Raw genomic sequence first — 72,089 nt, 5'->3', positions numbered from 1 at the left:
ACTCACATAGAGCAACCCACACACAAATAGAGCCACCCACACCCACAGAGTTACCCACACAGAGACAGAGCCACCACGCATAGAGCCACCTACAAAAAAAGCCACCCACACACACAGTGCCACCCACGCACACACAGAGCCACCCACAGAGCCACACAGTAACCTCAAAATTTGACACATATTTACTTTTTGCTGGATCAACTGACAAACCCCTCAACGGGCTCTATCAAGATTATGAGAAACCTTCCACCATCAAGGAGCCATGTTTCCAGTGAGCAGCAGTCAGGTTACATTCGTGACAAGGCTTGTACTTCAGGTGGCATTTGTACAATGCCTGTAATTTGAGAGGTGAAAGAAGAAGAGCGTTTTACACCCCTAGAAAATTATGAATTATCAACACCTTCTCCGTTAATAAAAAAAGTAACTTGCTCAAGATCACACATGGTGCCAGCGGCAAATAAGTTCATGACTCATAGGTGAGAAACCCCCCTACGTGTGTGTCAGACACGGTACACGTCAAATAAAGCTATATGCCCGAAGTTCACTGATTGTGGTGTTGCGCAGATAGCTTGGGAAAATAAAATGAAAGTGACTGAGCTGCTCCCAAGCGGCTGACACCTTCTGCGATTGTGCAAGTCTAGGTGTGAGTGGGGGGGGGGGGAGGGTTGAGCGGGGGGTCACCTTCCAGGTGACAGCTGTGCAAGGGGGCCACTGTGGAAGGAGCTGGGGGCTTCAAACTCATCTGAAAGAGTTTTCGCAGAGCACGAATCAAGGCAGCGTCTGTTGGTCACACAAGGGGCAAGAGCCAGCGCGCAGCCAAACTGAGGCGCCAAGAAGGCAGGTGCTGCGAAGCGGGCTTCTCCGAATAATCACTTCTGCGCCGAGGCTGACCCGGATAGAAGACGCTGATATCAGGAGTAAATAAAAAATAAAAAAAAGCCAGTCCTGTTATTTATAAAGGGCGTCATACTGACGGCATTCAGTTTACGCCCAAACGCTCCTCAGTAGGGAAAGAGATGGCCCATGAACTTTAGAACGCTCGACGCTATCTGCAGGTCACGAGTTTGAATGCTGGAAAAGTCAGCTTGGCCGTCTATCCTCCCAGGGTCACTAAACAGAGGAACATCACATTGCATGAGAATAACACTTTACATTTCTAGTGCTTAGAAAAGGCAGAAGTGTGTGATATGGAGCACTAAAATGCCAAGATACAATTTAAACGCAAATGAGGTACAGCGACATTTACTGACAAATCACCCAAGCGGCAGGCCGCAGATTCTCCTGAGCAGGCCCATCCGTCAGAGCTGCGCGTCACGTCACAGGGTAGCTTCGGCCCGCCATGAACACCACCATCTTTAGCCCGAGGAGAGGGAGCGAGCGCCAGGGGGAGGAGAGCGAACAGCGCCAGCTGGAGAGGACAGGGGAAGGAGACCAGAGAAGCAGCCGGACACAGGAGCACCGAAGGACCCGAGAGCAGGGGGAGGGGAAGAGCACCAGCCAGGCCGTGTGGACGGGGATGACGCCATGAACACCACCATCTTTCTCCGAGGTCAAGCAGTAATGCCTCGGAGAAACGCAGCGTCATTTTCGGATTCGGGGGCGTGTTTTTCTTTCTCTCCTCTTCCCATTGGCTGTAATGATTACATTCCAGAGGAGAGAAAGAAACTAAAAAACACGCCCCGAATCCGAAAAAGATGGGGCTTAAATGGACAGACACCCCTCTCCTCCAATGGCTGGCCTCTGTTTAGGAAGCCAGCCAATGGAGAAGAGGGGCGGGTTCAAGCCCCACTACTAGAAAACATTAAATCTCGCGAGCGAGACTGCGCAAGCCGAGACCTAAAAACGACAATGTGTCAAAGACATGGATTGCTAGAGTTATGAAATGCATGTTACAGCCTGCCATTTGTAATCTCATATGAAATGTGTCTGCACGGAGCCAACCAGCACATTTTTTTCTGTTTATGGACACATTTGATAAACAAAGGCTTTGCAAACCTGGTCAGAGAACGTTTTCAGGTCCCCCGGAATTATGTTTCAATTAGTTATTTGACTGCAATAGAATACAACATAAAATAATTGTTCAAGGGAATTACTGACAAGCAACAATGATTTATGGGCTTTAATCTTCATGGAATAAAAGGTACAACACCCAGGAGTAAAACATTCAGCTTCTCCTCGAATCTCCCCTTTGCACGTTATTCCTGCTTTTGGATTACTAAACTCAAAGACAGTGTATACAGTTAATAGTTCCAAGACATCTGTAAAAAACGGAATACAAAGATTTTGTGTGTAGGACTAGACAGCAACGTTATGGCACTTAAGATAAAGCCAGGGCTTCCATATGCTTATTTCTAACGGGTCTATTTGTGATAATAATATATATATATATATATATATATATGTTTTTTTTTTTTTTTACTTTTTCCAGCCATGAACTGCCTTCAAACTGCAGAGATGAGCACTGTTTTATACTGTATAAGGAGGTCCTTTTCCAAAGTTATGGCCAATAAATAACCTTAATTTGAGTGCAAATGCAAAACACTGGGTACACAAAATTGGAAGGGAAAAAAAATAAAGTCAAAGAGGACAGATTTCCCTAACAAAAACAGTGCTAGGAAAATCCCTGAAAAATGCCTACAAGAGCATATTGTGAATGCACATTGCTCAAAACCATGTGTGGGATCTGAAGCACTAATCCACCTAGACTCAAATTATCAATTACTGACTGAGTTGGAGGTTGGCAAAGGAGAGACACGTACTTTTTTTGGCAGATCTTCAAGGCCATCCACTTTATTTTGGTCACCTGTTGGAACTGGAAATACAAATGAACAGAGAACAGGCCCAACCAGTCAAGCTACAAAGCGTCAAATACTCCGACTGGAGATCATTTACTCGAGGTTGCTCAGAGACTGCTAATAGACAATGATGAAGCGCAGAAGGAGGACACGCTTATTTCAAGATATCAGCGAGGAGGACAGGGTCAGTTTTTATGAAGAGACACTTTATGGATTACAGATAAAATGTAATATTAACATGCGATCGTAAACCGAGCTGCCTCTTGGTACTTTATTGGTGAATGTATTTCTTGCCCACGTCGCAGATGTCCTGATCCTACTGCAAGAACTTAGTCCCCTCAGTTAATTTACCACCTCATTTTGCAGTTAGGAATGGTTTGAGCACCAGCTCCAAAACAAATATGAGTTTACCATTCAGATCTGCTTGTGTTCTTAAACTGTATAATGTTCCGTTTGCTACATGAAACCGTAACAAATTAAGCCAATATAATTTATTTCCAAGAAGGAATTGGAAGGCCATGATCAAAGTGTTATTTAGCAGGACTTCAAAGTTGGAAATCGATTTTTCATACCAGTGGCAGTCTTTCAGTTGCATAAAAGCAGTTTGTTGGGCATTTCCCAGTCTGCAGTTTCAGCTACAGGAGCGGACAGCCTCGTCAAACCAGAGGCTTGTGACATTCTATCCATAGAGCGTTAACAATCCTAGGCAAGTTTTAAAAATAGTCTTTCTTCGTGGATGCGAGTGAAACCATGCAGGAGACATTTCAGGCAGCAGTTTCTGAATGAGGAAAAGTGTATTTCCAGGCGGAATGTAAGGGAGCAGACGCAGCTCCGGAACATATACCAGTAAGGTGCTAGCTTGACATATACAGACCTGGAGAATTTCATTATACTACACGCCAAACTCTGCATTAGTATGATAGTTCGGATTACTTAGTCAGGAGTGGGGGAACCTTTCACACATTTTAACTAAATCAGACCACAATTTTTTCGCTCAACTCTTTTAAAAAAGAACTTTTTTTTTTCTTTCGGTGAGATACGCCCTTTAGAGACTTATGTAGGTGTTAAATCAGTGTGCCATTCCATCAATACTTACATATTTTACTGGTACTCCCCTTTAATGTCGCCCGAGGCAAAAGTGTATTATGCACAAAATGTTTCAGAATTCATTGTGTGGTCGAAAGTGATTTACAGACGAGAGCCCATCACATTATTATTTAACTGGAAAAGTCCTGGGTTGCAATCCAATAAGAAACAGTGTCGTATGATGAGCAACAGGATGACCAAGTCAAAGTAATCTAGGGAGAGCATAGGTCTGTCAGGCTTTAATCTATGGTGGAAAGGCTTGGATCAGGAAACCCTAAGGGGCAGAGGACATGGGGCAGACTGCGACACTTGGACCGCTGGGAGTCTGTAGTTAGTCATGCATGGAGAAGCGTGACGTCAGCTAGTAAAAATTGAAAGGCCAGAGATAAAAGGTTGGGTGGTGGATAGTGATCATGGAGTATACGAGATAGAGACCCAGGGGAAGGGGAGAAAGTGATTCCCGAGGGGAGTCAAACAAATCGGAACACTGTAACGTGTTCTCGTCGAAATTAGAAACCAGTGATCTTTGCAGCGGAAGTAACCGTAATTACACTGATTCATACGAGGGGGCTGACTGTGTTCCCTGGAGGTCAATGATTCCTAAACAGGGAAAGAGGGCAGACTGATTCATGTGAGATAAGGGTACTCATTCAGACTGAGACATTAGTGCGTGCAACGGTGGCAAACGACTGACGACAGCAGGATTCCTAAAACGCTCCGCTGCCCTGAATCCACTCTCACCTTCTGAATCCTCTTCAGGGCCATAGCCGCCCAAACACACCGGCCGCAGCGGCTCTCTAAGGTTCCGCGGGGAGCGATGTAAGGAGGTGCGAGGAATGATACTCTGGAAGAGGCTGAACAGAACACGGGACGGCGGGCGAGATCTACTTCCGGCGAAACAGCAAGACCGGAGACACCACGCATTAGTGCGTGCAACGGTGGCAAACGACTGACGACAGCAGGATTCCTAAAACGCTCCGCTGCCCTGAATCCACTCTCACCTTCTGAATCCTCTTCAGGGCCATAGCCGCCCAAACACACCGGCCGCAGTGGCTCTCTAAGGTTCCGCGGGGAGCGATGTAAGGAGGTGCGAGGAATGATACTCTGGAAGAGGCTGAACAGAACACGGGACGGCGGGCGAGATCTACTTCCGGCGAAACAGCAAGACCGGAGACACCACGCAGGAGCCAGCGTGGGAGTACGAAGGAGATCAGGTGAGGGAGCAACGCCGGGACACCACCGCCTTTCTCCGAGGCACAGCAGAAAATGCCTCGGAGAAAGGGAGTGTCCTTTTCGGATTGGGGGGCGTGTTTTGCTGTTGTCTCCTCCCTGAGACTTCTCGCAAAAAACACGTCCCCCGATCCGAAAAGGACGGGGCAGGATTAGAGTGACGGGACCTCTTCTCCAATGGCTGGCCAGCATTTACTAGGCCAGCCAATGGAGAACAGGGAAGAAGAGGGGCGGGTTCAAGCCCCTCTTCACCCAAGTCATTATGTCTCGCGAGCGAGACTGCGCAAGCGCAGCCATCGCTAGCCGAGACCTAAAAATAGTCCCGAGTACTCTTAAGAATATTTTTTTAAAACAGGACCTAAAAACAACTTCATAAACGAAAGTATCTGCCTGACTGGAATGCAGCTGCGTGGGCGTCAGTAGCGTTGGAATGCTTCACTCTCTGGGGCCCAGCTCTGGGAGGAACGAGATTGAGGGCAAGAACTGGCTAACGCAAATCAATCACAGTGAAACCTTCAATCTTCCATCCTGGCCTTGTGGGTATCACTTATGTAAGGAATAAAAACTGCTCTCATCATAACCACCGTATGGAGCGACTCACTACATTAGCAAATCAGAGCTTAGGGTGACACAAATCTGGGTAGTGTCAGCAACATAGCTCTGAGAGATTCTGGCTTTTCATCAAAAGTGCATCTCTTAGAGACTCCAGGTATTATTGAGAATGTATATTTTCATGAGTCAGTCTAATATCAATATCAAAGCTTGCAATTCATACAGTATCTGAATGGAAAGAGTGCAAAGCGAATGAATGTTGGTGCTTAAATGATGCTCTCTCCAGGGGCTTGTGTGAGCTTTGGATATAATCTAGAGTGAACTGTGAGTACGGATTGGCTACATAAAGAGCTCTGAGTGAGTCTTTGCATAATTTGAGTAGGTTTAGGTATAATTAGGAGCAGAACTGTGAGTGGCCATGTGTATTTTAAGGAGCAGAGGTCCATGTGTACATCAGTGTTATAAAGATCTAAGTGATCTATATTATCAAAGTCAGGGCTCTGAGGGAGCCAGTGCATTATCAGGCCCTGATTGTGAGTGAATCGGGGTTTTCAGAAATTGCTCAAACTCCTGTTTGTGCCGGGTTCGAATTTACGAGCTGGGTGTTATTTAATACACCCAGTCACCATTGGATGTGTTAAATAACCCACCCTTTGTTAAATTGGAGCAGGTCAATTCTGAACGGGAACTTAAAATGGGGAGAAGTGTATGGTAATTACCTCACCATGCAGATTTTGGTGTGAGAAGCACTAAAATCCGCAGGTTGTGCCCCAAAAACTGCAGATAGGTGTTATTTATCACACCTGATTAAAAATGCACATTCCGGTAGATTTATTTATCAGTTGCAACATATAGCACCTTCATTCCAACGAACTCGGAGGCAGGCCCTAGTGCGGAGACAATTTATAACAAGCTTTAAGCGAGGGCGTGTTATGAAGAGCAGGGCTCTGAATTATTTTTAATATTAGTAAACAGAAAGTTCTCACTGACTCTTGGTTGTATCAGGGGCTCGGTTCTCTGTGAGCCTTGGTATTGGTGTAGATCCCTGAGTGCGCCTGAATATCATCCAGAACAGAAGTACGAATAACTCTGGGAAATTTCTGATTGGTTTACGCAGCAGGGATCTAGGGGTCCTTACCTCCCCTAATTCTCCCGAATTCTAATTTTTAATTCTACCAAGGGGTGACACGAATAAAGAATGATGATGGTTCCCTCTTAGGTAGTTTTAATTGTTTGTGTCTGCACTTTTTGGTCTCTTCTTTAGGGAATACTTTTCCCTGTTTATGTTGATATTTTCTGTGTTTTCTGTTGACTTTGTCATTCTTCAATGTGTTGGTCTGCACCTGGGCGTCAGATGCGGCCCTATGATGAAGCATGACACTGCAAAGTGTGTGAGGGCAGTATTAAAATAAGGGTTATCTTTTCCTCTTATAATATCTCTGGGTTTTGGATAGTGAAGGATAATTATATCTTTGTCACTGTGTTTTGTCCTGTATAAGGAGTCTTAATGAGCGTAGTTCTTCTCTGTCGAGTGAGTTTCCATGTATGATAGGGGATTCAGAGAAGGCTTTCTTTTCCCTAGTCTCTCTTTTTTGTGATATTGAAATTTCTGATCTACCCAGGTGGGTCACAAAATTCCAAGCAATAAATAAAATGCTTAAAAATTCTGTATTTATTTTGCAACATTTACTGCGCTTTAAATACAGCGGTCAAATCTAAAACTATATCTTCCGACAAATTGGCTGCTTATTTTATAACATGGGGATTGGCATTTACATACTCCACTCACTTTGCAGTCACAGAATAAAAAAATAAAGTGAACTATGTCATCATCATAAACTTTATTTCGGTCCTTGGACCATAAAAGTTTAAATGCGTTCAATTCATGCAAGGATTTTAGGTACGTACAAGAATACATTGGTAATCAATATTACTCTATTGCTTAACAATTTGATAAAAGGATAAAAGAACACAGAAGCATTAAAAATCAAGGTCAAGAGCCTATCCATAAACATGTGTAAACGGCATGGCCCACCATGCTGGCTTATCGATAAAATTAACGCTAAAAACGGGACCAATTAAAATGACCAATTTCTCAGTTGCACAAAGATTGAATAAACAATTAAAACACAATAATAAGTAGTTAAAAAGCTATACATTTACAATTATGATGATATTACAGTTTTCACCACAGACCTTCGAAGTGACCACATATTACTGAGAAACGTTTCTACTGCAAATACTACCAGGAGACTGGGATCAGATTTTAAAATGTGCAGTGCCTCGCGATGGCAACGAATGCCAAAGTGTTTGCAAATGGGAACAAGCCATTTGCCTCTCGGCCGCCAATACAGTGGCAGGCAAAAAAAACGTGGCCAATTGACTTGACAGCAAGGGGACAGCCTGGACAAAACTGTGATGAAATAGATGGCTGTCGCCAGGAAGCTGTGAAAGAGTTCACAGGAAGTGAGCCGAATCTAAATTGCATGTAAAGTTTCCTATCCCAACGAACCGTGATAGCCTCCAGATATTGTTTGTATGATCCGGACAGTTTGAACTCCATGAACTCCATGGTTAGGCGACCCCAGGACTGATATGACAGAGGAGACTGAGCCACCCAATTCCAATATTGTTTCTCAATCAATTCCTTGCTAGGCAGCCGTGCTGGATCCTTAGCTTCCCACAACCCCTATAGTCCTATTGCGGTAAGCAAAGATTTCACCTTGCAATCTGGGATATTTTCTCATTGTGATCAAGTGCATTCACTTCAGAGAGAGCAGCAGCATAAGGAAGCAGTTTGGGAGGTGGAATTTCAGCAAAGCCAGAATAGAAGAGGGCGTAACTTGGCCCTCTCAATAATGGTGGCTCATCCCATATCCAGCCTTAAAGGATGAAGAGGGGTGCTCTGCATCTGGAGTGAAACCAGGGCCCTTAGGAATTTATTCTCTGTGGTCAGAGGGCCTTCCATCTTTTCGAATCCCCACAGTTCCGCACCGTACAATGCTGAACCTACTGCCTTGCAGTCATATATGTGGAGAGCGGCTGCTACTGGTTATGCTATGGGAGGTCCTCTGCTTTTTATTCAAAGCCCCAGTTATCTGTCTTTGATGGAGAATGCGCTTCGGTACCTGGGGCTTCCAGGACATATCGTCAGAGAGAGTGATCCCCAGATATTCCAAGGTGCTCAGTCTCTCCAACGGGACCCCGCCAAGTTTTAGCTTCCCTTTATACGTTTTGTGAGAGTTCAACATTTAAAGCTTTGTCTTCAAGGTATTAACCTCTAGGCCTCGGGAGTCACAGAATGCCTTGAAGCGGTCTAAAAGCAATTGCAGCCCTCTAGGGGTTTTAGAAACTAGCAACATGTCGTCAACGAACAACAGTGTTACCACTTTATCGCCTCCTAGGGTGGGGGCATCTGCAGGGACCTCAGAAAGGTGCTGGACTACTCCATTTACAAATAGCGAGAAGAGTGAGGGTGCCAATACGCAGCCCTGTCAGACCACCTTGTTGACTTTGATCAAATCGGTGTGCTGTCCTTGGTTGCCCCAGCAAACTCTTGCACAGTTAGCCTCATGGAGTGTTAAAACCATAGGGGAGAGGCCCATCTCTTTAAGAACAGTCCAGAGCTTGTTTCATGGAACTAGGTCAAAAGCGGTCCTTAAATCAATGAAAGCTAAATTAAGGCTTCCCTGGCCAAAAACCACGGTCTACCAGGTCAATTGGAGAAATCAGAAAACCTGGTCGATGGTGCTTATTCATTGTCTAAACCCAGCTTGATATGGGGACAAGATATTGTGGTTGCTGATCCAGGCCTGTATCTTCAAAAGGAGTGCGCGAGCGAACACCTTTTGAACACAGTCAATGAGACTAATAGGCTTATAATTAGAAGGTATGGATCTATCGCCCTTCTTATATACTGGGATATACTGGGATTAGCTCCGCTCTCTTCCATGAGGATGGTATGTTGGGCCCCCGCTGCGATCCCATTAGCTAGGGCCAAGATGTAATTTGTCCAGTTCTCGGGGTCATTCACAAAAATGTCACCCGGAATGCCATTTGGGCCAGGGGCTTTGGCCCTTACAATAGAATTGACACTAGACATAATTTCATCTTTAGTGAAGAAATCCTTGGCAATAGGATGAGCATATCCAAGGGTGGGGTTTTCAATATCAGTGTCACAGGGTCCAGAATAGAGTGACGAGAAGTGATCAAACCAGGCTGCTGCCTAAATATTATTAGTTGCAGGCGGGGCCTATTTGTATCCTCCCTGGTTACTAAAAGCCAGAATTGCTTGGAATCTTTACTGGCGCAAGCCTCTCTGATTTGCTCCCATCTATTCTTATCCCATTCCCTTTTTACTCTACCATGGGCTAACTTGTAGGATCTCCTCACCTCCCTTATTTGGTACATACTGTTTACCCTAATGACATGGGCTAGTTGATGCCGGAGGCAACTACACTCCTTGTTGAACCAGACAAACTGCGACCTGGTCTTCTTTCCAGTTGCCTGGCGGTGTCTTGGTTCGCTAAAACAAGTAGCCAACTGTTCAAATAGGTGGCCATGGCAAGTCGATATCTCATCCAGCCCTCCCTGGAGTTGGGCCAGTCTATGTAGCTCTGTAGTGCTTACCAAAAGATTGGACTTGATTATTTCAAGTTTGTCTACATCCAAGGTTACCTGGAACCATTTTAGGTGCCTGTTGTCATTTGTTGGGTGAACCTCCCTTGACGTGAGGGGGTTGTTAGTGGAATTCAAGGGAATGTCCCAAGGGGATACCAAGTACAATTCCAAAGGGTTGTGGTCGCTGTCTGTGGTATGACCCACAGTCATATCGATCACTCTGGGACACAATTTCAGGTCCGGCAGGAAGTAGTCTATGTGACTTTTATTGGTAGGTCAATTGTATTGACCCCCATTTTATCTGACTTTGTGTGGCTATTTGCTGCCCTAAGGCCGAACTCGAGAGTGAGGGCATTGAGCTGGAGTGGTACTTGCGACCATTTTTTAATGGGGGGGTATGTCAAGGTCGGGAACAAGCCACATCTCTTCTTCCTCCCTACTCCAACATATGTCCTCCTTCTCTAGGTGTTCAAAAGTGACGTTAAAGTTGCCAGCTACAGCCAATAGGGGCTGTGTGGCCCTGTTGTCCAATGGTACTTCCAACTCTTGCAGAGAGGCCGACCTCCTACCTGCTGTAGTTCCTTGTGCGTAGACATTGAATATGTCCATTGCAGTACCATTTGACCCCCTAATTTGGACAGCTAGAATATCAGGGCTATTGGAAGTAAGCTCCTGTATCATACATTGGAGCGCAATTTTCACCCAAATCAGCAACCCTCCCTACGGGCGGCCTGGTTTATTGGAACATGCTGGGAGATGGAAAGTGAGGTAACCTGGTATGTATACAGGGGAAATAGTCCAGGTTTCTAGAAGGATACAGATATCAAAGGATTCAATAAATTGCATCCAGCACATAAGGGACATTTTCAACCTCACCCCTGCTACATTCCATAAGACCAAACTGCTGGGGTTAGCTTGCTCATTAATGAGGGTGGGTTGCATGATGTTAGTGGTGACCCCTGCTTGTGCTTCAGCCCGGGTTAATGGTGGAAGTAAACCCCTTACGCTGGGCCATTTGTCTGCAGACACCAACTCCTTTTGGTTCCCAAAGACATTTGGTTGGGGGACTGGCGAGAAGAAATCTGAATGGTAGCTATCGTTTGCCGCAACTATTTGAGTGCTGTAGGAGATCGCCATATATGGTGTGGTGCATGCAAAATTAACTTGGTGTTTGAGTCAATCATTAGTTGCTAGGATAAAGTCTAAGCCTAGGAGGGCATCTGAGTGGTGGACAATAGGCAGCAATGTAAGGTGAGGGGGTCAATACTTAAGCTGGATGCCAGTAGGCATAGGAGAGTTGGATCTAGCTTCCAGAGCCATCAAATTGTGGGCCACCTTTCCATCTGCCATAAGCAATTGTATGCAGTCTGTCTGGGTTTTAGGGCGGGTTAGCCTTTTGCCTCACAAGATATCCTCCCGTATAACTGAATGAGAACCCCTTACATGACGGATCCAATGGATGGTTTTATTGGTTAGGGAGTCTCCGCCTTCGTATTTAACAGAGGAAGGAACTTTGGGCATGTTAATCATATAGAGGCACTTGTGAGGCAACCACGTTTGTCTGCACCAATCGATGGAGTTGCTTGGGGGGTTGTCGGTACTAGAAAATTGCAAAAGGTGGTCAGGAGTAGAAACAATGCCTTGATGTGCCGGTCTGCCTTTGTTAACTAGTGTCCATGCATTTTGCACCACCCAGGAACTACATGAATAACTGGTAGTGCAGGGGTATACTTGGTGGTGGCGCATTTAGGGTGCTGGTGATGTTCTGTCATGGGAGGATGTGGGTTATTGATGAGCAGTGTCAAATTTGTTTGCTGGGTAGAGATCTGTTTCAGGGATTGGACTACAGAGTCACCTTTGGCTAGAAGGGATTTAACTTGCTTAGTGAGATCTTGAACAGCAGATTTCAGCAAGTTGACTTCTGACCTCAAATCAGCTATAGTTCTAGAGGCAACAAAGTCATTCATAGCTAGTCTATCTGAGGCTGCCTCTCCCTCTAATCCAGCACTACCACCTTCCCTTATCTCCTCTACTTCCCCATTCACCCCTCTCCAGCTCCTTTCCTCCCATTTGCGTGCACCCTAGGTTCAAAAGCGGTAAAAATAGGTTTGATAGGGTGAGTTCAGTGTCTGCGGTGCCTGGGGCTGGTTCAGTAGTTGGAGGTGCAAGGATCATTTGTTCATTCTAGTCTATAGTAGAGGGCAATGGTGTATAACTAATAGGTGATTTGTTTGTACTACGTGTGATAGGTTTTTTGAACATTTGGGGAATATGTTTTTGCGGCTTTGGATTTAAATTGGTATGGGGATCAATCAATCTTAGGGGGGTCGGAGGTTCTATTAGGTCCAACGGGCTGGTGGAACGAGAATTTCCTCATGTTCAACTAAAAGATTGTCAATTTGATCTAGGACACAGTTGGTTCCTGCCTTCTTCTGAACCTGTTTGGCTTGGTTGTTTTTTGTCCGAGCCTCCCCACTCCCACAATCAGTTTACTTTCTTTTCCCGATACTTGGATTTATATGCTGATTTATAGGTAGGTAGGATGATGAAGTAATTGAGGGCAGGTTCACTGCAATCACTTGCAGCCACACTGTCACTCTACAAGCCCAACAGTCACTATTGCACCAAGAACCCACCAGACCCCAGACCCCCACACCAATGGCCAAGAATGATAGCCCTTGAGCTGGTAACAAGTTAAAGGGACAGATATTCAAAACAGTGTCATATAGGAACAGTAAATGACTAGGGGTTAAGATAGCGTTGTCAGCCCCTCCCCTTCCGGCAGCAGTGGATTCTGGGGTTTGAAGTCCCCCACCAGGACCAGTATCCAGTGAACTATGTGAAAATCTTGCAGGGGTATAGGAAGTGTGAAGAAAATGCTGTAGGATGTCATTTTTTGTAACAAACTACAAAATGTAAACACTTGAAAATGAACCGTACATATTTAGTAATTAGGAAAGCAAAATGAAGCACATTTTTTGTAATTCTGAAATGTAATGGAAACAAACACCTTAACAGGATTCAAACAAATCATGACACTTTACTTTGTGATGCACAAATGATAAATATTCAGTGAAACCCCATTTTCGCTTATTATCATTTGTGTGAAATACCATGTTATCAATAAAGTTGCATGTCTTGGCAATTTTAGTGGCCATTTCAATGGAAAATGAACTGACTGTAAATAACAGGGCGCTACCACAAGATGCTTTAGTTACATTTAAAAAATCGCCCGCCTCAAGTCCTTTACAGCTAGATGGGTCACAAAAGTTTTTTGTTCCAAAAATTAGGTTGTGGTTATCAAATGATTGGAAAGCACTGGTATACAACATTACATTACAGCGAAACTTTTATCTGGCCCTGTTTTGAGCAAAAAGGCCACATGCACAGAAAATACCTTTAACATCTTTATGGAATAGGACAGCTTCAATAAAAACATTAAAACAAGATTATTGTATTTGTGAGAAGCAGGCCTAGTAAATGATGTACACTTATCACCCTGCACCAATCCAGGCAACCCTTCTGGTGATTTAGGAGGTCCTAGACAACCATAGAAATCTCTCTAAGTGGTAGCTGTGAAGAGCATCCTTCAGGCTTAGCCCAGAAGGAGTGTAAAGCAGCTTGTTTTACCAGAACACAGTCTTATATGTATAGATTAAGTGAAAAAGAACCACACAAGGTATTTATATAAATATGAATTCATTATATAATACTCTCTAACACGTTTAGATCTCTCCTACCCGTAGAAATGCACAATGCACACAATACTTTGCATAGAAATCCCAGTAAATAGCTCGTAATACACAGTGGACCCCAGGGGGGGACCAAACCATATTCTAAGAAAGTGGTATAAGGACAACAACTTGGATCTAGACAAGGTCGAGAGGACGTAGAAGTGCTGCACCCCCAAGGAACCACCCAAGGTGAATAACTAGGAACCCCACGGAGATCGTGTGCAGTGTGGGAACACACCACGTACTCTGTACAAGTCACATGTAAGTTGCGGTTGGATTTTTCAAGATTAAGGACCCTTCCGAGTGGACCATGAAGACACCACGTGGAAGACAGAAGGTTGGAGAGCCACTCCACCCGTGGATACCCTAGTACTCACGTTACCTACACCAGAGAAGCCGGGTGCATAGGTGCGAAGTGGCGTCAGAAACGCCGTTGTTTCCAGTGGAGGACTTCAGGAAAGTGGCGCTGCTGGAAGAGGAGAAAGTGTCCGATGGAATCTGAAGGTGGATTCTAGTTGAGAGGTACCTGCAAGAAGAGGGGACAGAGTCTATGTCATTCGGAAGTGACCAGGAGATCTGGAAGACGAATGCCCATCAATATCGGGAGTTGCAGGAGAGTTGACGAGGACCTTGTGTTATATTCCATATAGGTACCATAATATAGGCCTCGGTAACTTCATCACCCTTCACCTATATTCTTCCCTACATTACACTTGTCACGGTTTACAGGGACTGACCTTTTACCTAGATACGATGCTTCAGGACGTAGGTTTTCCCTAGTTCGAAATCTCATACATTATGCTTGAGGATTCTTGGAAGCACAGCAAAACTACCATCAACTGTATAATATCTATGTATAAAGTTCATACCCAACGTCATCCTTAGGCTGACACAGTAATACAGCAAGGTAGGACCCCTGGGGAGACCTATGGGTATCTATACATCATATCTTGCTAAGATAGCTCGAGGTGACCGAGACTTCCTGGCCGACACACTGACCAGAGATGCTGAAGTTCCTGCATGCAGACACTCCACCTCGCAGTGGTCTAAAATATCCCTTGCGGGGTGTACAGCTCAAGACCAGGATGGGGTCCCACAGTCTCTCACTTCAGGTAATGGGGTTGACTAAATCCTAGAGGGATTCTTGGCTTAACACCTACACACAGGCTAGGTACATTTAGGTACATCTAGTAAGGGAGACATCATAGGAGTAGGCATCTTTTATCATGTGTTTTATATACTCAAATGTATTCATGATTATTATACCATCCATTCACCTTTATGATACTGCTAATCATTGATATCTTATACTGTCTAACAGTTATTGCAGCTCATTCATTTTACAACAGAATAACAACTGTTTAATAAATACTAATTGAAAACGCCCAGCCTGTTTATTCTGTGTATCTCTATGAGACAGACTAAGTAAGCATGAGTTTCCACGGTCCTGAAGGATCAGGGTTGTTATGTTCGATGGTTGCCAGGAAGTATTCTCTCCTTGGTAAGAGGAGATTCTAGTGGCACTATGAGCTAGTTGGTACAAAGGCCAACATACCCGGTGGGGGTGTTCAGAGTCAGTCTGACACCAATTCTACAGTGTTTTTTGAATAAACATGCAGATCCTGTATACTTTCAATAGGAACTACACGACATGGCGCCACCAATGTTGGTTGAGTACTTATTTAACAGTAGAATCTGAGTACTTCCGTTGTGCTGTTCTCAGAAATCCCTATTCACAAAACACCACAGACGTCTGGAATGGGTGGGCATAACTCCGCCACAGCAGAGCAGGCGTAATATCCTATTTATTGGCTGTTGGTTAATCAAGCTTGAAGGACACGGTGTTTCTAAAAACTGGGCAAAACACCTTATCTTAGTTCCCTTGGAAAATTTATTCTTCACTAAAAACAATGACTGAAGATGCAGATAACGCGGAACGAGTCGTGCAAAATTTGCACCTCTCAGTCGAAGATGCAATTCAGATAGCAGAAAATGTTAGAAATGCAGTCACCCTGAAGCTGTTGGCGCATGGTTTAACACCTAGGGGTGGCATAGTAGCTTTCGTGATTGAGGCACACGAATCATACAGAACAGAGGTATTTAATTCATGGGTTACATTCCCGGCAGCAAATGCAAGAACAAAAACGTTTCATTTTTACACAGAAGATGAACCACCAGCAGAATATTGAGGACATTGAGGTTCCGCTCATGTACCAGGAACACTTGTACTGGTTTAAAGGCGCTCTACCCCATACAAGAAGAAGAGTAAGACTTGGCCCGCTCTGAAGAGAAGGGGCAACATGGCCAACATTAGCAGCCTACACACCACATCCTGACATCGAAACAGTGTCAGGAGCTGACTTACTCATACTTCACAAAGAATTAATAAAAATGTACAGACACATGACGCACATTGTCATGAGGACACTTACAGTCCAGTCAGCAATGGTAACAATGAATACAACTAACATTGTAAACACAATAACTAAGATTAAACCACAAACATTACACGCAGTAATGGGTAAAATGCCCGCAAAACGTGAACAAATGCCATTCTGGATAGCTCAGAAAATAGCGCAACTAGAAGCAGTATTCCCAAATACCAGCACTTATGAAAACACAGAATGCTGACAATCTGCTTGCCCATGGGGATAACACCACAGATAGAGGCTTGTACCTCTCGGGGTACAGTTTTCACTGCCATATATACCAGAACTCATGGTATAACCTCCTTAGCAGTAATACTAGATGTATTAAGACAGATAGAAAATGAGTACGGAGCAGAGCCTGCCCAGGTATCATCCATAATATTAGCAAATAATAAAGGGGAGGCTGCATCAGTGGCTATCCGCCAATGCCTAAGGGAATTCAGTCCATTACAACAAGAACACAAACTACCTAAAATAATTGAAACTGCATATGCAGAATTAGGCATGGGCAGGAAAGCATTAAAACCATAACTGATGGATAGTCCCGAGAAGGAGACCTTCAAGCCTACACCTGCTTCTTCTAAAAAGAAGTGGGACAATAATAAAAACAAAAAGTTAAAGAAAACAGATCTCAATCCAGAGGTAGATATCCTCCACAGGAACAGTCCGAAAGGAGGTACAACCTTAGGAATAGGGATAATATTAAGAAACCTGAGAGGTATCAGGATACTGATACACGTTCCTCTCGTTCCTTTCAGAGTTCAATGACAGTCAGACAGACAAGAAGAGAGTACAAAGTCCAGAGACAAGCAACACGCTCAAGAATATACTTCCAAAAAAGAAGATAAACCAAACCAAAAACCACAGTTCAAAAAGAAGAAGGTTGCAGGTCTAAAGATCAGACATGCCCAGAATTCTGAGGACTCGACTATTGAACGGGGAATGGGCTCTGATGATGCTAGACAGTGCGGCAGAAGTAACAATAGCTCGCCAGAACCTGATGGAATTTCTGGTGACATCGGACTTGAATGATTATATCACTGTGGAAACACCTGATACTAGGGTGAGTATCCCACATAAATTGTATGAAATAACACTCCAAATGGAGGGGGACAAATGCAGGACAGTTAGAGGTCTCTTTTGGGAGAACCTAACGTTTGGCTATGACATTCTGTTAGCTGAACAAGATTGGCCACCAGCATTCGTCATGGATTGCCTAGGGGCGAAACAGTAATTTTACCAGCATTTTCCGACCATGTTCCCAAATATTTAAAATATACATATGCACGGGAGTGGGCAGTAGCCCAAGCCCTGGCATTATACAAAAACCATGTTGGATGGGATGAGAATTCAATCCACCACATAATTCCATTAAAATTACTCCTACTGTACAAAGGCAATATCCAATAAAGCAAGACGCAAAAAAACGGGTCAGGGAGATCTTAGATCAACTTGAATACCAAAGAGTGATTGAAACTTGCACCTCTCAAATAAATAACCCTTTGTTTCCCGTATCAAAACCGGACAACACATACCATGTAGTGTTGGATTACAGACATTTAAACACTTGCACTAAAACATTTGCAGTACAGAATGCACACAGTGCCGCATTAATGAATAACATTGTGCGGAAAAAATACAAAACAACACTAGATATCTAAAATGGATTTCTCTGCCAAATTATAGCGCCTGAGAGCAGATATCTAACAGCATTCTCAGCGCTAGGGTCACAGAGTCGATTTTGTCGACTCTCCCAGGGGTATAAGAACAGGTGGGATTGCTTTCGTCTAGGGTAACTGAATTACTTCAAAATATGGATGAGGAGGCATTGTCCTACATGGATGATAGTCATCTGACGGATGATGACCTGGAGGAACACTTGAATAGAGCAAACACCATAATTTTGGGATTTGCCTCTGAGGGTTCCAAATTGAACTTTAAAAAACTCGAAGATTGCCCACCTTAATGTCCTTTATCTAGGATATGAGCTTTCAAGTGAAGGAAAAAGTCTAGCAGCTAACTTTTTATAAAAATGCGCACTGCTCCAACCTCCAAAATCATTAAAAAAAATTACAATCAATCCTGGTATTCCTGAACTTTGGCAGAACATACAATTTAGATTACGCGAAAAGAGTAAAACCTTTCTACGATTTAATAAAACCTGACTTTTCAGTTGGACAATGGACACAGGAACACACAGATACTCTTCGTTCCCTACAAGCTGACATGATAGCTTCAAAACACTTACAGAGACACGTAAATGTATGCAACCTGGTGATCTGTGTAGTTGTGGGTCAATCTGGATACACCTATCTAACATATAATGAAGGTGAGACAGTACCAATAGCATGCAAGTCACACAAACGTATAATAGTCATTACCCAGTTCCAGCCTTAGAGGCTGCGACAAAGGTAAGCATTTCCAATGCTAAAGCTTTACATCCAAGATGGATACAATGGGCTAATTCTCACACTGTCACAGATGTAGAATACAGGCATGACCCAAATCTAAAAACACAAGTATTTCTGCAAAACGAACAATAATATCCTCTACCAAATAAAATAATGCCTCTAGAACAGTATGAATATATAACTTATACTGACGGTTTGGCTCAACCGGCCATAGGGAGTAAACAGCAATACAGCGCAGCGTGTGCTATTGTTAACGGATGCATGCAGGATGAAAAGTTTCACCCAAAATGTACAAAAACACAGTCTCTAGGAGACTGCACGGCGCAGCTGGCAGAATTAAAAGCACTAATACTGGCACTGGTAAATACGGATCGAGAATTCCCCACACTAATTGTGTGTGATTCCTTCTACTGTGTGCAGTCATACAATGAATATTTACATCACTGGAGACAGAATGGGTTTAAAGATGCAAAAGGTGGCACAGTTAGGCACAAAATGCTATGGAAACAGGTAGTGGAGTTGAAAAATGAACTACCAAGGGCTCATGTGATACATACACTGAGTCATCAACGTAATGGCATTCACATTGAAGGGCATTCATTGGCTGATGAAGCCGCAAAGGGGGCTGTATTCACAGCTTCCGTAGCTGCAATCACTCATTCAAAAACGAGAACAGACAGTGAGATAATGGTTGCGATTATTGCTACACGCAATAACTCAGCAGTACTGAAAAGGTTTCCATTCAAATACTCCTACAAATTAGATGCAAACAGTGTTCCATTTGCTCAAATTCCTGGAGTGGGGGATAGAGTAATACCAAATATGGATCGTAGGTTAGGATTAATTCTAGCAGCACTCAACGGAATAGGGTCTGCACATGCAGGAGTTACAGCAACTGTTTCTCTCTTGAAACAGCGCTATTGGTGGCCAGGACTAAGAAAGCAGACTAAGGACTACGTATTGAAATGCAACATCTGTCAGCAGATGAAAGGCTCCACAGTAACACGTCCAGTGCAGACACCATTACTAATATCAGACAGACCACTGGTGTGTGTTTACTTGGACCACTGTGGCCCCTTACAATCTGATGGGGCTAACAAATATATCATGGTTGCAGTGGATTCCTGCTCTAGGTTCCTATGGGTGTGGCCTCAGTGCTCGGCTGACGCCCAAACTGTTATAAAAGATTTGCAAGTCTTTATATGGACATACGCAATTGGCACAATACATTCTGACCATGGCCACGCGTTTAACTCTAGGGCTTACAAGGAAGCCATGGGAAGTTTGAGTGTAGCATTGCGGTACTCCTCTCCATGCCATCCCAAGGGAAATTCAGTCGTGGAGAGGAAAAACCAGGACATGAAGCAGTCTTTAACAGCTAGAGTATTAGGCTTGGGTGGAAATTGGGTAAAACATCTGTATGGAGCTCAAAGGGCATTAAATAATCAGCCAAGAAGCTCTCTAGGGGGTGTCACTTCTTATGAGGTCCTATTTAGGACGAGAATGTGGGTACCTGATCTTGATTGTGTAGGCGTAGTGGCGGATGGTAAACCTTTTGACATCCATAAACGTTTGGCTGTTTCACAGGACCTAAATGAATCCAGGGCACTACAAAGTAATGACCAGGTAAAAAGGACCGCCACTGGGGAAGTCAAGTCTGTCACGGCAAGACCTGTCTGGATCCCTAAAGTTGTGGATCTGGTCAGAGAGAAAATAGCAGACAAAAAAGAATTTGGGCCATCATTTAGAAAGCCTGTACCTGTCCCGGCAGTTGAAGGAACAAGAACATTACTTCTGCCACCTCTTGCTGGAAAAAAGGAGATAAGATTTGTCTCAATTGAACCTGATCAAACCATACTATGTGGCCGATACTGAGTAGTAGGCCGCGTGGACTCCGGAGTAACAGACACCCTCCTCTCACAACTATACAAGAAGTTCAAACAGAAAGACTCATCACGTTTGAAGGGTCATCTACACGGAATGATGGACTATGCAACAATGCGATGGAACTTGTTCCTCTTGAAACTGATATTCAAAATGAGAACTCAACTGAAAAACAAATTTCAATTTGACCAAACACGGATTTCTACGTCAACATGCCCCAACGAGAGCAAGCTACAGTTTCCACAAAACCTGCGGAATTACCAGAAATTAATCGAACTGCATCTGGCTATTTCATTGACTTTGATACTTTCTCATTGGATCCAAGTGAACCTGAAACGATGCCAGCCCAAAAATCTCATCTACAGCAATTCAAAGATTTTCTGAACTTTCTTAAAAAGACTTACCTGGTATCACCTTGGGTGGGCCTGTAACGGTTCCGTAGCGAACTCATCCTGTCATTTAAAGGGTTCCCCAGCTGCTGTGATCACTCCAGTGTTCAGACTACTCTAAAATGAGAGTTGCTTGATGCTGGACGATCAAGGTTGCTGTGGGATGCTTCCAGGCATCGCATATCTGGTAACCGTGAGTTCCAGGGTTACTTGCTGTATCCAAGTATTTTTTCCACCAACACATACAGTCAGGGAGGCGCCGTTATGGCCTTCGCTAAATATTTCATTAATACGGCTTGATGCTTTGAGCAGAATGAAAGCCATGCTTCTACAGGAACCCGTGCCCTTAACCTCTTCAAGTTGCAAGGTCTTCGGCAGAGATACAGGCACTTATACGTACAAGTTGAACCTTCCATTTCATAGAAATGGTAAGTCGCATCTTTAACATGTCTGATTCAACAGGCATCGTCCACCTATTTAAGACCATAGGTTCTGGACTATTAAGCACCTTTCAGACGGTCCTCGGAGTTATACCAAACTTTATACACTCGGATTTGGAAGCATCTTTGGAGGGCTGTCTCTGATCCTGTGTCTAATAGCAGGTATCCTGATGGTCATTTTTCTGCTACGCAACGGACATCCCAGTCACCAAGGAGATGGAAACAGTGCTCCTGAAGCGAAAATACCGTGATCGCATGGTACAACTTCAAGGCACACCTCGCCTAAGGGAACTAAGTACATCTAGGTTCTTGTCATTTAGACCAGTCTGGATGGACTGCATCTTACCTGTCCTCTGATGCCTGTTTTGCGGAGAAGAATGCATGTTGGATCTCTGTCTGACACTTCCATCATGTGCGCAACCGGATGTTGATGCTTTACTTGACCCGATAACGGCCCATGTTCTGCTGTGTCCCCTGTGGTACTTTAAAACGACGTTACTGCCCCTTCCCTTAAAGGAACAGGCAGCCTTACATTTATGTATCCTTGATTGGACCTAAGGATGAAATTATAGATCTGTGACTCAAGGTGGCCTAATTTCTATATTACATTAGTTAATGATGTTTTGCTTCCTAAGTAGCCTATGGCTTTTGTTCCTTAAAAGAAAACTAGGTTTTCATTTTTCCCTGAAGAAGGAACTGGAACATTACCTAAGATTACCGTATATGGTGTAGCCGCCAGCGGTACAGTTAAAATGTATGTAACTTTGGCCTTTGTGTATCACCCGTACTCTTGGTGTTGTGTCACATGCCTGACTATCACCCAAATAATTTTTGGTCTTCCTATAGATTTTTTTTTTCCTTTTGTTGCTTCTCCCCTGACCAATGTCGCATCATGCTTAGTTATTGAGGATTTTGGTTGTGTCCTAGTTCCAATTCCCTTTTCCGTATTCCTTTCACCAGTCAGCCCATTTATTATTGTAGGTGTATTGTTCAGGTACACACTTCCAGACTGCATGTTTATGTATAATTCCCTTTTGTATGACCAGACTGGTTTCCAAGAATTTTCCTTAGGCCTGCTTCAATGTTTTCCAGCCTGACTGTCAGAGAAGAGATAGACTGGTTAACTGACTCAATATTATAGTAAGACAAGTTTTCCATCTCAAAAGGAGATATCTTACGTTTACTTTTTGAACATGACGAATTTTCAATGTCTATTTTTAATGTGGTTTTTACCCTTTTGTTCCTGCTGCTTTAATTTTTGGTGGGATCAGATGTGTTCTAATCATGCAAGTATCAGGACCCTCTAGTTCTTGTCTTTTGTTTGCATATTTTACTTTTAGCCTGTGTATTGCATATTGCACCTGATGTGAAAGTTTTCTACATGCCCATGATAATCTGTACCATGTGATTTCTCTATTGAGATGTTCTAGATAAGGAATTTAGGAACACCTAGATGTAATCATTGAGAAAAAAATGTGTTTGCCCCATTACACAATGCCACCATATGTGAAGACATCCATGTAGACAGAATTCTCGTGTAGTTATCTACCCTTAAATGATGGAGGCTCTCACACAGAAACCCAATTGAAAAGATTAGAGACGCTGTTTTACCTACTGCCTTTATATTTGTATTGCTTTTTGAGAATGACAGTGTATTCTAGACCAAAATTGTCCCATGGCGTGTGGCCACTCCTTTGAAAGACCGCAGGCCACCTGTTTGCAGTCCCCTTGTTATACAATGAACTGTTTAAAGCATTGCACTTGCTTCATCAGAAGGCGTTCAACATCAGAAAAGATGGAGGAGCTGGTTTTGCCACAGAACCAGAATTTCAGTGCACAAGAGCGCCTGTCATGTGCTGGTAACCTCTGACAGTGTGCAGTCCCTTGAGCCCCTGGGCCTGAGTTTTTGGCCACACCCCCCCCTTTCCTTTGCTCCAATGGAAGTGCAGTGCACCGGCGGATCCAAGATTGACAAAAGGCACTAATTCTAGGGCCCATGGAAGAACAGCCCGGGCGTTTTCTGACACTGAATGATGAGTGTTGGAGCCTGAGAATGGTCCAAGGTCTGCACAAGATGACCTATGCCCTTGATCAATGGAGCGGTACAAAAGGGGGTGGTGATGGACGGAGCATCAGAACCAATCAAACACTCACACCCAGTCAACAGATCTGGGTTTGATCCATTACCGTTCTTTAGCCCACTCTGCCACCCCAGTTCAGACATGGCCATATGCAAATCAGTCTGACCCTGTGCCTCATGAGAACAGTCCAGCCCGAACTGCCAAGCCATGACTTCCCTGGACCGGAAACAAGCTTCCTAGGACCGGTTTCTGGCATTTCAGCCGTCTTCAGCCAGGCTTGCTTGAATCCAGTGGCAAAGTGAGCAAGGGACTCACGTCTGAGCATACCCTGCCAACTTATGGCGAACAAAGCGGTACAAAAGGGGGTGGTGATGGACGGAGCATCAGAACCAATCAAACACTCACACCCAGTCAACAGATCTGGGTTTGATCCATTACCGTTCTTTAGCCCACTCTGCCACCCCAGTTCAGACATGGCCATATGCAAATCAGTCTGACCCTGTGCCTCATGGGAACAGTCCAGCCCGAACTGCCAAGCCATGCCTTCCCTGGACCGGAAATAAGCTTCCTAGGACCGGTTTCTGGCATTTCAGCCGTCTTCAGCCAGGCTTGCTTGAGTCCAGTGGCAAAGTGAGCAAGGGACTCACGTCTGAGCATACCCTGCCAACTTATGGCGAACAAAGCGGTACAAAAGGGGGTGGTGATGGACGGAGCATCAGAACCAATCAAACACTCACACCCAGTCAACAGATCTGGGTTTGATCCATTACCGTTCTTTAGCCCACTCTGCCACCCCAGTTCAGACATGGCCATATGCAAATCAGTCTGACCCTGTGCCTCATGGGAACAGTCCAGCCCGAACTGCCAAGCCATGCCTTCCCTGGACCGGAAACAAGCTTCCTAGGACCGGTTTCTGGCATTTCAGCCGTCTTCAGCCAGGCTTGCTTGAATCCAGTGGCAAAGTGAGCAAGGGACTCACGTCTGAGCATACCCTGCCAACTTATGGCGAACAAAGCGGTACAAAAGGGGGTGGTGATGGACGGAGCATCAGAACCAATCAAACACTCACACCCAGTCAACAGATCTGGGTTTGATCCATTACCGTTCTTTAGCCCACTCTGCCACCCCAGTTCAGACATGGCCATATGCAAATCAGTCTGACCCTGTGCCTCATGGGAACAGTCCAGCCCGAACTGCCAAGCCATGCCTTCCCTGGACCGGAAACAAGCTTCCTAGGACCGGTTTCTGGCATTTCAGCCGTCTTCAGCCAGGCTTGCTTGAATCCAGTGGCAAAGTGAGCAAGGGACTCACGTCTGAGCATACCCTGCCAACTTATGGCGAACAAAGCGGTACAAAAGGGGGTGGTGATGGACGGAGCATCAGAACCAATCAAACACTCACACCCAGTCAACAGATCTGGGTTTGATCCATTACCGTTCTTTAGCCCACTCTGCCACCCCAGTTCAGACATGGCCATATGCAAATCAGTCTGACCCTGTGCCTCATGGGAACAGTCCAGCCCGAACTGCCAAGCCATGCCTTCCCTGGACCGGAAACAAGCTTCCTAGGACCGGTTTCTGGCATTTCAGCCGTCTTCAGCCAGGCTTGCTTGAATCCAGTGGCAAAGTGAGCAAGGGACTCACGTCTGAGCATACCCTGCCAACTTATGGCGAACAAAGCGGTACAAAAGGGGGTGGTGATGGACAGAGCATCAGAACCAATCAAACACTCACACCCAGTCAACAGATCTGGGTTTGATCCATTACCGTTCTTTAGCCCACTCTGCCACCCCAGTTCAGACATGGCCATATGCAAATCAGTCTGACCCTGTGCCTCATGGGAACAGTCCAGCCCGAACTGCCAAGCCATGCCTTCTCTGGACCGGAAACAAGCTTCCTAGGACCGGTTTCTGGCATTTCAGCCGTCTTCAGCCAGGCTTGCTTGAATCCAGTGGCAAAGTGAGCAAGGGACTCACGTCTGAGCATACCCTGCCAACTTATGGCGAACAAAGCGGTACAAAAGGGGGTGGTGATGGACGGAGCATCAGAACCAATCAAACACTCACACCAAGTCGACAGATCTGGGTTTGATCCATTACCGTTCTTTAGCCCACTCTGCCACCCCAGTTCAGACATGGCCATATGCAAATCAGTCTGACCCTGTGCCTCATGGGAACAGTCCAGCCCGAACTGCCAAGCCATGCCTTCTCTGGACCGGAAACAAGCTTCCTAGGACCGGTTTCTGGCATTTCAGCCGTCTTCAGCCAGGCTTGCTTGAATCCAGTGGCAAAGTGAGCAAGGGACTCACGTCTGAGCATACCCTGCCAACTTATGGCGAACAAAGCGGTACAAAAGGGGGTGGTGATGGACGGAGCATCAGAACCAATCAAACACTCACACCCAGTCAACAGATCTGGGTTTGATCCATTACCGTTCTTTAGCCCACTCTGCCACCCCAGTTCAGACATGGCCATATGCAAATCAGTCTGACCCTGTGCCTCATGGGAACAGTCCAGCCCGAACTGCCAAGCCATGCCTTCCCTGGACCGGAAACAAGCTTCCTAGGACCGGTTTCTGGCATTTCAGCCGTCTTCAGCCAGGCTTGCTTGAATCCAGTGGCAAAGTGAGCAAGGGACTCACGTCTGAGCATACCCTGCCAACTTATGGCGAACAAAGCGGTACAAAAGGGGGTGGTGATGGACGGAGCATCAGAACCAATCAAACACTCACACCCAGTCAACAGATCTGGGTTTGATCCATTACCGTTCTTTAGCCCACTCTGCCACCCCAGTTCAGACATGGCCATATGCAAATCAGTCTGACCCTGTGCCTCATGGGAACAGTCCAGCCCGAACTGCCAAGCCATGCCTTCCCTGGACCGGAAACAAGCTTCCTAGGACCGGTTTCTGGCATTTCAGCCGTCTTCAGCCAGGCTTGCTTGAATCCAGTGGCAAAGTGAGCAAGGGACTCACGTCTGAGCATACCCTGCCAACTTATGGCGAACAAAGCGGTACAAAAGGGGGTGGTGATGGACAGAGCATCAGAACCAATCAAACACTCACACCCAGTCAACAGATCTGGGTTTGATCCATTACCGTTCTTTAGCCCACTCTGCCACCCCAGTTCAGACATGGCCATATGCAAATCAGTCTGACCCTGTGCCTCATGGGAACAGTCCAGCCCGAACTGCCAAGCCATGCCTTCTCTGGACCGGAAACAAGCTTCCTAGGACCGGTTTCTGGCATTTCAGCCGTCTTCAGCCAGGCTTGCTTGAATCCAGTGGCAAAGTGAGCAAGGGACTCACGTCTGAGCATACCCTGCCAACTTATGGCGAACAAAGCGGTACAAAAGGGGGTGGTGATGGACGGAGCATCAGAACCAATCAAACACTCACACCAAGTCGACAGATCTGGGTTTGATCCATTACCGTTCTTTAGCCCACTCTGCCACCCCAGTTCAGACATGGCCATATGCAAATCAGTCTGACCCTGTGCCTCATGGGAACAGTCCAGCCCGAACTGCCAAGCCATGCCTTCTCTGGACCGGAAACAAGCTTCCTAGGACCGGTTTCTGGCATTTCAGCCGTCTTCAGCCAGGCTTGCTTGAATCCAGTGGCAAAGTGAGCAAGGGACTCACGTCTGAGCATACCCTGCCAACTTATGGCGAACAAAGCGGTACAAAAGGGGGTGGTGATGGACGGAGCATCAGAACCAATCAAACACTCACACCCAGTCAACAGATCTGGGTTTGATCCATTACCGTTCTTTAGCCCACTCTGCCACCCCAGTTCAGACATGGCCATATGCAAATCAGTCTGACCCTGTGCCTCATGGGAACAGTCCATCCCGAACTGCCAAGCCATGCCTTCCCTGGACCGGAAACAAGCTTCCTAGGACCGGTTTCTGGCATTTCAGCCGTCTTCAGCCAGGCGTGCTTGAATCCAGTGGCAAAGTGAGCAAGGGACTCACGTCTGAGCATACCCTGCATTGTCAGCATTCCGTCCATCATTTGTTTGTTGTAACGCTTTTCGCCCTAAGTGGGATGGGTATTCCCAGACGTGGGACCCGTGCTCACTGCGCCACTGGAGTCAAGCTATCCTGGCTGATGACGGCTGATAGCCAGAAACCGGTCCTAGGATGCTTGATTCCGGTCCAGGGAAGACATGGCTTGGCAGTTCGGGCTGGACTGTTCCCATGAGGCACAGGGTCAAGACTGATTTGCATATGGCCATGTCTAAACTGGGGTGGCGTAGTGGGCAAAAGAACGATGGATTAAACCCAGATCTCTTGACTGAGGGAGAATGTCTGCATTGTCAGCATTCCGTCCATCATTTGTTTGTTGTAACGCTTTTCGCCCTAAGTGGGATGGGTATTCCCAGACGTGGGACCCGTGCTCACTGCGCCACTGGAGTCAAGCTATCCTGGCTGATGACGGCTGATAGCCAGAAACCGGTCCTAGGATGCTTGATTCCGGTCCAGGGAAGACATGGCTTGGCAGTTCGGGCTGGACTGTTCCCATGAGGCACAGGGTCAAGACTGATTTGCATATGGCCATGTCTAAACTGGGGTGGCGTAGTGGGCAAAAGAACGATGGATTAAACCCAGATCTCTTGACTGGGGGAGAATGTCTGCATTGTCAGCATTCCGTCCATCATTTGTTTGTTGTAACGCTTTTCGCCCTAAGTGGGATGGGTATTCCCAGACGTGGGACCCGTGCTCACTGCGCCACTGGAGTCAAGCTATCCTGGCTGATGACGGCTGATAGCCAGAAACCGGTCCTAGGATGCTTGATTCCGGTCCAGGGAAGACATGGCTTGGCAGTTCGGGCTGGACTGTTCCCATGAGGCACAGGGTCAAGACTGATTTGCATATGGCCATGTCTAAACTGGGGTGGCGTAGTGGGCAAAAGAACGATGGATTAAACCCAGATCTCTTGACTGGGGGAGAATGTCTGCATTGTCAGCATTCCGTCCATCATTTGTTTGTTGTAACGCTTTTCGCCCTAAGTGGGATGGGTATTCCCAGACGTGGGACCCGTGCTCACTGCGCCACTGGAGTCAAGCTATCCTGGCTGATGACGGCTGATAGCCAGAAACCGGTCCTAGGATGCTTGATTCCGGTCCAGGGAAGACATGGCTTGGCAGTTCGGGCTGGACTGTTCCCATGAGGCACAGGGTCAAGACTGATTTGCATATGGCCATGTCTAAACTGGGGTGGCGTAGTGGGCAAAAGAACGATGGATTAAACCCAGATCTCTTGACTGGGGGAGAATGTCTGCATTGTCAGCATTCCGTCCATCATTTGTTTGTTGTAACGCTTTTCGCCCTAAGTGGGATGGGTATTCCCAGACGTGGGACCCGTGCTCACTGCGCCACTGGAGTCAAGCTATCCTGGCTGATGACGGCTGATAGCCAGAAACCGGTCCTAGGATGCTTGATTCCGGTCCAGGGAAGACATGGCTTGGCAGTTCGGGCTGGACTGTTCCCATGAGGCACAGGGTCAAGACTGATTTGCATATGGCCATGTCTAAACTGGGGTGGCGTAGTGGGCAAAAGAACGATGGATTAAACCCAGATCTCTTGACTGGGGGAGAATGTCTGCATTGTCAGCATTCCGTCCATCATTTGTTTGTTGTAACGCTTTTCGCCCTAAGTGGGATGGGTATTCCCAGACGTGGGACCCGTGCTCACTGCGCCACTGGAGTCAAGCTATCCTGGCTGATGACGGCTGATAGCCAGAAACCGGTCCTAGGATGCTTGATTCCGGTCCAGGGAAGACATGGCTTGGCAGTTCGGGCTAGACTGTTCCCATGAGGCACAGGGTCAAGACTGATTTGCATATGGCCATGTCTAAACTGGGGTGGCGTAGTGGGCAAAAGAACGATGGATTAAACCCAGATCTCTTGACTGGGGGAGAATGTCTGCATTGTCAGCATTCCGTCCATCATTTGTTTGTTGTAACGCTTGATCAATGGAGAGCACACTACCTGTAGTGCCTGCCGCAAAGGAAAGATACTGGCGCACTGCCTTGAGACATTGAGACTCTCGAGTGAGCTGTGGGTGTTTGCCAGGAGGGCACTCCAACTAAGCAGTACATTTCTCATGTAAGGCTTGAATGAAGAGGCCCATGCAAAAGAAAACAACAGAAGAAGATTTGATGGACAATAGAAGCCTGCCAGAGAGGCTTTTTGAACGGACTCTGGGCATAGGTGGTTTCACAAGAGGTTTCCGTGTGATTGTATAGAGTAGGTGTTAAGGAGACTGATTGTTTTGCTGGCATTGTTTTAAAGTACTATTCTGTTTAGTATAAGCAGAATAAAGTCCATTTTCTGTGGAAAGAGTACCCCCTTTTCACCTTAGAGCATTGATGAGGGTCACCACTGTTTCATCTGAACATACAAGAATTACTGAAATTACTGAGCCCTAAAAATGTTACTAGATAATTTTGGGATTTGCTTTTTGCTTAGGGTTGTGAAAAACTATTATTTCATTTGCAATAGTGGTTACTACTTTCTCCCGTTGTTTATATGTTCTTAATAACGTGTTTTCTAGTGTCTTTTCAAGCATGAGATTGTCATTTATGGGTGGGATCGTTTTTCTCTACTCAATTGACTTCTGCACCCGCTTCCCAACCTATGTCTTTTCCCACTACTGTTTCTTTGCACTCTTTTCACCCTATCCTGAACATGGGCAGGTTAAAAGATTAGAATTCGTAAGCAATTCTTTTGTACAGCTTCTGCATCAACATTAGTTAGTAGTGAACATCACTAATTATTGGGTGTGTGATCTTATGCCACCTACTACAGACAGAGGTATTCCTTATTTTGTCCCGCCATATGTGGCCTTTGTGCTACTACATGTGTAAGGAAACATGCATCAGAAAACGAGCTAAGTAATAGGATGATGCTACAGCAACATCTCCATGACTTCATGAATATTGACCTAGACTCGGATTGATGAGAGTATAGTTATTGCCTATGTAAGCGCAAAAGGAGGGTCTGTGGTACTTTAAAACTTGGGACCGCGTAGGAGGCAGGGCCCTACCCCTGTCTCTTCCGGTATTAGCAAACCGCGAATGGCCAATGCGGTATGTACAAGTGCTTTATATAACGTTTCATTGATAAATGCACTATGTATACGATATTATACATCACTACGTGGGTTCCATCTTAGAGCGGTGGCCATCTTATGGTTGCCCTCACATAGGCTACATATTATGAAGCAAATACGGGCCTTTAGAGCACATGTGCCTTCCTTTGACTTCTCTATGACCTGGGCAGCTTGGCTCTGCTGCCCCAGGTCAGTCCGGTCTCACGAGCTCCCCGACCTCTGGCCACCTGTGATTAGCATCAGGGCTTGACACACCATAAAGCCTTTACATTAAACACGAGACTCCAGCTAATCTCTTTCACACCTGACTGTTCCTGCTTTATGGCTTGTTTCCCAAACAGGAGATGCTCATGTTTATTGGGGCCTATCGATATCTGATGTGGGATCTGAGCCTCGCTGGGTAAATAATTGTGGGCTGGTTGAACAGGAATGTGGGATTGTCACCATGACTCTGCATTTTCTTTGAAGCCAAAATATGTGAATGACCACTTGTAAAACAGGGGCGGTGTTGCCCAAAGCGTAATATTCTGTATAAAATAGAAGACTGGTTTTTGTTCTGCAGACTGCCTCATTCAGTTGCTTAGGCTTCTGTGCGACGTAGTCTCACTCATTTGAGTTTAATAAAGATGTCTTTTCATATTTCAGCTTCTTTTGCCAAGTTCTTTGTTACATTACCATGAGAGCGTCTTTTATAATACTACAGCAACAGGATAACCCAAAGTCATAGGGTGCTACCCCTGGCACCGCTGGGGTCCTAAAATCCCCGGTACTTCACCCCAGTGTATTCCTATGTTGATGGCGGCATTCCTAGAGCCACCACAGGTAGTATCAGCTCCTGTTGGTATGGACACCGGCTCCTTCTCAGACACCCAGGCCTTGGATAGCACACAGGCTGCCCCAGCACCGGCTGTGGACAGTACAGAAGATCATCTGTGCTCCATTGACATAATCTGCGAGGTGTTACAGGGACCCTCGACTGCGGAGGCAAGCAACGAGAATGTTGCGTCTACCAGCCAGGACACATAATCATTTGACTCATTTGGTCTGTCGTGTGCTGGAAAAAATTTGACTTTTTGGAAAACAAATAGAGAAATTGGCACTCCATATCAAACTGACATTCCTTTTGAGCATATATGGCTTTCAAATGCTTTTAGTAGTTCGGACTATACTTACGGACATATTAGAGCTGTAGCTTTAGTGTCAATTTCTAAAATCTTCTCTTTTTTGAACATTTTTTTAAGACTACTTTTTAACCTTTTTAAACTATGTTTTTTTACAAAACAAGAAACTAATGTTTTACCTGGTTGCGTACAAGTCTAGTGCTCCTAGGAGTACGTTTAGAATGTAACTTTGTCATCCATTCGGAAGGGGAGTGGGTATTATATTCCATATAGGTACCATAAAATAGTCTTCGGTAACTTCATCACCCTTCACCCATATTCTTCCCTACATTACACTTGTCAAGGTTTACAGGGACTGACCTTTTACCTAGATACGACGTTGCATTCAGAACGCTGGTTTTTCCTAGTTCAAATCTCATTCATTATGCTTGAGGAGTCTTGGAAGCTCAGCAGGACTACCATCTACTGTATGATATCTATGTATAAAGTTCATACCCGACATCATCTTTAGGCTGACACAGTAATACAGCAAGGTAGGACTCCTGGGGAGACCTATGGGTATATATACATCACATCTTGCTAAGATAGCTAGAGGAGACTGAGACTTCCCGACTGACACACTGACCAGAGACGCTGAGGTTCCTGCATGCAGAGACTCCAGCTCGCAGTGGTCTAAAACATCCCTTGCGGGTTGTCCAACTCGAGATCAGGACGGGGTCCCACAGACTCTCACCTCAGGTAATGGGCTTGACTAAATCCTAGAGGGATTCTTGGCTTAACACCTACACACAGGCTAGGTACATTTAGGTACATCTAGTAAGGGAGAAATCGTAGGAGTACGCATCTTTTATCATGTGTTTTATATACTCTAATGTATTCACGCTTATTGTGGGATGGTAGAACTACACCATCCATTCACCTTTATGATACTGCTAATCATTTATATCTTATACTGTCTAACAGTTATTGCAGCTAATTTAATTATACACCAGAATAACAACTGTTCAATAAATACTTAATGAAAACGCCCAGCCTGTTTATTCTGTGTATCTCTCTAAGACAGACTAAGTAAGCACGACTGACTGAGCGAAAGGTAGTATACTGTTTCCACGGTCCTGAGGGATCAGGGTTGTCATGTTTGATGATTGCCAGGAACTATTCTCTCCTTGGTAAGAGGAGATTCTAGTGGCACTGTGAGCTAGTTGGTACAAAAGCCAACATACCCGGTGGGGGTGTTCAGAGGCAATCTGACACCAATTCTACAGTGTATGTTGTCTATACGCGCAGATCCTGTATACTTTCTATAGGAACTACACAACACTTGACTCTGCAGCTGCGAGGACCAGGCAATGCTCAGAAAGACCAGGAGCCATGCACAAGCTAGCCCATTTCAGATGTCGATTCCTGGGGGGTTGGTGTCCGGTGGGAGCATCAACAAGCCTTGGCAAATGCAACCGATGCAGAAGTTGAAAAAGGTGCAGTGATGGGACCAGCAAGGTCCAGGAGACTCACCACAAGCAGGGGAGTCAGGGCAGGCCCCGAGCAATCAGGAGAGTTCAAAAGGAGTAAAGGTGACCCTCAAATGGACCCACAGGCCGGAGGCAGTGGAGTCACGGGAGGACCTCAAGCAGCTCACCAAAAGATGCAGGCCACGATGCACACGATGCAATGTGGCCAAAGATTCTGGTCACTGGAGATGCTCGAGGTTGGGGCTACTTGGAGCCCGAAGATCTTCTTGGAAGGAAGCCAACAAGCCTTTGCAACTGCCAGTTGATGCGGTGCACAGGGGTTCGGTTATTGCAGCCCCCGCAAGGGATTCTGGCCTCAAGCTTGGTGAGAGGACAGGGCAGGCCTCAAGAACTGTGGAAAACCACCACCTGTGTTGCAGAAGCTTTCGGAGTCTGGAGGAGCTCAAGATCAGCAGACCAGTGCGGTGCCTGCGAATGCAGGGAAATGACTCCTTCACTTCAAGGGAGATTCCTTCAGGCGTCTTCGATACCCACAGGCCTTGGAAGGTTCCTGTATGTTGCACAGGCACAGATGATGCAGCGGACTGGAAGGGAGACACAGTTGAGCCTACTTGAAGTCCAGCGAAGTCCAGAGTGCCCAGAAGGTAGAAGAAAAAGAGGTTTCTGATCTGAATTGTATCCCACAAAGAATCTAGGGACCCACCCACAGGTAAGCCCTTAAGTACCCTTAGGAAAGGGTTGGGACGATTTAGGGGACTCTCCCAGGGGAGGGTCTGGACAGGGGGGAGGTTACTCCCATGTCCTTTCTCCAGTTTCGCGCCAGAGCGGGATCCAACGGCTCCCAGGACTGGTTTGAACTGGATGATGGATGGGGACACCATGCAGACTGAGTGACGCTGGCAAGCTCACCCACCGTACCCCAATACACTAAATCCTGTCTGGGAGGTGGTCACACCACCCTGTGACAGTATGCCTATTGTTCTGCCTTCCCCTGCTTGAGCGTAGCTCAGCAGCAGGAGGGCAGAATCATGTCTCTGCTTGGCAGCAACCATTGTGTGTTGTCCGGGTCTGGAAAACTGGTAACGGGGACATGGAGAGCCTAAAGGAAGGTTCTTCCAGTGCTTGGAATCATAGCTCCCACACCGTTTACGATGTGGGGGTATGATTCCAACATGTTTGATACCAAACATGATAGGATTCGTTGCAGCCAGTTTCGAGATGGTCATCATGTAATTAAGCGGTGCCCCTCTATATGGAATACGGCTGCTTCCCTTACAACCCGGGAGAATGGACCCCTTAAGCTATAGGGGTGTCCTGCTCATGCAGGGGCTCCCTCTCACTTAGAACCAAGCACCCTGCCATCAGGATTCCAAAGGCCTGCTATAAGGGTGACTTGTAGGTTTTAAGTGCCGTGACCCTAGATATAGGAAACCTATACCTTTAGTAAGTGGTGCTAGCACCAGCGTACACAGGCTGCAATGGCATGCCTGTAGCACCATTTTGAATGGTCTGCCATGGGTGGCATAATACATGCTTCAGCTCATGGGGGACCTCTGGGGTACCTATGCCCTGGGTACCTTAGTACCATCTACTATAGACTCATAAGGGTACCTCAGTATCCAATCTGGGATATATCTAAGTACTGAACACGACTATTTAAGGGAGAAAGCAGAGAGACTTGGGTCCTGATGAGCAGGATCCCAGTCAGACTAGTCAAAAACAGCTTAGCACCAGGCAAAAAGTGGGGGTAACCATGCAGAAGAATCTTACCTTCCTACAGAATTTTATTGAAAAATGTATCCTGCTTACAAAAATCTTTCAGATATCCATTCTCAAAGCACTGCTATCACCTTTTCAGCACCCTGTTTCTTATTGTTATTTCCTGCTGTCAAGGAAGAATGGATAATGATGCATGTCTCTTTAGATTAGAATGATATCGGAATTGATGTTCGCTCCCAAAAGCAATGTACGGATAGTGACGGTATCCTGGATGTGGAAGTTAAGAGCCAAGTGTTCACTCTACCTGAGGTTAATAAGCTGCAGCAATGTTGTCCTGAAGTTACTTGAAAGAAGGAGCAGAGCTAAGGTCAATAAACTAAAATTCTAAATATTCCAAAAGGACTGGTTTAGAATAAATTCCAATTTCAAATATAACCTTGAGCCTGTTTATTCTCTTTTAAAGAGGTAGTTCACAACCTTTTGTAAGTTCTTAAAAACATTTTTTAATCATATATTATAAATCCTTTAAGGTCACCTATGTTTGAAGGCCTCAGGTTTCCATTGTGAAGGTTGGGTCTGCGCCTGTTGTTGTTCCTACAGTATCGCTGGACTGACATCACAAGATCAGCAACCCAGAGAAAGCTTTTTTTCTTTTTTCTTCATCTTCAAAGTACTTTATGTCGTCTGACAACCATAGAGTATGACAAGATTGGCTTATTTTAACCATGCCCACAGGCTCAAATGTGCAGTGAGGTTAATCTCACTCCATTGAGTTAACCCCCTTCTGTTTTGATTTTATGAATTAATGACTATTAAGCAGTAATATGGAGATATAACAGGCCCTGATTCTAGATACCTATTATTGGCCTGCAAAGAGTTGGTGTTTATCTGCTAGTCAAAGCAAACAATTTAGAGAAAGATTTTTACACTTCCGAGTGCCCTGACTCTTGAATTCCCTTTTGCTTCCCCTTGTCTTTGAAATCGAATGACACACATTCAGAAGAGCACCAAAAACCACCTTTTCTCTTTGGTCGCACTCAGTCAATTTCTCCTTCCCACTTTTTCCATATTGTCTGTTTGCCACCAAGATTTCTAAGAGCTACTTTGTGTTTTAAAAAAAAAAAAAATATTTAGTGCATTTTTATAAAGCGTGGACATTACCCAAAGGTGTCAGAGCGCTGTACAATAGAGCTAGTTACGTTACAAGAGAAAAGTGGTACAGAATATAACATTACACAGACTAAAAATGAAGGGTACACAAACACAAAATCCAACACAGCACGCAGGGGTGAGGGATGCACAGGAAAAAATACAAATTTACAATGAAGAGCGAACTTCCAAGAGGGGCCGGAGTATGAAAGTATTAGTTCTGAAAGTGTCTGTGGAAGAGAAGAGTTTTGAGTTCAGCTTTGAAGATCCGGGTAGAGGAGGTGGCACAGAGCAATGGGGGAAGTGAGTTCCATATTCTCACCGCATTGCCTGAGAAGGATTGCGCCATCAATCGTTCCCTTTTGAAGACGGGGGGCTCAAGCAGAAGCTTTTCCGTATTACGAGAGGGTCGAGAGCCTCCGGACAATTTCAATTTATTTGCCAGGTAACGAGGGGAGGACGTGTGCAAGGCTTTGTGTGTGATGCAGGCAGTTTTGTAAATAGATCTTGCCTCAATCGGAAGCCATCGAAGAGAGGACAGGGTAGGAGTGATGTGGTCGCTTCGTTTAGACCCTGAAATGAAGCGAGCTGCTGAATGGAGGATGGATTTGAGAGGGGAGAGGTGGGATTTGGGCAGGCCCGTCAGAAGAGAATTGCAATAATCCAGTCTTGAGAGAACCAGCGATTGTACCAAGGTTTTTAAGTCTTTCCCCGGGAAGAACCGACGGATCCCCCATAGAAGGCGCAACTGGTACCGTGCGTTCTTGGCAATAGAGTTGATGTGGGAGATTAAGTTGAGTCTTTTGTCAAGAATGACACCTAGCGCTGTCGACAATGATGGGTTTGTTGTTGAGCAGGTTCAGATGATCCATCCACGATTGAAAAGGAGGAGGTGAGAGAGAGGTCGAAAGGAGGAGGAATTCAGTTTTGGCGGGATTTAGAATGAGTTGGTGAGCTAACATCCAGTTGTGGATGGAGTTGAGAGTAGAGTCGAGAAAAGAGAGATCGTGTGCGGAAGACACCTTGAGGTAGATTTGAGTGTCATCCGCATAAAGATGGTAATGGATCCCAGATTTGCTTAGGAGGTTCCCTAAAGGTTCCAGGTAGAGATTAAACAGAGTGGTTGCCAGGATAGAACCTTGAGGGACACCTTGACCTACAGCCAATGGAGATGAAAGACTGTTCGCTATCTTAATCATTTGGGATCTGTCTGTGAGGAAAGAGACAAACCATTTAAGCACTGTGCCATCCAATCCCATTCTCTGTTGAAGAGTGTTGAGGAGGGTGCTATGATTAACAGTGTCAAAGGCTGCAGAGAGGTCTAGAAGAATCAGAAGACACGATTCCCCGGAGTCGAGTATATGCAACGCATCATCAATCACTTGCAGCAGGGCTGTTTCAGTGCTGCAATTTTGGATGAAGCCAGATTGGAAAACATCGAGGAGATTATTGTCCATAATATGTAGGGAAAGTTGTTTTGCAACACATTTTTCAGTAATTTTCGAAAGAAAAGGGAGGTTGGTGATAGGGCGGAAGTTTGTGAGGTCGGTTGTCGGTTGTGGGAGCTCTACACTTGAATGTAATGAAAAATATCACAAACCCAATAGTAAAATACATTTTCCTGGACAGAAGAGACAAGACACATTTGAAAAAGGGAACTTTAGCCTTTATGAAGACTTTTACTAAGACATCTTCATCTGTGTCGGGGGTGTATCTATTGGTGGCGCAGTGAGTGGCACGGGGACCCATACGTCTGAGGGGCTCACGGTACCCTATTCTGGCTGTCTTTTATTATGAAACCAGAGGTGGGGCACTGAGGCCATTTTCCTTGCGGTAGAGCCCTAGGCGCTCATTATTATGCCAGCTGAGAACTTGTCTAAGTTGCTGTACCAGTTCCCAGAAACTCAAATTACATTTGCGGAATTGCTTGTGGGGCTGCAAATCCAGCATAAACCAGCTTTGTTTGTAAAGGTTAGCTATCAATCATTTTAATTCTTTCACTTTTTATTTCACTATTTGCAAGCTTCCTGCTGCCCATCTGAGAGCTCTGGAGAAAGAAATATAGGAGCTGGAAAACTAAGAAAAAGAAATATGTACGATTGACAAAACTGTAGAGTTTTATCAGACTTGCGAAATTGTAACTGTGACCATACACCGATTAGTATAAGGATTTAGAGATCCACACCTATGATTTCCCAAATGTCTGCCCCAAACTCTGAGTAGCAGGGTTTTAAATTGGCTACGCTTTGTGCTTGAAGCACAACCCTTTGAAACACGTTAAAGCATTACTTTACTCAACGCAGTGACATACAGAAATGCATGATTTGTGGGAACATTTCTGGGTCTCGCTTAAGGCAGAGCATGGCCTGTCACTTTCAAGACCTTTCGGTACCTTAGAGGGGTCTAAGAGGTCACCCATTGCTTACCATCGTTTAGCTTCATTCTCACTCTTGTATGTCTCATTCTTATTCTTCAGCTTCCATATTCTTCCTCCCTTTTCGTGTGTTTGTCCCTCCCCTGGAGCATGGACGCATTGATTTTTCAGGCTCTACTATGTTCTGTTTGTTTAAGCCCCCCACAAGAGTATGGGTGCTTTTCAGCTGTCTCTCTTGTGTACTTCTACCACCTGGCGTTCCTAAATAACTACATATCTGCAACGCATGCAAAAAAATATCTCTAACACGGTTTAGATGGTCTGAGTTAAGAGACCTATGAAATCAGGAGTATGGTTCTTAACAAGCTCAGCACAAATTTAGGAGCTACAAAAAGGGCAATATATTTGAGGATCTACTTTAGTTAATCAGTGACTTGGTACTTCCCTTTGAAGTTTAAGGTTGTGTAGAACTACGACACAAGAAAATGGCACTTAATTGCTCACAAGGAGCCTGTGTCTCTCACTAGAATCTTGACTGATTGCCTACCTACATTCCCGATTAACTCTGACAGTAGAAACTGGTTTAGCACAAAGGCAAGAATCCATCAAGTGACGAAAAAAAGGCCCTGAGTACCCTCAAGAAGGTTGTTAGAAAACAGGACCCAAAAGACAACCTCATAAACAAGAGTACATCGGACTTGAATGCAGCTACGTGGGAGTCAGTAGGTGCTGGAATTCTTCACTCTCTAGAGCCCAGCTTTAAGAGGAATGGAATTGAGGGCCAAAAGTGGCTAATGCTCATCAACCACAGTGAAACCCTCAATCTTCCATCCCGACCCAGTAGGTTTCACTAATGTAAGGAATAAAAGCTGCTAATATCACAACCACAGTATGGAGCTACTCACTACATTAGTAAATCAGAGCTTTGCATGATTGTTAGAAATGGGGGTCTCTAGTTGGCAATGGTTTGCACCTTTGCCCAAGTACGGACCTTTCTTCCTAGTCAGGGTAAGGGAGTTACACTCCTAAAATAACCCCTGCTCACCCCCTTTGTAGCTTGGCACGAGCTGTCAGACTTATCTCAGAGGCAGTGTGTAAAGCATTTGCACATAACCAACAGTAATACAGTGAAAACAGTACAAAAGGACAACACACCAGTTTAGAAAAATATTCAATATTTTTATATATCCAAAACAAGACCAAAATGATAAGAATCCAACATACAGTACTTAAAAATATATTCTTTGCAAGATATCCTCAAAATTGCAGAAATACCTCAAAAACACAATTCGTACTAGTCCGTAGCTCCGTACCACGATGCTAAAAACAACGGATTATAATAGTTCCAGCCAACCGTGTCAGTACAGGCCAGCAAAAGCATGGACAGACTCGTGAACAGTACCTTTCTTGTTGCGGAGGGCATGTTGGTGCGAGCTGGTCGTGGCAACAGTCGCAATTGCGTTGCAAAATGGAAGTGGTGCAGGGTTTGGTGCCCTCATGATGCCATGCAGGCAGCTGCTCTATGACAATCGTCAAGACGGCGTCGGTGAGACCAAGGCTTACGGTGCAGGGCGAGCCGGTGCTCAATGCAGTGCTGGCTGGTTGCGGTGTAAGCGACAGAGCTGGTTAGTGGGAGCTGGTGTCGGTCGACCCAGACGGTTGTGTGGGACGAGGCGGTGCGTCATGAAACTTACAAGTGGTGCCCCCAGCAACGGTGCGGTCACGGGTGTTGAAGTCAGTAGCACCGACAGAGTCAGAGAGACCAGGATGGCGAAGTGAGGCGAGGTGGTGAGGTGCCAAGTGCAGTGCCTACAGGTCACGGCGCAAGCAGGGGCTCGGTGACAGCAGCGTTGGTCATCATCATCAGTGAGACCAGGGTTGCAGTACAAGATGCGTACGGTGCCCTCTGCGGTGCCATCAGGACACAAAGCCAGCGACGGAGTTAGTGACGGATTCGGTTGCATTTCTCTTCTCTGTGGCAACTGAAACAGTGGTTCCAGAGGCCGTACTCAGAGGTTGGTGAAGTCTTTACAGTCCCCGAGACTTCAGAACAGGAGGCAAGCTCTACATCAAGCCCTTGAAGATACTCAGCATAAGTAAAGAAAGATCAGTCCTTTCACTGCCCAAAGCAGAAGCAGCAACTGCAGGCCAACCCAACAAAGCAACAACACAGCAAAGGGGCAATACTCCTGACAACTCTTCCAGCTCTTCTTTTTGCCAGGATCCTTGGTTCCAGTGAGTTCTAAAGTTCTGGGGTCTGGGCCCCAATATTTATACTCAAAACTATTTTGTTCTCTCCGGCAGATAGTGTCTGTGCTTCGTCCAAACCAGTTTAGTCCTCTCCAGCCCAGCTTCCTAGCAGGGGGTGGAGACACCATTGTTCAAGGCAGACCAGGCCCATTTAGGTGCAAGGAAATACTCTAAATGCAATACTCTAAATGTAGCCCAGGTCTATTCCACCCAGCCCTGACTCATCAAGGAAAGGCAAGACACACCTCGACCCCTCCAGTGGAGGTCTGAAGAGAATGCACATCCCCAGCCCCTGTCACTCCAAAGCCAGACAGTCAATCCACAAACTCAGCAGAGGCACACAAAATGGCTAAGCAAGAAAATAGCTACTTTCTAAAAGTGGTATTTCCAAACACAGAACATAACCAGCATTTGCAATGCAATAGGTCTCAAGTACACACAAGTTTGAGCTATTGGCATTGTAAATGGCAATGCCTTTTATTTATGTTTTGGGTTTTAAAACATAAATAAAAGGCATTGTCATTTACAATACTAATAGCTTAAACTCGTGCAAGTGCGAGACCTATTGCATTGCAATAAAGGGCCTTCTCGACCGCTTGTTAGATTGTAAATATCAGAGGAAGAGACCGGCCTGCGACGTCTTCAAAGTAGTGATAAATAGTGTAGTGAAGAAGATGTGTAAATGTTGTAAATTACACAGACACAAACTGTGAAGTGAGAGTTACATATGATTCAAACTATAAACAATAACAAAGCGCACTAACACCTTTCACTCTGTGATTACACTGTTGCGGCTCAGGAGGGAGAAGGGGAGGGAGGCTAGTTCCTGCCCTCCCAGTGATTTGAGTGTGCAGTGTGGCATTGCGTAATGTCATTGCTATCTTTGGCCTAATAAAAACACTCCATCTGTAGTAGGGCCCTAGCTTTAACTCCTGGTGCAGGGTAGGCTGTGCTTTATGTCAGGCATGGAGGGAGGGAGGGATGGTCTCGGCTGCAGCTCCGGCCTCGTACAGTGCCCCTCCTATTACTATTGAGCGAGAGGTGCTGAGGTGGTGATATTGGTATTGGTGGTGGTGGTATTGGTAATAGTGGTGGTGGTATTGGTTTTGGTGGTGGTGGTATTGGTGGTGCTGGTATTGGTGGTGGTGATATTGGTGGAGGTGGTGGTATTGGTGGTGGTGGTTTAGGTATTGGTGGTGGTGGTATTGGTTGTGGTGGTACTGGTATTGGTGGCGGTACTAGTATTGGTGATGGTATTGGTAGTGGTAATATTAGTATTGGTGGTGGTATTGGTATTGGTATTGGTGGTGGTAATGGTATTGGTAGTGGTGGTATTGGTGGTGGTGGTATTGGTGGTGGTGGTACTGGTGTTGGTGGTGGTACTAGTATTGTTGGTAGTATTGGTATTATTGGTGGTGGTGGTGGTATTGGTATTGGTGGTGGTGATACTGGCATTGGTGGTGGTGGTATTGGTAATGGTGGTGGTGGTATTGGTGGTGCTGGTATTGGTGGTGGTGATATTGGTAGAGGTGGTGGTGGTTTAGGTATTGGTGGTGGTGGTATTGGTTGTGGTGGTGGTATTGGTATTGGTGGTGGTACTGGTATTGGTAGTGGTGGTATTGGTGGTGGTGGTACTGGTATTTGTGGTGGTACTAGTATTGGTGGTAGTATTGGTATAATTGGTGGTGGTGGTATTGGTATTGGTGGTGGTGATACTGGTATTGGTGGTGGTGGTATTGGTATTGGTGGTGGTATTGGTAATAGTGGTGGTACTGGTATTGGTAGTGGTGGTATTTGTGGTGGGGTACTGGTGGTGATATCGATGGTGGTGGTATTGGTGGTGGTGGTATTGGTGGTGGTGGTATTGGTGGTATTGATGGTGGTATTGGTGGTGATATTGGTACTGGTGGTGGTGGTATTGGTGGTGGTAGTATTGGTGGTGGTGGTATTGGTGGTAGTATTGGTATTGGTGGTGGTATTGGGGTGGTGGTATTGGTGGTGGTGGTGGTCGTGGTATTGGTGGTGATGTTGGTAGTAGTGGTGGTTGTATTGGTGGTGGGGTTAATATTCGTGGTGTGGAAACATGTAACATTCGACGTTAGCATAAGCGACAGTCATTTTTGCTGTGGTGTCCATTTCATTTCCTTCATAATTCTTCCGTCCTCTGCTGCTCGTCTTTTTCAATCTGCTTGTGTTTTCTATTTTAGTTGACTTCCTGACTCAGCTAAAGCAATGTACGTGCTGGGGGGTTTTAGCTGCTGGTGCACCTGGTCTTAGATGTTAACTGTTGGCCATTTACTGCTGCCATAAGCATTCCTGCTCCCCCTCCCACTTTGCTGACCAAGTTGTTATTCATCTGCCCTTGTTTGCTGATAGCTATTTCTAAAACTGTTCTTTCCATTTCTGTTCATTTGCTTACACTGCAACAAAATGGTATAAAAGGGACAATGGTTTGTGAATTCAGTGTACTACCTCCTGCAGCACTTGAGAGTGTTGTGTGGATATGGTCCCACTCATGAGCGATTAATAAATGTGTTATTTATTCCAACTCCAGTGCTGATCTCTATTTTGTTGGTCTTTGAACCGGTGAACAAGAGGGTGACCCTGCACCAGTGTGCCCACTTTTAGGCAAATTTCCACAGTGGTACTGGTGGTGTTGGTGGTACTGGTGGTGTTGGTGGTGGTATTGGTAGTGGTATTGGTATTAGTGGTGGTATTGGTGGTGGTGGCGTTATTGGTGGTGGCGGTATTGGTATAGGTGGTGATGGTATTGTTGGTGGTATATACCACCACTACCACCACCACCACCAATATCACCACCAATACCACCACCACCATCAATACCACCAGTACCAATACCACCATCAATACCAATACCACCACCACCATCAATAACACCACCAATAACACCACCAATACCACTACCAATATCACCATCAATACCAATACCACCACTAATACCACTACCACCACCACCAATACCACCAACAGTACCCCACCAGCAATACCACCACCAATACCACTACCAATACCACCAACAATACCAATACCACCACCACCACCAATACCAGTACCATCACCAATACCAATACTACCACCACCATCAATACCAATACCACCACCAATACCACCACCAATACTAGTACCACCATCAATACCAATACCACCACCACCAATACCCCCAATGCTGCCTTCGGATTCGTTAATAGACTTGTTAGTCCCTCCTTAGTACAGCCTTGTCTTCATTTGTACCCTCCCATGGCTACTGACCCTTTTATTTTGGTTGTTACACGGAACCTATTATTTAGTCTGTAATCACTATATACTTTATTGAGTTTCTCTTAAGGCAGGCTGGACATGTGCTCCTTCAGCTGAAACTGCTTGCGTTTTTTTAAGCAGCACGGCTGCACACGTACCACGGGTGCCTGCTTTCAATCACTTTAACCCGGCAATATCTCATTTCAGTTTCAACCCCCCCTTGCCACCCCAAGTAAAATTGATTTAGAAATGATTAGTGAATTAAGTCATGTGAGTTCCAGGTAGCACATAATCCTGTGCTAATGGGCTGAAGCTGACAACAGCATATCTGTGTTACATATCATCTGTACCATAGCCACCTGATGGGTTGTTTTCAAAAGCCTGTTTTATTAACAACACGACCACCACGAATACCACCACCACTATACCACCACCTCCACCAATACCACCTGAACCAATACCACAACCACCAATACCACCACTGCCGCCAATACCACCATCACCAATACCACTACCATCACCAATACCACTACCAGCACCAATACCACCAGCTCCAATAGCACCACCACCACCAATACCAACACCACCAATACTACCACCACCACCAATACCAGCACCACCACCACTATCAATACCACCACCTCCACCCCACCAATATCACCACCAATACCACCACCACCAATACCACCACTATCAATACCACCACCAATATCAACACCACCAATACCACCACCACTAATACCACTGCCAATGCCAATACCACCACCACCAATACCACCACCAACAGCACCGCCACCAATACCAATACCACCACAACCACCAATACCACCACCACCACCACCACAAATACCACCAATAATAATACCACCACAACCAATACCACCACCACCACCAATACCACCACTAATAGCACCACTAACACCGGTAGGGCGGGCAGGGCTATTGGTGGTGGTGGTAGTGGTGGTATATACCACCAACTTACTTACTTTACTCTTGCCAGTCATATGTCCAAGTCCACTACCACCCCCACCCTGCCCCTCCCCACCCCACTGCCCCGCAGCACTCCCTCTGCGAGCCGCCACTGTCCTGCTGCCCAACTGAGAGTACTGGAGACAGAAATCTTTGGGCTGGAAAACTAAGGAAAATAAATATGTACGATTGAAAAACGGTAGTTATATCTGTTTTATGAAATTGTAATTGTGACCATAGACTGATTAGTATAAGGATTTATAGATCCACACCAATGAATTCCCAAATGTCTGCCCTAACCTCTGAGTAGATGGGTTTTAAATTGACTACGTTTTGTGGTTGAAGCACAACCCTGTGAAATATGTTAAATCATTACTTTACTCAACACAGTGTTATACAGAAATGCATGATTTGTGTTAACATTTTTAAGTCTAGCTTAAGACAGAGCACGGTCTGTCACTTGCGAGACCTTTCGGTACCTTAGAGGGGGCTAAGAGGCCACCCATTGCTTATCATTGTTTGGCTTCATTCTCACTCTCATTTGCCTTATTCTTCAGCTTTCAAATTCTTCCTTCCTTTTCATGTGTTTGACCCTTCCCTGGAGCATGGATGCATTCATTTTTCAGGCTCTACTATGCTCTGTTTGTGTAAGCACCCCACAAGAGTATGTGTGTTTTTCAGCTGTCTCTTTTGAGGACTTCTAGCCCTCAGTGTTCCTTCCCAAAACCTTCCTGCCCACCGTCCCTCCATTGCCTGTGTGCTAGCCCCAGCACCTCACCCAACTCTCCGCTGTCTATGCGCTTGCTTCAGGAGCTCCTGCCCATCCCCGATTGTCCGCATCCTTCTCTCATCTCATTCCAACCGCCACCCATTGTAAGTGTGCTTGCCCCAGCCCCTCTCACCAACTCTGCATTGCCTGTGTGCTTGCTTCAGCCCTCTCTCTTCCACCCTCAGTTGTCAATCTGCTTGCTTTCACCCTCGCTGGCCACCCTCCATTGTCCATCTGCTTGTGCTGTAGTTTAACATAGCTACAGAACAATGCCAAAGCCAATAGTTCTTATGTGGGAGACCTATTGACTTTGCCAATGCTTGCATGCTTTCTGTAACCTATCCATGTAGTTTCTGGATAAGTCAGCAAGATGGATCGGTCAGTTGAGTGCTTGCTGATGGTGTCTAGTGTGATCTACAATCCACGACTTTAAATTAGGGAAAGCCAATTCAACCTTTCATTTTTCCATGTTGGTGCATTGAGGGTCATGGAATTGAAATTGTAAGGACTGTATTTTACCAATCTTTAGGAATGGAGTAGGCTGAGGTGTGAAGCATTTTATATAAAAATAAGTCATCATTGTAACCTAATTGTTCACTCCTTCTCCGTAGCATGTTAGATAGCGTCACAGGCTCTGTTCTCAGACCTGTTAACTACACTCTGTTATTGCCTGAGACATATTGGTCTACCCAGCCTTGGTCTGATGTGGGCGGCATACTTCATTGACAATATTTCAGCTCTTAACCATTCGTGCATATCGATAGGAATTGCTATTTTTAATGGATGCCTCAAATACTCCTCTTCCACACAGTGATTCCTGGCCAATTTCTAAATCCACTTTAGGATTCGGCAAATAGGTTCAGTATGTTGCAAAAGTATTTTTGCTGTCGCAAACTCTGAAGAGCAGAGTTAGCAACATTAGGCCTACTTTGTGGATCTGACTGTCATGAGGCAATACACTGTAGTGAATGCAGTCTCCTACCTATGCATAAAGACCAAATATGGAAATATTTATTTTGCATAAATATGGGCCTTATACACAAATACTATTTTTGGAATAGTATCATTACGACTGCGGAGTCTCGTGTCGAAGACTCCGTACATAACAAATAGGCTGTCGCAAAGACACTATCCATAAAATTCCTTCGGGAATCCTTTGCTAACTTGTGTCATATAACATTATCTTATGTTCTTCAGTGCCGTACTGTGATATACTGTCTCATGCTATGATATGCTTTGTTGTCCTGTCCCTTGTTGTATCATGCCAGTTCATTCATGTTGTGTCATGTTATGTTATTACAGCAGACCTATGAAATCAGGAGTATGGTGCTTAGCAAGCTAAGCACCCATTTAGGAGCTACAAAAAGGTGAAATAAATTAAAGCATCTACTTTAGTGAATCAATTACTTGGTAGTTTTAATTAGGTCTCACCTAGGCAGCGCATGCGCTGCAGGCGCCATATCGAAGAGACATGTAGTATCTAGGTATGGGATTCAAAAAAACGCCCACTCTTTCTTTGGTTCCTTGCACTGCCCTTTAGAAATGCTGGCTTATCTTTGGTAAATACACTTAGTAGTCCATCCTTTTGTTCCGCCCTGGAGACTGACCCTGCTACATGAACCCTTTCACTATAGGACATATATTTTCCTTCAGTGCACTACTTTGTCATTTGCTCTCTCCTCGCTGCTGCTCCAAGGTCACTTACTCACCCTGCCTTCCCAGAACAACACCTCTCACCCCTCGCAGCTTCTTTGTATCCTAAACAGCTGCTCTTGTTCCCTGTCATGAGCTGCATCTGCCTCCTCCTCCCTATGCTTTACCCCCCTTAAGGACGTGACAAGGAAGCTGGAAAATTGTTTTAATGGAATACTGCCTTGTTTGTACTGTGTGTCTTTCTGTGACTTTTCAGATTTTTTTTTTGCCTACTGTTGAGTATCCTTCTAGGGGCCCATTTTTGGTGTTGCCAGACAGACTTTGTGTAGCTCTGGGTCTACAACTGGCATTGCCGCTTTAATAGGTCCCTCGAAACTGCCCTCATTCTTACTCCGCTTTCTCCCCTTTTCCGGTCGTGATTCTCAGCCGCCTTGAGAGCGGAAGCCTCCCTTCTTTGCTACAGCATGTCCAAACCCTTTCCAAAATGCAGTCTTGTCAGCTTCAATCTCCTTCCCTTCAGTGGGCCTCGGGATTTCTGCCAGGAAACGCAGGCCATAGTCATGCCATTTGTGTCACTCCCTGACGACGTCTGCTTCCGTGCTTTTTGTATGGTATGGTTTGATTTAAGTTCCTGCTTGGCATCTTAGTTTTAAATGTTGAATCATTCTAAAAAGGTAATATTGAAATAAAAAAAATATTTGTACATTTCTATGCGTGATCATGTTTATTTTCTGTTTTTTTAAGGCAATCATGCAGTTTGGAGACCACTTCAGAGTGACGTCAAGACATAACATGATCACAACTTGCAATTTCACATTTTTAATCTGCTGATCCCCTTTCATGTCATCCCTGATGTACATTTCTTGAGTTCTTGGTTCTACACATTTCGTTAATGTTAGGATATATATGAAATGGCTTGAAGAGATGTACCGGAAGAGTACAGAGTTTCTATGCAAACGTGAGTGCTTTTTGCATTCATAAATTATTCTTGCTATACTTGATGCTGTGTCGGCCTGTATTTTGCTCTCCATCTATTTGTTGATACCAATTTGCAATGCATTAGACCTCACATTACTGAAAGGTTGAGCTCTTTGCCGTTGCAAATAATAACGCAAAGCCAATAGCTCAAACTTACAGCAATGCGAGACCTATTGCCTTACAAATGCTTGTTAAAAATAAGAATAATAATCTACATTTGTAAAGATCGAACAATCACCCGTAAGGGTCTCTAGGCGCTGGGGGCCGTCAGGAAGATTAAGCAAGCTATTGCCCAGAGTCACATGGTGCTGGGCTAATCTGCCGCCGGCGATCGAACCGTGATCCCCAGATTCTGGAGTCAGTCGCCCTGGCCGCGGCACCAGACCTCTTCCCTGTTAAAGGTTGTGTTGAACTTTGACACAAAAAAATGTCACTTAACTGCTCACAAGGAGCCTGCGTCTGTCACTTGAATCTTTACTGTTTGCCCACCTACATTCCCAATTAATTACGACAGTAGAAACTAGTGTAGCACAAAGGCAAGAATCCATCAACTAGTTAAAAAAAAAATACCCCTGAGTACTCTCAAGAATGTTAGAAAACAGGACCCAAAAGACAACTTCATAAACGAAAGTACATGTCCGGAATGCAGCTGCGTGGGTGTCAGTAGGCGCTGGAAAACTTCACTCTCTGCGGCCCAGCTCTAGGAGGAACGAGATTGAGGGCAAGAACTGGCTAACACTCATCAACCAAAGGGGATGCCCTGGATCTTCTATCCCGACCCAGTAGGTTTCACTTATGTAAGGAATAAAAAGTGCTAAGATCAAAACTAGAGTATGGAGCAACTCAGAACATTAGCAAATCAAAGCTGAGGGTGACAAAAATCTGGGTAGTGTCAGCAGCATGGCTCTGAGTGATTCTGGGGTTTTATCATAAGTGCATCTCTTAGAGACTCCAGGTATTATTAAGAATATATATTTCCTGAGTCAGTCTAATATCAATATCAAAGCTTGCAATTAACACAGTATTTGAAAGGAAAGAGTGCAAAGCAAATTAATGTTGGTGTTTAAATTATGCTCTCTTCAGGGGCTTGTGTGAGCTTTGGATATAATCTAGAGTGAACTGTGAGTACGGCTTGGCTACATAAAGAGCTCTGAGTGAGCCTTTGCATTACCACCAGCATAATTTGTGCGTGGCCATGTGTATTTTAAGGAGCAGAGTTGTGTGTGTATGTCAGTGTTATTATAAAGATCTCTAAATTTTCTTCTGTTTTGTTTTTTTAAATTCAGGGCTCTGGGTGAGCCAGTGTAATTTCAGCGGTAGACTAAAGCCCTTATTGTGAGTTGGTCTGTGTTTTCAGACCACTGCACAAACTCCTGTTTGTCTGGGTGCCGGAATTATGAGCTGGGTGTTATTTAGTGCACCCAGTAACCATTGGGTGTGATTAATAATATCCCACCCTTTGTTAAATTTGAGCAGGTCAAACCTGTCGGAACTTAAGTGGGTAAAAGTGTACGGTATTTACCGTACCATGCAGATTTTGGTGCAGGAAGCACTAACATCTGTATGTTGTGCCCTACGTGATAGGTGTTATTTATCACAACTGATAAAAAACATACACTGATGTAGATTTATTCATCAGTGTTCAAACTGGGAGTCTCTAGTTGGCAGTGGTATGCACAATGTCCAAGTAGGGACCCTTCTTTCTAGTCAGGATAGCCCCTACTCACCCGCTTGGTAGCTATGCATGAGCAGACAGGTTTATCTCAGAGAGAGGGTGTAAAGCATTTGCACATAAACACACAAAAACACAGTGAAAATACTACAAAATGAACACCATGTCAATTTAGAAAAATAAAGTATATTTATCTAAACTAAACAAGACCAAAAGTAAAAAATCCAAGACACATAACTCAAAATATGACTTTTCAAAATATTTAAGGCAATCCTGTCCATGGTAAACTATGGATGCAGGATTTCTCTACAAAATACCTTAAATACATCAAAATCCACAAGGCAAAATAGCCACAGAGAAGGGAAGTGTCGGAAATACACAACAATGCATCAGTTCCTGAGTCCTTGGTGGAGGCGATGCAACAGTTCTGCTGCACACGGGAGAAGTGATGCCTAAAATCTGGACTGTATGGGGAAGTGATGCACCGATTCCAACACTGATCTGGTCTGCCGGTGTGGTGTCAGAAATACTTGCTGTACCGGTGCAATGCATGGAAATCTGGGCACGCTGGAGGTCGATGAGGGGGTGGCATACAGCCGAGGTCCCATGATGTGTTGTTTATTAGCGGCATAGCAGGGCCTGTGTTGGAGTCGGAGCGGTGATCTCGTACTTTGGATGTAGGTGCACTAGACTGAGCGTGTGCCGATTCTTCAGGCAGCTGGCAGGCGTTTTGTGGATTTCTTTAGCCGCACGGGGCTGGGAGTGGGAATTTTTTTCCTGCACAGTGGTACTGTGTTGGAAAATTCAGTTGCAAGAAGAGAGACGCATCGGTTTTGTAGGTTTCTTTAGTTCTTTACAACTTTCTGTAGCAGTAACAACCTCCAGGGACCCAGAACAGGATTTGGTACTACAAGACAGGTCAGAACTCCCAGCAGTGGAGTTCAAGGAAGCTGCAGGTGACGTATTTGTGTCCCTGAGACTTTCTAACAAGAGGCAAGCCCTGCATCAAGCCCTTGGAGATCTTCTTAAGCAGGATACCACAGGAGGGCAAAAGTTCAGTCCTTTCCACTGCCCACAGACAGAAACAGCAGTTGCAGGTCTACACAACAAAGCAACACACAGCAAAGGGGCCAGCACACATCCTGGCAGCTCTTCTTGGCAGGGTCCTCTTAGTCCAGAAGCAATCTAAAGTTCTGGGGGTTTAGATCTCATACTTATACCCCTTTTTCCCTTTGTAGTCTTTGTTCAGAAAATCTCCTTTGCTCAGTAAAACCAGCTCTGTCCTCCCTGGTCCAGTTTCACTACAGGAGGTGGAGACAGCATTGTGCAGAGCAGCCACAGTCATAGCCTATTCAGGTGTCAGTGACAACTCCTCCCACCACTCTCAGCCCAGGATGGCCCATCAGCATAGTCAGGGCACACCTCAGCTCCCTTTGTGTGAGGGTCTGGAGTGAATGCCCAAACAGCCCCTGTGAGTCTAAAACCAGCCTATGAATACACAAGCCGGCAGACGCACACAGGATGGTTAAACAACAAAATGCCAACTTTCTAAAAGTCAGTTAAAGGGGGTAGGCTCAATTATAGGTAGCTAGATGGGGCCTAATTCAAGTAGCACAACAAAATACCTAGCTACTACTTCCTCTGCTGTTATCTAATTAAACAGACTTGAACCAATCCCTGATTTCATTGGTCCTGGTTATTTATTAAACCATTATTTCATTTGTTCTATTATCATATGTGTCAGAAACAGAGAAGACAAATCTTGGTCCCGCACTCCATGTTTTGATCATTTTAATCCAATGTTAATCCTTAAAGGGGAGCAATCCTGGCTAGCGCTACGTCCTAAAGCGCCGAATAAACAAAGAAACAACTGCTGATATGAACGATATCAGTCCCAGGATGCATCACTCCATGTGAGATGAAGAATCATCGTACTCAAAGTTTAATCAATAATCCATAGTTTTTTATTAGTAAAGTTGATTGTAGAACGAGGTATTTACAATATTCAAATGCGTGCATAATGCTCAATCGCCTTTAGTGCAGCATGTCGAAATACCCAGTCCCGTTAACAGTCGTGAAAAGTATAATCCAATGCATTTCGGGCCATGGCGGCCCTTCGTCAGGGATACTTTTCTGAAAAGATGTTAATCAAACAAATTGGCATTAGTATACTGTGAGCTAATTGCAATGAATATAAAGCTCCTTTTATAAATGTTAAAACAATTGTACATTAACTGACGCTTTCCCTCTCAACCTGAAGTAACAGTTCTAACCTGGCACATGGTTAGAACTGTTACTTCAGGTTGAGAGGGAAAGCGTCAGTTAATGTACAATTGTTTTAACATTTATAAAAGGAGCTTTATATTCATTGCAATTAGCTCACAGTATACTAATGCCAATTTGTTTGATTAACATCTTTTCAGAAAAGTATCCCTGACGAAGGGCCGCCATGGCCCGAAATGCATTGGATTATACTTTTCACGACTGTTAACGGGACTGGGTATTTCGACATGCTGCACTAAAGGCGATTGAGCATTATGCACGCATTTGAATATTGTAAATACCTCGTTCTACAATCAACTTTACTAATAAAAAACTATGGATTATTGATTAAACTTTGAGTACGATGATTCTTCATCTCACATGGAGTGATGCATCCTGGGACTGATATCGTTCATATCAGCAGTTGTTTCTCAGAAACAGAGAAAACACTTTTTGTTTCAAGTGGTACACAAAACAAATCATACATATAAAACATGATAAACAACAAAAAATTAACAAAACATCAAAATGTTACACCAGTCAGTCATTTCATAAATGCAGCAATCCCACTTTGAATTTATAAGAATGATTTACATGATCCTTTTTAAGGGGCTGCTGCCCTTTGGGAACAACCTTGGACGCAACTAGGGTTTAGAAATTTCAATATTTCCCTTAAAGCTGCTCCTACTCATGAATTAGTGTTTCCTCAATGGTTGAAGATGCCGACGCGTTTCGAGTCCCAATAATACTCATGGGGCTCTCTCTTCAGGGCTTTGACTTGGTTGCTGCATGAATCAGGGCCAATTGGGGAAACATTTTATGACAAGCTATAAGCGAAGAGGTGTTATGAAGAGCACAGCTCTGAACTATTTTTGATATTACTAAGCAGAAAGTTCTTACTGCATCTTGGTTTTATCAGGTGTTTGGTTCTCTGTGAGACGTGGGATTTGCGTAGATCTCCAAATGTGGCTAAATATCGTCTACAACAGAAGTACGAGTAGCTATGGGTAATTTCAGATCTACCCAGGTGGGTTCACAAAATTCCAAGCAATAAATAAAGATGCTTTTAAATTATATATTTATCGTTTAACATTTACTGCGTTTCAAAGACAGGGGTCAAATGTCATACTATGTCTTCTGAAAACTGCTACTTGGTTTTTAACATGGGTATTGGGGTTTGCAAACACCACTCTCTTTGTAGTCACAGAAAGAAAAATAAATGGAACTATGTGGGAATCTTGCTGGGTTACAAGGAGTATAAAAGGTAATGATGTAGGATGTCTTTTTTGTAACACATCAAAATATAAATACTTGCAAACTATCCATATTCAGCAGTTAGGAAAGCAAGAATGAATAGAAAATGTGATGTCTGTAAATGACAGTGTGCTACCACGCGATGCTTTAGTTACATTAAAAAATCGCCTGACTCGTGTCCTTTAAAGCTATGTGGGTCGAGAAAGCTTATCGTTTAAAAAAAATAAGCTGTGGTTCTCAAGTGTTTGGGAATCACTGGTGTAGAACATTGCAGAGAGAAACTTTTATCTGGCCCTTTTTTGAGATGCAAAGAAAGTACCTTCGACATCATTGTGGAATATGCCAGTTTCAATATAAATTGTGTGAAAAATTATTGTATTTCATTGAAAAATGTTACCTGCTTTTGAAAAACTTTCATATATCCATTCTCAAAGCGCTGCTATCATCTTTCATTCCTGTTTCTTGTTGTTATTTCCTGCTGTGAAGGAAATGGATCACGATTTATTTCTATTTAGAATGATGTCAGAGTTTTTTGTTTGTTCCCAGAAGCAATGTACGGCTAGTGACAGTATCCTGGGTGTGGTAGTTAAGGGCCAGGTGTTCACTTTACCTGAGGTCAATAAGCTGCAGCAATGTGTCCTGAAGTTACTCGAAAGAAGGGGCAGAGCTAAGGTCAATAAACCAAGCTTCTCCTGAATGTTCCAAAAGGACCGATTTAGAATAATTTCAAGTTTCAAATATAACCTTGAGCTGTCTTTTATCTTTCCAAGATGTATTTCACGACCTTTTGTGAGCTTTCTTGTTTTTAGTGATGAATTATAAATCCTTCGGAGTCTCCTATGTGATAAGGGCTCAGCCTCCCACTGTGAGGGTGGGGTCTGCTTCTGCTGTTGCTCCTGCAGCATCCATGGACTGACATCACAAGATCAGCAACCCAGAGAAACGTTGTTTTCTTTTCTCCTCACCTTCCAAGTATTTTATGTCCTCTGACAACCCAAGAGTAATGACAGGCATTTCTTACTTGAACCGTGCAGTGGGGTTAATCTCATTCTATGGAGTTAACCCCTTCTGTTTTGGTTTTATGTATTAATGACCATTCAGCAGCAATATGAGGGATATGACAGGCCCTGATTCTAGATACCTATGAATGGCCTTCAAAGAGTTGGTGTTCATTGGCTGGTAAAATCAAACAATTTAGGGAAAGATTCCTACACTTCCAAGTGCCCTGACTCTTAAATTCCTTTTCGCTTCCCCTTGTCTTCTAAAAAAAACAGCAACAGGTTCAGAGGAGCACCAAAAACCACCTGATCTACTTTGTCCCATCCTTATTGTCTGTTTCCCACCAATATTCCTACTTTATGTGAGAGTTCTACACAAGTACATAATGAAAAATATGACAAAATGAAAAGTAAAATATACTTTCCAAAACAGAAGAGACAACACAAAATTGGGAAAAGGAGGCTTTAGCCTTTACAGGACTTTTACTAAGACATCTTAAATTGGGTTGGATTTAAGGGTGCTAAGGGACGGGTACTCTAAGGGCTCCTTCTGCGCGTTGGAGGAGTTGACTACGGGGAAAGGCCTCCGAGATGGGCAGTTACTAGTTTACAGAGCAGCAATGCCGGCACTGGAGCCTTAGAACCGGAATCACCCACAATGACCTTTGGTTGACACATTTGATGTTTTGAAACAGTATCCATTTACTATCCTGGCTACACAAAATGTAACAGATCATGGTGATGGATGCTATGCCTGCCCTACGGGTTAAATGAGAGGCCCACATTGGTAGACAATTTGAGGGGAAAGAATGGGAACAGACCTTTGGAACGAACGTACACCTCCAATCACAACACCCAGTTTAAATACACACAGTTCAATTATTTGCACTGCAAAACCACACCCCCCACAGACAAAATATGATGCTGCACTCCACGGATTTGAGGAGCCAACATTGTGCCCTCCCTGATGTGGACTTTCTGCATATGGTGTGGAACTGTCGAGTAGTAGAAAAATTCTGAACGCACGTTATAGCAGCCCCAGATCACCACCAGGTGCTCAAGCTAGAGACGTGCCTTCTGGGCTGATATAGTAGGCAACCTGAAAGAAAGGGGGGCAACAGATTTGTGGACTTGGCTTTAAGAGTGGCCTGTAGAGATATTGTGTGCCAATGGTAAACTTCCGACTGGCCTGCCACGCAATAGGTGGAAGACAGACACCAAAACTTGGATGAAAGCAGAGAGGATGGCCTTATGGGATGAGGAATGACGAGAGCTCCGTAGACCACCGCTGGCGGAACAGTGGATGGAGGTGGTGAGTAGCTTCCTAGATATTGAAGAATACAAAAAAGGGGTGCTACCTTGACAGCAGCATAAGCAACAACCTCTAGTATTCGGCTGAGTAGACTGATTTAATGGCCTAGGATGGACATGCCTCTCGTCACGACATCACCCAGAAAATGACACATCCACAGTAACTACATACAACCCATGCGCATGTCCACCACACAGACTTCTTACAAAACTGGGAAATGAAACAAGTTTCTAGTTTAAGACTGCCTGTTACTTTCTTTTATGAAACACATAAGTTATGAGCAAGTACTATGTGTTAAACTGCAGCAGCGGATGCTAAGTGCAATATGACTTTAGATGGTACCAACATTACACAAGCAGCAAAGATGGCACAGGCTGTCAAACCAATGAATGTCCTGCAATGCACACTGTTACACAGATTGTGAAAGCCAATTCTTACTGTTTTGTATAGAAATGTTAAATCATATCCTTACGCTGATCATACCCAAAAATGATAAAGTGTTAAAAAAGCATGGAGAAGATGAGATCAAAAGATATGTTCTCCTGTTGTGTATGACTGGTATAATAGAGGTACAGAATGATGTGTTATAGATACCAACACCAATGATGTGCCATTAAATATTTTAGGAGTGGAGGCATCTCTAGAGCCTTGTGAAACATCTAGCAAATATAATTCTCAATGGCTCCATAATCAATCAATCAATCAAACATGGGTCCTGTGCTCACTGTGCCGTAGGACTCACGCTACACCATATATATATATATATTTTTGCAGAGTTTTATATAGCGCGAACTTGACCCAAATCCAATCAGGTATCAGAGCGCTTTACATAGCACCAGTTACGTTACATGAGGACACACATTCATTTTTTATTAGGCACGGGGAGATTAAGTGATTTGCCCAGAATCACAGGATGTTTAGCGTCATTACCGAGACTCGAACCCTGTTCCCCAGGTCCGAGGTCGAGCGCCCTAGCCGTTAGGTCAACTCCTCTCCCCTATTATATTGATGAGCCTTTTAAGAAATTGGGTTATTAGTTGTGCAGGATGTGAGGCCTGCAAAAGTAATAGGTTCACAATGACCTCCTCACTGGGAAACAAGAAGCCCATTGTAGCACTTGACCCTCTCAGGGAAGCGAAGCAGAGCAGTCAAAGGCCTACTCAAGGAAGGTGGTGTGGGCTGATAATGGCCGCTCACTGGCACACAATAATAACACTCAATAAATGACCGTCCAGTCAGTGCTTTTACTTAAAACAGCAAAAGTACATGACACACACACTGATAAATACTATGCACCAATTTGTAAATATATACATAAGGTAGGTGGGAATACCTTTGGTGACATTTCAAAAGCTCATATGACCCCTAGTTGGTCACAATCCTCAAAATCACAATACCCCTCCCATACCAGATAGACCATCCCAATCTGGGGGGGTGTAAATTTGAATGACGCACGCCTATTGAGTTTATAAGGGGGTCACCACGCCAATATATATGGAAAGCGTATTGGCTTTGTCGGGGTCACCACATTAACAGATCAATATATGCATGTTATGAGTAAGCATCTATCACTGGAACTAGTAACCATGTTTAAATGTCATAATTATTATCAATACAAGCATGGCAATATTTATCAAAAATCAGTGTCACAATGTATGTTCAATCAAGCATTTAAAAATCAACATATCATGTGCCTGCTATTTCTGTACTCCTATAGGCCACATAAAATGCAGCCATAGGACCAACCACTAGATGTCTCTGCACCTCCAAGTTGTAGAGCAAAGGCTCCAACCTAGAGTACTTAAAAAACATTGGAAAGTCTTCCTAGGTAATGTTTCCTTAGACCTGTAAGACATAAGGGCAATTTGGAAGAAGGTAACCGAGGGGAGGCTCCTGCAGCTCCCACACATTTTCTTGTTACGCTGGTGGTGCCCTCTCCATCCTTGGGGACATCACAGCAGTGACAAACTTGGGCCAATGAGGCCCGCTGGGCATTATTGGGCGCTCCCTCCGTGGAGCAACGATTAGCAGCTTCTGCAACTTCCTTTTCTGATGTGGCTTTCTTTGTGCCACACAACCTTTTTTTTCTTTTTAATGTCCTGGGTGTTCTTGCGTACCGGATGCTCATCAGGTAGTGGCGGCTGGTGAAAATTTGTAAGTGGTGAGGGATAAAAGTTGGGGGGTTTGTTTTTTGTAGTGTGTGGTGTTCTCTGGACATTATTTACATATATTTCTCCCTTTGCACCTGACTTTCAGAAAAGATGTGGATATATGTGTCAGCATCGACAGGTAGCATAAGACCTGCAAGGCTTTTTCAATCAATTTAGCCGGGGAACAAATGGAGCAGCTCCACTTCTAAAGGGGTGCAGGCCTAGAGTGTGACAGTAGGGAAGGCCAGGCCCAACTTTCTTTCATGACTCTCTACTTTTTTGTTCTCCCAAACACGTAACACCAGCTGTATATAAATAGTAATAGTTATAGTAATATTCAGGGGCGTAACACAGGCCCCCGCAGCCCCTGCGGTGCGGGGGGCCCCCAGCGCTCCAGGGGCCCCCTCACTCAGTCTCAGCAGAGGCATCAAGCAAGCCTCCATTTAATTCACGATTGAAGTTCAATCATGAATTAAATGGTGCGCGCCGCACACGCCACCGCCGCGGCCTCTTCATTATTTAAATGGTGCCGTTTTAGTACTGCGGCCTCTAAATGGTTGGTAATGATGGAGAGCACGCGTACGCCCGGGCCCTGGCCGGGCGGGGCCACAAGGGACTTTCACTTCTTGCCGTGCCTCCGGCCCCTGAAGATTACATCGCGGCCCATCCGAGAGAAGTGGAGAAGAGCTGGTGTGGTAAGGGGAGTGTCTTGCACTGCAGGATGCCTCGCATACCTTTATGGTACTCCGGCACCTGAAGATTACGTTGCGGCCCCTCCTCAGGCCAAGAGAAGTAGAGAAGATTGCGTGGGTGAGGCAAGTGGAGGGTCCCGCAATGCAGGAGGTCTCCTGTGGCTTTATGGTGCTCCAGCAGCACCTGAAGATTACGTTGCGGCCCCTGCTCGGGCCGAGAGAAGTAGAGAAGAGCTGGTGCGGCAAGTGGGGGTTCTGTTAAACCTGTTAAAGCCTGTTTGGAAACTTTTTATAAAAACACATATATTGAAATCTACTGAATGGATTTAAACTGAGCACAGAAAAGCCCACTTTCGGAGTAAAGTTCTATTTCATGCCAGGTTTGGTGTAAATTCGTTCAGTGACTTGGTCCATAGGCATAATTAAAATTCCCTACGTGAGTTAAAATGGGAAAACACAACTTTCTTCAACCGCCCCTTAACTGTTATCAAACCCTCCCATCCCTTATCATGGATCTATACATAAATTGGCGTGCCGGACTTTAGCTGACTATTCAAGCAACTGCTAACTCTGGTGCAAATCCGTCCAAGGGATAAAAGTTATAGACAGATTTTAAAGAATGCTTTTTCAACGGAAAGTGCAGGGTGACTGCCACTGTGTGATATAACAGACTGCACACATACGATTGAACTGCTGATTATTGAGGCTCAGGATATCGAGATACAATAACATCCAGGACAAAAAGTGGAAGACCGAAATAGCAAAAGGTGAGTGCATATAGAGGAAGTATAGATTCACTATTCCCAACTCCACATCTGTGTACCTTGTACTGCGCACGTACTTATATGTGGAGTTAGGTATAGAACATCTAGACTTACTTGCCATTCGATGTTTTGGATTCGATATTCTGTCCTCGATGTTTATATACTTCCCTATTCCAGGGGCGTAACACAGGCCCCTGCAGCCCCCGTGGTGTGGGGGAGCCCCTGCGCTCCAGGGGCTCCCCCACACTCAGTCTCAGCAGAGCCATCAAGCAAGCCTCAAGTCTGTGCACGCACGCACACCATTTAATTCATTTAAAGTTCAATCATTAATTAAATGGTGCGCACAGCGGCGTCCTCCCCATAAATTAAATGGTGCGCGCCGCGCATGCCACGGCCAGCCGCACGGCCTCTTCATTATTTAAATGGTGCTGTTTTGGTACCGCGGCCTCTAATTGGTTGGTAATGGTGTTGCGAACGCGCATGCCCGGGCCCCGGCCGGGCGGGGGCCACAAGGGACTTAAACTTCTTGCTGCGCGCGGGATGATGAATTCAACTGTGGAAGACTACATGAATTCAACTGTGGAAGACTACAAGTGGAAATGCAACAAAAGCGGACCTGGGGGGGCCCCTGGAATTGCTGCCGCTTCACAGGTAAGACTGTGGCTGTCGCTTTCAACACCTACAGCTGGCTGCAATTTCCGTGTCCTGCTACTGTTATGTACAACCGCTGCTGCTGTGCTTGCTGTTCGTCTTTCTATCCTCTATGATGTTTGTTGTTTTTTTTTCCCTGTCGATCTAACTTAATTCAAGCTGCTACTACCCTTTCACCCCTTACCACTGATTTGTCCTAATTCGAGGGGTGGAGTCATGGTACAACTATGGACATTTTCATGGTTATCTATTGTCACTGTGAAACATGCAGGCCCTGGAAATGAAAATAGATATATTCTTCTGGAACCCATCGATTAGAAGGGGGTGGGGGTTTGAGGGGTAAAAGGCGTCCAAATCTGGGGGCGGGGGGGGTTTAGGAGTGGAGTACTGCCCTATGTACTCTCTATTTTTTAAACCTCTGCCCCAAAAGAAATTGAGACCAAAGAAAAATGCAATAGTGAAGCAGTTCAGGCTACTTAATTGATCACATGCAGATTTCATTTTAAGGTAGTTTATGGTGTTAAGGCACCTGCTGCAGGAATCTAATTGTATCCGGCAAGTATCCAAGTATAATACTAGTAAGATCACTCAGGTGGATTAAAAACTTGCAGTGTGTAACCTGCTGGTGATAAGTCTGAATCGTACAATTCTTGTTGGGTTAATGTGTTCCTTCCTGCATAGTAATGTGCGTAACGTATAGATCAGAGCTTCCTATGGTCTTCTCCTAGCTCAGTGCGCTAATGTATGTGCTGCAGAGAACCTTGCACAAGTTGTCGGTCATCATTTCCAGTATTGGATAAAATAGCCCAGTGGGTCATGGTTGTGTTGCAAAGATACTGAATACCGCCTGATTTGTATACTGAGCTGCTGGGGTCACTGGGATGTAAAACGCAGGTCTGCTCTAGCATGGATGGGTGATGGAAATGGAATAGAGTGATTTCAGATAGGCCGATCAGTCATGTTGTGGCAGGGCACTGTTTCATGTGTCACTCCTGAGATGCAAGCTTGACACAGTTTTTAGTCACTATCCAACAGCACCTCGCACAGCCGGAGGCCATCCCTTTGAGAGCCTTCAGCGCGTGAAAGAGGCTAGGGATGCAAACATGCATAAACTGCTCAAAATAATCACTCTCCGCACAGCGAGAATAGGGAAAATGTACAACTTCAAAAAGTTGCAAAAGTTTTACTCTGGGTTTAAGTGGGATGAAAAAACTGGGGGGGGGGGTCTCCCAAAGGGTCATGGCCACTGTAATTAAGGCATACACAAAAATGGAGCCAAGGGGGTCATAAGGGCAGGTCGCCCCCAACTCATAACCATATACACAAAAGGACCTGCCCCGTACACCAATCTTTATTTTCAGCACAGGGACACACTCGACACTTTCTACTCAACGTGCTGGCTAATGCACAACTTGTTGCTTTTTAGCCGTCTTTGCGGCGCTGATACCCAGTCGTTACGGAGTTCTAGTGTCTCTGGCTATATAAATACCTGAAAACTAGGTGTGTTTGGCAAAGTGTTTCCCCTAGAGGACTGTGGTTACCCCACCACTGTGTGTGAGAAGAACAGAGGAAGAAAAAGCACCCTCACATTCACCAGAACCATCCAATATGGTATCTGTTCCAATGCCTCAAAAGAAAGAGGTGCAAAAAAGTGAGGGGGACGGCAGTACCTCACGGACGCACCCCCACGAGGTATATGCAGACAGGTACTCGCCCGCTACCTCACCTTCTCATCATCGGCAACTGCCGTCCGAAATGAAAATAAAGAGTGAACCAAAGGTCTAGTGTCTGTTCTAATACCTAATGTGAAGTGGAACTAATAATCTAAGCTGTGTCTATGTTCCAAAGAAAAAAAGGGAGAAAGAAGGAAGTGGGTGTCGACCCTAAGACAAGGGAGAATGAGTCTGATCATGACCCAAAATACTCCACTGGCTAAATGAGACTTTTATTCAGTGCTGTGTGGCTGTCCACTAAAACCAACATGTTGTGTTGCCTGTATCCATACACTAGAACTCCGTAACGACTGGGTATCAGCGCCGCAAAGACGGCTAAAAAGCAACAAGTTGTGCATTAGCCAGCACGTTGAGTAGAAAGTGTCGAGTGTGTCCCTGTGCTGAAAATAAAGATTGGTGTACGAGGCAGGTCCTTTTGTGAACACTGTAATTAAGGGCCTGGCTTAAAAATACAAAAGCTAAAACTCTGTGCTTAGCATAGTATGCCGCGCGACTTATTTTGCTGTTTCTGTCTTTGCATCCAGATATATGATACAACAAGTAACATCATATCTACAACATGTCATGCACTTACAACCATTGACACAGCCAATAGTCCTAAGATAAATAAGCAGCAACTATGACTTGTATATAATAATGAAAAAGCTTCTAGTTAAAGCTGTAGTGACACCACCACAATGTTGCTGCTCCTGAGTTTCAAAAAGAGAAGCGAAACCCAGAGAGAAAATGACTCTCTTTAAAGGATTTACCTTCTCCTTCAAAGCTCACCTGGCAAGACGTCATGCCGTAACTTCTCCACAAGTGAGCAGTGTGAGCATGCACACATCGATGTGCCCGCTGTCACTGCAGTCCGGAAAAAAACAGACCGCCTGTGCCAGGGCACAAAAAGAGCCCGATAGAGACCCGTTTTGGGGCCCCCTTTAAAAAACTGCTGTGCTCAGCACCGGTGAGACCCGGCCCACTTAAAGGCCTGGTTTTACTCATGTCACCAACAGCAACTGATGTTTCGGTTGTAATTTCGACCATTTACCGTAAATCTACAGCAGTACTCTTGTCCCTGCCATGAAAAGGCTGCTGCTGATGCCACCATCTGACTTAATGGGCTAGGAGTATTGCAATTATTAATCTAGACCTATATTCATTATGCTATTATCTGTAAACCACATAAAGAGCTATATTTTTCTTATGGCAAGGTCTGTGCTATATAGGTGAACTCAGTAGTAGAAGTCTAAACAGTTGCCAACATGGTATCACAATCCACATGTTATAGGTTGCCGGGCAAACCATAACTCATCCTCCCACCCCTCACTGCTCTTGGCTGCACAAAAGACATCACCAATAACATCTCGAGTTGCATTATCAAGGGCATCACTGATACCATCAATAACAACAATATTGTGAACACAAGATTAATGGCTCTCGCTCATAACAATGCACATGTTAAACAATTTTTTCAAGGCACAGTTTGAGAGTTTTTGTCCACCAACACCTCTTACAGATAACAAAAGTGTATTTGTAAAAGCGCACGTTCTTGCGGAGGCATCTTGGTGCTGAATAACAGATGTTTATTGTTACCCAACTCAATGGTACTCATTTTATTGAACTCAGATGGATGAAGGGCTGTGTGGACCCGCCAGGATTTGAACCTGTAACCATGAGGTCAAACACAGGTCCCTGCAGTGGACGCATTAGTCCACTGAGACACCAAATGCTCCTGCCGATAGAGACTGTGTAGTTGCACACAATATGGTTTCTGTACATTGTTTTTAACGTTGGAGCCACACCCATCAGTCCAACTGCACCATTTACTTAGACAACAGACTTTAAGAATATATTGCACTGCTTCAAAGATGCTGAACAGCTCGTAGTCACAACCCTAAGCCACACTTGGTCTTCGATCCCTCTTCGCCAGCTTTAAGCCACACCAGGTGTAGAGTTTTCTGGCTCCCATAATATACTCAATGTGTGGATTTTTATGACACATTGTTTGCACCTGATGTACCACTAACTAGTACAGTGCTCTCAGGGCTTATTACTTGAACTATACAGCATGCATTTATCTCTCCAGACCATATACATAGTGGGTGGCGGGGTGGTATTCATAATTATTATTAGATAATTTGGATTGGAATCAGGGAGGGCATCATGGTGAGGCCCGGTCGGCAATAAAAGTAAAACAAACATAGTGTGTCTTATGCTGCTCGGCCTCACCTCTCTGTCTGTTCTTTGGCTTCTTAGCCTCCCTTGATCACCTCATCATTCGACTGCTACCAGAAGGCTCCAGTCTTTGCAGCTATTTGTCTCCGTGTGGGAGAGTGCAGTGTGTGCTGCTATGCCTGTGACACGCGCCAAGTCAAGAAAGGTATTGAGAAAAGAACCACTTTGCTATGGTAACTTTCAAAACTAAAATATTTCAGGGCAGTACATTCTGTCCATGGGTTCCACGTCGAAAGTAAATTAATTCGGGCCTTAAGTATATTTCACACATTTAATAAGTGAAAGGAGGATTACTCGTGACAACGACTTCGTCGATGCAGCCAGCGCAACGGGGCACGCTCAACATTTATTCAAAGACTAAAGAAAGCCCACTTAGGGTAGAGGGGCACAATGTTTAAACTGGCGGGTCCGTCACAGTTAATGATGCTTCTCAAGAGCAGGGTGTACCATGGGCTCGGACAGGGCGTGGGGTGAAAGGGCTGATACTGAATCCGCCCCTTATGGACAGGTGGCATGGATGTCGTGGGGGTACAGTGGTAATGGCGATGCTCCTTGCTTCAGACCCGAAGGTCCCTCACACACAGCAGTATGTGGGGATCTGGCCCTGTCTGCACTGGCTGCCGAGCCAAGGAGAGGTGGGCAGACTCTGGGTGGGCTCCATTGCAGCAGGGCAGGTGGGCAATGGCTGCATTCGCTGCAGAGCCAAGGAGAGGTCGGCTCACTCTGGGTGGGCTCCATTGCAGCAAGGCAGGTGGGCAGTGTCTGTGCTGGGTGCAGAGCCCCAGGGGAGGTGGGCAGTGTCTGCGCTGGGTGCAGAGCCTCAGGGAAGGTGGGCAGTGTCTATGTTGCCTGCAGAGCCCATGGGGAGGTGGGCAGTGTCTGTGCTCGGTGCAGAGCCCCAGGGGAGTTGGGCAGTGTCTGTGTTGCCTGCAGAGCCCCAGGGGAGGTGGGCAGTGTCTATGCTGGGTGCAGAGCCTCAGGGGAGGTGGGCAGTGGCTGTGTTGCCTGCAGAGCCCCAGGGGAGGTGGGTAGTGTCTGTGTTGCCTGCAGAGCCCCAGGGGAGATGGGCAGTGTCTGTGCTGGGTGCAGAGCCCCAGGGGTGGTGGGCAGTGTCTGTGTTGCCTGCAGAGCGCCAGGGGAGGTGGGCAGTGTCGGTGTTGCCTGCAGAGCCCCTGGGGAGGTGGGCAGTGTCTATGTTGCCTGCAGAGCCCCAGGGGAGATGGGCAGTGTCTGTGCTGGGTGCAGAGCCCCAGGGGAGGTGGGCAGTGTCTGTGTTGCCTGCGGAGCCCCAGGGGAGGTAGGCAGTGTCTGTGCTGGGTGCAGAGCCCCAGGGGAGTTGGGTAATGTCTGTGTTGCCTGCAGAGCCCCAGGGGAGGTGGGCAGTGTCTATGCTGGGTGCAGAGCCTCAGGGGAGGTGGGCAGTGGCTGTGTTGCCTGCAGAGCCCCAGGAGAGGTGGGTAGTGTCTGTGTTGCCTGCAGAGCCCCAGGGGAGATGGGCAGTGTCTGTGCTGGGTGCAGAGCCCCAGGGGCGGTGGGCAGTGTCTGTGTTGCCTGCAGAGCCCCAGGGGAGGTGGGCAGTGTCTGTGTTGCCTGCAGAGCCCCAGGGGAGGTGGGCAGTGTCTATGTTGCCTGCAGAGCCCCAGGGGAGATGGGCAGTGTCTGTGCTGGGTGCAGAGCCCCAGGGGAGGTGGGCAGTTTCTGTGTTGCCTGCGGAGCCGCAGGGGATGTGGGAAGTGTCTGTGCTGGGTGCAGAGCCCCAGGGGAGGTGGGCAGTGTCTGTGTTGCCTACGGAGCCCCAGGGGAGGTGGGCAGTGTCTGTGCTGGGTGCAGTGCCCCAGGGGAGGTGGGCAGTGTCTGTGTTGCCTGCAGAGTTCCAGGGGAGGTGGACGGTACACTATACTAAGCACAGATTTTTAGCTGAGGTGTTTTTTCCCACATCCGTCCGTAATTACATCGAACACACACTTTGGAGAGACCCCACATATTTTTCATCCCACTAAAAGCCCCAGAAACAACACCATGTCACGGTCACCTCATGGCCTGGCACTGTGCATCATGCATGACTCATGACAAATTTCCAGATTGCCTATGTGCAGAGGCATAGTGAACCCTCCCCCACCAAACCCCGCCCCTTGCTTTAGGGACTACGGCAAAGTCCTTGATGGGCCTCTTCTGTCTCCAACTCTGCAGACAAAGGCTCAGCTCATAATTAATAAGAAAAGGTGGACAAGTGAGTAGGTGAAGGGATGGGTGGGTGGCTGGATGTATTAGTGAAAGGGTGAATGGATGAATGAAAGGTTGAATAGATGGATAATGAGAGGATGGATGGATGGATGAGTGAGTGGAAGGATGGATGAGAGAAAGGGTAAATGGATGTATGGGTGGAAGGTACATGGATGGGTTAAAGGGTGGATGGATGAGTGAAAGGATCGATGGATGAGTGAAAGGATGGATGGATGAGTGAAATGATGGATTGATGAATTGATAAGTGAAAGGGTGAATGGATGGATGAGTGAAAGGGTGGATGTAATGATGGATGAGTGAGTGAAAGGGAGGGTAGATGGACAAAAGGATGGATAGATGAGTGAAGGAGTGAAAGGATAGATGGATGAAAGAAAGAATGGATGAGTGAGAGGGTCAATGGATGGATTGATGAGTGGATGAGTAGATGGATGGGTGGGTGGATGGGAGGAAGGCAGGAAGGATGGCTAAGTGTAAGGGTCGATGGAGAGAGAAAAGGAGGATGGATGGATGACTGAAAGGGTGAATGGGTGGAAGGATGAGGGACTGGGTGGATGGAAGAGTGGATGGATAAGTGTACAGATGGATAGGGTGAAAGGGTGGATGGATGGATAATGGATGGATGAGTGAAAGGGTGGATGGAGAGATGGATGTGTGAAATGATAGATGGAAGGATACATGATGGATAGGTTTTCAAATGGTTGAATATGTTTGGATATGGATGGGCTTACTTATATACTATTGCACGACCTCCTCTGATGGGTCTGTAAAACGTACCTTTTGTCCCAAAGTTATGTCCTGAATTTTGACCTCCTGTCCTGAATTTTGACCCGTGGTAGGGCAAAGTGGTAGGTGGTGGGCTGGGCCGCCTTGTGCTTTGCAGGGGGGCCCCCCTCAAGTTTCGTTACACCACTGGTAATATTATTTTTATTGGCAGGGTCCGCTTTGAACTCACCCGTTTTGTGTCTGCAGTGTAATCCAATCACCAAAACATGATCCGTCCAGGCACAGGGGGGAATGTACCACTCAAACCAGGGCCCAATGGCAGGAGTAAGACAAGCAGATGCCGAAAATTAGCTTGGAAGATTGCAATGAGCAGGCTGAGGTGGAAGCCGCCAGGGGCGGGTTCCCCTCCAGCTGCACAGCAGTGCTCCAGGGAGGAAGGAAAGATTCCTACTGCAAATAACTGAACCGCACCCAGGTCGATCCGCAGGTCCGATGGGCTAAGGGCGCCCCGTCAAAAACGGAGGGAGGGAAATTAAACAAGTCAGGGCTGCGAACCCGGTCTATCCTGGGTTGATACGCAGACCGGCTGCAGAATAACAGCGCCCAGGCCAGGATTACGGTAATGGAGTTAAAAATGCGATTTTCAAACCCTTCTAGTTCTTCAAGGGTCATGACCCAGACACGATTGGCAGTGAATTGTATAAAGAAACACTCATTGCAAGCGAATAGAAAGACTTCAGCCCACATTATAAACCTAAGAACATTTGACCTGACCTGACGCCAGAGCCTATTATAGGGGGAGGGGCAGCCGAGCATTCTTTTTAATTTATCTCTAATGAGGAAGGTTTCTGACGATGGAATCTCTCAAAACCACTATCTCTAGCTCATATACTTGTCAGTAAAGTATACAATTTTTTAGGCAGATTTATAAGTGTCCATGTATGCGTTCTGCAATGCTTGTCACTCTAAACGCTTAAAAGATATTTTTAATTAAATTAATCTGTAAAAGATTTTATACCTGCCCTTGGAAGAAATTAGCTCTATTCCCTCCAGATCTGAAAAAGTGGTTTCTTTCTCTCTTTCTCTTGTGCTCCAATCGCCCTCTCTCTTGCTCTCTATAGCTGAACACGCATTTCATAAAGCAGTAATACCTTATGATAGTCATTTACTGCACTCAACTAGCTGAGCAGTATTTCAAACTCGTTTCACCCCAGAGCTAGCAGGCTTTATATCAGCTCCCCTTCTGCAAGGAGTATTTCTCTTTTCCAAAATCTCGTTAACGCAAACACTGTTTACATAACCAATCACCGTGTGACTTGATAGTAAGGCTACACTGTGATTAGTTATGTTCTTTAACCATCCAACACATCCCCGTTTGTGGCTTCCTTCATCATTACATCTATCAGCAATGGTGACTTCTGGCGAGGAGGGAATGTTGAAGGTGTTCGAACAATCGAACTGTTTAAATCAAGGGAGGGGCAGTACTAAAAAGTTACAGATAAATTCTGGTAACGTAGCTGAGTCGGTGAAGGCAATTGCTGCAGTACGCTGTGTCCAGCATGCATGTGTATGCCCAGTAGGGCCAACTTCTATTTGCCCAAAGTCGATAGAGGGAGCTCGAAAGCCTCAACAATATGGTATATATATATATATATATATTCACTTAAAAAACCATAGGTTTCACACATGTTATAGTTAGCTGGGCATTTTCCTCGTGAAAAACCAATGAAATTCCCCCGTTATAGTTAGTGCAGGCAACTATAACTCACGCGACCGTAATCCGCTGCTGATGACGTCAGATATTACATCACTGATGACATATGTGTCTTTCTGAAAAAAAAAAAATGTATATATGTATAGCTAAAAAAAAAAGGAAGAAGACATGGGTATATAAATGTGTAAATACAGTGATGTAATATCTGACGTCATCAGCAGAGGATTGCCGTCGCGTGAGTTATAGTTGCCTGCACTAACTATAACGGGGGAATTTCATTGGTTTTTCACGAGGAAAATGCCCAGCTAACTATAACATGTGTGAAACCTATGGTTTTTTAAGTGAATTTGCAAGGTTTTTTAAATGCTAATTCCTAACTATAACGTGTGTGAAACCTATGGTTTTTTCAGTGAATTTGTACGGTTTTTTAAATGCTAAGTTATGTATTTATTTTATTTTTTTTTTTTCACATTTCTCACCGTGCGCGTACCGTACGCGCACGGTGCGCTTCTTCGCGGAATTTTTCTGTTTCTACCGTACGCGCACGCTACGCGTACTCCGCGATTTTTTCGCCAAAAAATTAAAGGAAATTTTGCCCCTTGGGGGTCCTTCTGGGACCCCCTGAAAAAGGCTAGGGGGTCAGGAACTGTCCACCCTGCCCCCTTTTCACGTTCTCCACCTTTGTTTTTCACCCCCTCAGACTGCGAGAGACAAAATGGCGGCCGACACTTCCTGGTTTCGACCGATTCGAATGTTTACTAAGATCTAACAACCACTCAGAATCGCGCTCGCGCACGGCAGCGTGCGCGTACGGTAAGTTTTACCGTACGCGCACGGTGCGCGCTTACAGATATATATATTGATTTAAATGCTATTTTCTCAGGAAATACTGAACAGATTTACACCAGACCTGCAAAAGGCACAACCCTGACCTTAGGACTACCTCTCTGCCAAATTTCAAGTAATTCTGTTCAGCCGTTCGGTCTGTAGCTTGGACTAAAGGTCCTATGGAAAAATGCATGGGGAAAACGTGTTTTGGGACCCCCCCTTTTTCTCAGCCCCTGCTTGACGAATCCCCCCGAGACTTTCAGGGAAGGAGCGGAGAGGAGCGCCCCGCCTATTTTGACAATTTCGCGAGGATTCGTCAATCGGCGCCAAAGTTATTCCAAATAGAATGTTGCGGATTTCCTATGGAAACACGGTCCTAACTATAACTATCTACTGGCGACCGCCAGTAGATAATATATATATTCACTTAAAAAACCATAGGTTTCACACATGTTATAGTTAGCTGGACATTTCACTCGTGAAAAACCATTGAAATTCCCCCGTTATAGTTAGTGCAGGCAACTATAACTCACGCGACCGCAATCCACCACACCAATATATATGGAAAGCGTATTGGCTTTGTCAGGGTCACCACATTAACAGATCAATAAATGCATGTTATGAGTAAGCATCTATCACTGGAACTAGTAACCATGTTTAAATGTCATCATTATTATCAATACAAGCATGGCAATATTTATCAAAAATCAGTGTCACAATGTATGTTCAATCAAGCATTTAAAAATATCATGTGCCTGCTATTTCTGTACCCCTATAGGCCACATAAAATGCAGCCATAGGACCAACCACTAGATGTCTCTGCACCCCCAAGTTGTAGAGCAAAGGCTCCAACCTAGAGTGCTTAAAAAACATTGGAAAGTCTTCCTAGGTAATGTTTCCTTAGACCTGTAAGACATAGGGGCAATTTGGAAGAAGGTAACCAAGGGGAGGCTCCTGCAGCCCCCACACATTTTCTTGTTACGCTGGTGGTTCCCTCTCCATCCTTGGGGGAATCACAGCAATGACAAACTTGGGCCAATGAGGCCCGCTGGGCATTATTGGGCACTCCCTCCGTGGAGCAACGATTAGCAGCTTCTGCAACTTCCTTTTCTGATGCGGCTTTCTTTGTGACACACAACCTTTTTGTTCTTTTTAATGTCCTGGGTGTTCTTGCGTACCGGATGCTCATCAGGTAGTGGTGGCTGGTGAAAATTTGTAAGTGGTGAGCGATAAAAGTTGGGGGGTTCGTTTTTTGTAGTGTGTGGTGTTCTCTGGACATTATTTACATATATTTCTCCCTTTGCACCTGACTTTCAGAAAAGATGTGGATATATGTGTCAGCATCGACAGGTAGCATAAGACCTGCAAGGCTTTTTCAATCAATTTAGCCGGGGAACAAATGGAGCAGCTCCACTTCTAAAGGTGTGCAGGCCTAGAGTGTGACAGTAGGGAAGGCCAGGCCCAACTTTCTTTCTTGACTCCCCACTTTTTTGTTCTCCCAAACACGTAACACCAGCTGTATATAAATAGTAATAGTTATAGTAATATTCAGGGGCGTAACACAGGCCCCCGCAGCCCCTGCGGTGCGGGGGGCCCCCAGCGCTCCAGGGGCCCCCTCACTCAGTCTCAGCAAAAGCATCAACCAAGCCTCCATTTAATTCACGATTGAAGTTCAATCATGAATTAAATGGTGCGCGCCACACACGCCACCGCCGCGGCCTCTTCATTATTTAAATGGTGCGGTTTTAGAACTGCGGCCTCTAATTGGTTGGTAATGATGGTGCGCACGCACGGGCCCCGGCCGGGCGGGGCCACAAGGGACTTTCACTTCTTGCCATGCCTCCGGCCCCTGAAGATTACATCGCGGCCCATCCGAGAGAAGTGGAGAAGAGCTGGTGCGGTAAGGGGAGTGTCTTGCACTGCAGGATGCCTCGCATACCTTTATGGTACTCCGGCACCTGAAGATTACGTTGCGGCCCCTCCTCAGGCCAAGAGAAGTAGAGAAGATTGCGTGGGTGAGGCAAGTGGAGGGTCCCGCAGTGCAGGAGGTCTCCAGTGGCTTTATGGTGCTCCAACAGCACCTGAAGATTACGTTGCGGCCCCTGCTCGGGCCGAGATAAGTAGAGAAGAGCTGGTGCGGCAAGTGGGGGTTCTGTTAAACCTGTAAAAGCCTGTTTGGAAACTTTTTATAAAAACACATATATTGAAATCTACTGAATGGATTTAAACTGAGCACAGAAAAGCCCACTTTCGGAGTAAAGTTCTATTTCATGCCAGGTTTGGTGTAAATTCGTTCAGTGACTTGGTCCATAGGCATAAGTAAAATTCCCTACGTGAGCTAAAATGGGAAAACACAACTTTCTTCAACCGCCCCTTAACTGTTATCAAACCCTCCCATATCTTATCAT

This window comes from Triturus cristatus, chromosome 2_2, assembly GCF_964204655.1.
Source record: "Triturus cristatus chromosome 2_2, aTriCri1.1, whole genome shotgun sequence".
Taxonomy (NCBI): Eukaryota; Metazoa; Chordata; class Amphibia; order Caudata; family Salamandridae; genus Triturus; species Triturus cristatus.
This window is presented reverse-complemented; position numbering follows the sequence as displayed.